Source organism: Heterodontus francisci, chromosome 36, assembly GCF_036365525.1.
Source record: "Heterodontus francisci isolate sHetFra1 chromosome 36, sHetFra1.hap1, whole genome shotgun sequence".
NCBI lineage: Eukaryota > Metazoa > Chordata > Chondrichthyes > Heterodontiformes > Heterodontidae > Heterodontus > Heterodontus francisci.
The window spans coordinates 54,709,033-54,781,121 of NC_090406.1; positions in this window are offsets into that span (position 1 = coordinate 54,709,033).

The window sequence follows — 72,089 nt, forward strand, 5'->3', positions numbered from 1 at the left end:
GTCCTGGGCTGTAGCTTCACCAGGTTGACACCTCATTTTGAGGTATGCTTGGTGCTGCACCTGGCATGCCCTCCTGCTCTCTTCAATGAACCAGGGTTGGTCTGCAGCTTGAAGGTATTGTTAGAGTGGGGGATATGTCAGGCCATGAGGTTACTGATTGTGGTTGAGTACAATTCTGCTGCTGTTGATGGCCCACGGTGCCTCATGGATGCCAGATTTGTATTGCTAGATCTGTTGAAATCTATTCCCTTTAGCATGGTGGGAGTGACACACAACAAAATGGAGGGTATCCTCAATGTGAAGACGAGACCTTGACTCCACAAGGACTGTGCGGTTATCACTCCTACCAATAAAGTCATGGACAGATGCATCTGCAGCAGGCAGTTTGGTGAGGACGAGGTGAAGTATATCTTTTCCTCTTGTTGGTTCCGTCACCACCTGTCACAGACACAGTCTGTAGCTATGTTTAACAGCAGACACAGCCTCTCTGGGACAGAGGGCAGTGGGTTTCACCACCATTGCTGAATTCCCCTCGGTGCAGGGCATCATCGATTGCACCCAAGTGGCCATCAAGGCACCCAGTGACTGGCCAGTGAGATTCATCAACAGGAAGGGTTTGCTTTCGCTCAATGTCCAACTGGTCTGTGACCACCACAAGAGATTCCTCCATGTGCTTTCCTGGCAGCTGCCCTGACTCCTTCATCCTCCACCAGTCCACATCTTCATTCCAACCCCCCAAGGTACATTGGTGGATCCGAGGGGGCAAGGGAACAGTCTCAAAGAGATGGCTAATGACCCCTCGACGGGAACCCCCGACAGAGACACAGGGACGACACAAGCAATACCACCTGTTCAGTATGACAGCCATTGAGCAGGTCATTGGGCTTCTGAAGACGTGTTTCCGGAGCCTGGGCCGGTCGGGTGATGCCCTCCAATACCCTTCTCCAATGGTCTCCGTCATTGTGGTGGTCTGCTGCATTCTCTATTTCATGGCCCTACAGAGAGGTGTGAACCTGGAGGATAGTGAGGCCCTGGAAGGAGGCAGCTCATCAGTGGAATAGCAGGAGAAGGTGGTGAGAGAGGAGGAGGAGGTGGAGGCAGAGGGAGATGACGCTGGATAGAGAGGTGTCCCTGCTGCACAAAGACATGACTGGGCACGGCTCGGAGCGCGAAGTGCTCGTGAGGATGCCGGGAATTACAGGAATCATCTGATTCGGGAATGTTTCACCTGAGTCTCTCTGAGCCAGGTTGAGGGTCAGGGTATGGAAGTGAGGCTGAGTTACCTGTGCTGACACATCCCAGACACAACTCGGAACATCTAAACACTTACAACCAATGAGGGAAGCACATCTGCCCAGAAGCTTTGTCCTCACCGTGAAGGATCCCGTTACCTCTTTCAGCACTTAATGACCCCTTTCCTGTCATGGCAGAAATAAAAGGAGTCCCAGACTGGGGGCTTGAGGGTCATCACTTATGCAGTGCACAGAGAGGAAGACAGTCGACAGAGACAGAAAGAACACACCCCAGTGACCCACTCAGTGCTCTGTGCAATGTGGTGGACTCCACACTCAGCCTCATCTATGCTGTGCTGTCCTTGTGGCCTCGGAGGAGGTGGAGGCGGTCTGCTCACTCGTCTCAGCTTACGGCTGCGATGCATGTGGTGATCGTCCTCATTGTGGATTTGCCCATGGGGGCATCTCCAGAGGATGCTGCAGCTGCATCATTGCAGACGCAGCCTCTGTCTGTCACTTGGCCCAGCTGCACAGATGGTCCCTCAGTCAGAGGGGCCAAGCAGACCGAGGATCTTGAGGATGCCTCGTGAAGAGTGGCACCCTCATCCTCCTCCGAGACACCTTCAGTCATTGACAGACTTTCCCGATGCCTGGAGGAGGGCACCAGCTGGGGAGCAACTGGCATCCACTCCAAAGAGCTCGACGCCACCAGTGCCACTGACCGGTCTGGACTATCCAGCATCCTATGCATCCTATGTAGTCAGTGTCCAGTTCCTGAATGCACTCTGAGTGTTGCTGCACATGGCTCTCCAAGAGACTGACTACTCTGTCTATGGAGGAGCTCATGTGTTCATAGCCCTGAACCATGGTGGTGCACAGGAGCTGGAAGGACTCGTCCATTCTCTGCCCAGACCCCGCACTGCCGCAGGGACATGCGAGATCACATCTCCTGCTATGTTCAAGGTAGAGCCTCCTTTCTCGTGACTCCTGAGGCTGCCTCCAGCTGAGCGGGGCAGTACCTATCCCCCTTCCTCCGAGGGGAACTGACCACAGCTGCCTCTTCCTCTGGCACCTCCTCCTGCCCACTAGTGCCGTGCTCGTCACCCCATGTTACCCTGTCTACATGCGAATGTGAGGACCCATCGAGGTGGGTGTATCTGCATTGGTGGACAATGTGGTTGTCAGGTGTGATGGTGGTTCTTCAGCAGGTTCTTGCTCCAGTGGGCCTGTGTAGGGAGGGGGTGAGGGTGCCCTGGGTTCGATGTCTGCACCTGTGGGAGACACAGGAAGAGATGATGAGAGCTAGACTCGGAGAGTAGAAACTTCAGCAGTGATGAGGCTACTCAATGTTACTCAGTGTATGACACACTTTCAGATGGGGTGGAGTGCACTGCACCCCTATAATGATCACATTGCCTTCTGTAATCACCACCTCCACCATGAGCTCCCGTCTCTCCAGGGCCGTCTTACTCCTCGTCCACCATCCTGGCTATGTCAAACGCTGCCACCTCCATTGAGGTAATGTGGTAGAAAAATGGCCCCCCTCCTCCTCCTGTCTGGGTCCCTTGGTGGTCATTATGTTCCCGTTTCTCCTGTTAGGACAATAGTGAGTGAAATAAAACACTGCTGTCCTCTGTGGCCAATGTCACGATCCTCTATTCATTAGAAGCTGCTTGTCTCCGTGGTGACAGACCCTCAACAGCACTATGGCTCAGTACCATTCTGAGGAGTGAGTATGTGCTGTGAGCACACACCCCTCCCATGTTCAGGAGCAGCATGTGGCCTGAGGCTCCTCAGGTGAAGTGTCTGCTGGAGGGTTCATACCCAGGGGCCTGTCCTGAGGGCTGGGGGTTACACTCACCTTGCCACAGTGTATGGGGTCATTAAACCTCTTCTGACACTGGATCCGTGTTCTTCTCATCAGGTTCTGGTGAAAGGAAACACCATTTCCAAAATACGTTTCATTACAATGCAAAAAATAATACATTGGAAAAACATTAACTTTTTTTTCCCACATTCACTCACCATTCACTCTGCTAATAATTTACAGCATGTTCTTTATACCATCAACATCTATATGAGTTAACATCGTGAATTTCATGACAAACAATCGGCAATAGCATTATTTTCCCCTGAAATATGTATATACAATTTTCAAAATGATCAGACTACATCAATAAATTCCATTAGAACATTTTTGGCTTTAAATTTTAGGAAGGTTGTCCCAATTAGGTCATTTCAACCTTCCAAACATAGTCTCCCAGGTGTTTTGTGTTTTCCTTCCAAGTGTCCCTCTCGTCCATCACCTCAGCCAGGTGAACTGCACAGGGAGGAACACTGGCCTTTACTGGCTTCACTATTCTCTGAGACATTTCTCGAGTACCCCTTAACCTGTGTGGCATCACTTGAAACTGAAAAACCCTTTCCAGTGTAACAGAAGCTGACTTTTCCTTATCTTGGGGTGTCAAAGGAAATTGACAGTATCCCTCCAACACATTTGACTCTATAAGACACATGGTGTTGCCCACTCTGTCCATCCAGTCTTCTAATGAGAATTTGGGTAGGAGTCTGCCTTTGTTACAACAGTGACTTTTGTATAATCAATGCAAATTTGGGCCAACCCACCAGGTTTAGGCATCAAGACCACCGGTGAATTCCAGCTGTCCAGACTAGGTTCAACTTAGTTGCCCTCTAGCATGCATTGGATTTCAGCTTTCACTTGAGCCTGTCTGTCTGGACCTAAATGGCAAGGATGTTTTTGAAAGGAATGGTTCCTCCTATACTCTCATCATGTGTGGCTAAGGTTGTACATCCTGACTTATCCCTACAAACTCTTTTAAATGTTGTGAAAAGCCTGGTTAGGTCTTCACATTGTTTTGCCACTAAGTGCAAAAGCATGTTGACCAATTTTCCTCGCCATTCTGTATTCACTAATCTGATAGTTGGAGGTTCAATCTGAGAATTTTCTCAGCCTGCTTCTGCCTCATCCTCACTATTCTTTTCTTTCTCAACTGTCCCGATTACCTGACATTCCTGTACTGGATTATCCTCCACTCTGTGATAATATTGCTTTAACATATTGATGTGACACAACCAGTTCTTCTTCCAGCGATCAGGGGTGTCAATCAAGTAATCTACCTTACCCACTCTATACGAGGCACTGAACCATGCTTTTAATGGTTCTCCCTGTAATGGTAACAACACTAATACTTCATCCCCTGGTTGAAAATCTCAGGCATTTGCATTCTTGTCTGCTTTAAAGTGTTCCTGAGCCACAACACATGCTTTCTTGAGCCTTCATGTCTACTTCATGTCCAGAAGCCAATTTGAAAGGACTGAAGCCTATAGACTCATTCAGTGAGTCTCTGGTGGCAAATAAAAGAAAGTCTAGTCCTTTATTTCGGTCATGTGGATATTCATGATAGTATGTTCGAATCATTGTTTTGAGAGTTTGGTGGAATCTCCCTCAAGCTCCCTGTGACTGTGGGTGATATGCTGAAGATTTCAACTGTCTAATCCCCAAATTTCCCATGACTTCTTGAAATATCTTAGATATGAAATAAGAACCTTGATCTAATCGAACTTCAAGGGTAATCCATATCTCACAATTGGGTTAAATTTTTTGTGCTGGTCTATCAGCAATTGTCCTCAAAGGAATGGCCTCTGGAAATCAAGTAGCCATATCCATGATAGTATGTATGTATTGATGTCATGCTTTTGTTTTTGGCAAGGCTGCTACACAGTCTACTAATACCCTGCCAAATGGTTCCTCAGTCACTAATATGGGAACTTGTGGTGCCAGTTTTATGGTAGGTTGTGGTTTTCCCACCATTTGAATGTATGGCATGTCCTACAAAATTGTCTCACATCCTTTGCAAGACCTGGCCAGTAATAATGTTGGTTTACGCATGATTTGGTCTTCCAAATTCCCCTATATCCTGCAAAAGGAATGTCATGTGCTAACTTTAATAATCCCTGGCAATATTTCGGTGGAACCATATTCTGTTCAACAACTGTCCAGTCTTCATCTGCAGGTCTATGAGGCGGTCTCCATTTCCTCCTCAAAACCCCATCTGCCATATAATAGCCTTCTGGAACTCCTTTTGCCTCAGCTTCTGTCAGAGCTGTCTGTGCTATTTGGTATATCTCTGAATCAGCTTGCTGTGCTGCAATGACAGAAGATCTGTTAAACATCTCATTTAGATTACCAAAATCCCCAAAAGGGTTTCAGATACTTGGCTATCTGTTTGTGGCGCCACTTTTACCTCCAACAATGGATCCTGTTTAGCCATTGCACGGGTAACTACACACGCAGGAAATATTCCCAGAAATTGTTCCTGTAATTGCTCCGTTTCTTAACTTCACTTGGTTCTTCTGTAATTATAGGAGAAACTGATACTTTCAATCCAACCAAATCATTTCCGAAGAGTAGATAAATTCCCTCTACTGGCAAACTGTGGACAACTCCTACAGTTACTATCCAGATATTAAGTCACTCACTATGCGTACTTTATATAAAGGGACGGGTATATACTCCCACCAATTCCATTAACTAAAACTTTAGCTTTCAAGGCGGTCTCTGGTGGAAACTTTATATTTTTCCCAGCAAGAGTATTTGGGTTGCGCCTGTATCCCTGAGTATAATGACAGGTTTTCCTGCCTCACTCATAGGATATGGAGTTACTCTCCCCTTTGATAAAAATTCATTATAACTTTCGGGTATTTTATTCTTAACCTCGACACTCTCTTTAGTTTTATGGCCTGGTTTTACAACTGCTGCTATACTCTCAGTAATGCAGTTTTCCTCTGATTTAGCTTTGCGTATCCCAACAAGTTCTATGGGTTTGCCTCACAATTTCCAGCATTCCGAACGAAGATGACTCGTTTTGTGACAATGATAGCACTTTGGCTTGTGAACCTCACTTCTACCGTCAGCACCTTCCTTTCTGACCTGAGGAGGTGATCCTGGGGCAGACCCAGCTGTTGATTCTTGTCCCCGGCTACTTGCCTTCATTTCCCTATCTTGCTTTCTATCCTTCTCGAGTTTATGGGGGTGATGGACAGAAGGTTTTGGCTTATTTACAAGCTCAAAATCATCAGCAATTTCTGCTGCTTTCCTAGCTTTCAAAACTTTCAGGTTATCTACATGAGTGCTCATTACTGAAGGAATGGAGTTTTTAAAGTCTTCTAAAAGAAAAAATTCTCGAAGGTTCTCATATGTGGTTTCCGTCTTTAATGCCCGTATCCAACGAGCAAAATTAATTTGCTTCACCCTCTCAAATTCTACATCCATCTGCACAGCCAATCTCCGTAAGTTCTGAAACTTCTGATGGTAAGCTTCAGGGACTAACTCATACACAGAGCGAATAGCCTTTTTTGCCATCTCATAATCTGCGGAAGCCTCTTCAGCAAGCATGGCATAAACTTCATGAGCCCTGCCTACCAAGCTGCATTCCATAAGCAGTGTCCAGCTTTCCTTCGGCCATTTCATCTGTTTGGTTATTTTCTCAAAAGATGTGAAAAATACCTCTGTGTCCCTTTCCTCAAACTTAGGAAGAGCCTGTATAAATTTAAACAGCTTTTCACCGGGTCCTGGGCTGAATTCAGATTCTTCCTGACCTGAATTATCCTGGAGTCAAGATCACCCCCTTATCTTAGTTCCATCTCTTTTTGCCTAAATTCCCTCTCCTTCTGCCTTTCTTCTTTTTCAAGTTCAAGTTTTCTTAATTATTTTGCATCCTCGAGTTTTCTTCTTACTGTTGCTTTTTCTTTTTCCTGTTGAAGCTCCAGTTGCCTCAATTGTAACTAAATATTAGTTAATTCCACTGCATCATTCTCTGACTTACTGCTTTCTTGTTCCTCGTCTTCTTCTTCTAATTCAAGATGTTGGGCAATTAGGTCAATTATCACAGCTTTTTTGGAACCTGATTTCAATTCTAACCCCAATTTCGCTGACAATTCTTTTAGTTTATTCTTAATGAAAGTTATCAAGTAACTGAGGGATATATTCTCCTTTCCCAGAAACAGCAACAGCTAATTTGTTTTATACATTCATAGGATGTGGGCATCGCTGGCCAGCCCAGCATTTATTGCCCATCCCTAATTGCTCTTGCGAAGGTTGTGGTGAGCTGCCTTCTTGAACCACCGCAGTCCATGTAGGGTAGGTATACCCACAGTGCTGTTCGGAAGTTCCAGGATTTTAACCCAGTGACAGTGAAGGAATGGCGATATCGTTCCAAATCAGGATGGTGTGTGGCTTGGAGGGGAACTTTCAGGTGGTGGTGTTCCCATGTATTAGCTGCCCTTGTCCTTCTAGGTGGTAGATGTTGTGGGTTTGGAAGGTGCTGTCCAAGGAGTCATGGTAAGTTGCTGCAGTGCATCTTGTAGATGGTACACACTGCTACCACTGTGCGTCGATGGTTGAAGGAGTGAATGCTTGTGGATGGGGTGCCAATCAAGGGAGCTGCTTTGTCCTGGATAGTGTCGAGCTTCTTGAGTGTTATTGGAGCTGCACCCATCCAGGCAAGTGAAGAGTATTCCATCACACTCCTGACTTGTGTCTTGTAGATGGTGGACAGGCTTTGTGTAGTCAGGAGGTAAGTTACTTGCCACAGGATTCCCCGCCTCTGACCTGCTCTTGTAGCCACGGTGTTTATATGGCTACTCCAGTTCAGTTTCTGATCAATGGTAACCCCTAGGATGTTGATTACTATGGTACAGACTGTACATTATTAAACAAGAAACCTGGTTCCTTTTATTTTTTCGTAATTGGCGTTAGATTTGGATCCCGACAATTGAGTTTCCAATTAATATGATCCCAGACATGAAAGCAATTAATGTGATGAGACTCCAATTTATATGTTATCCCAGAAATGAGTAATTAATTTGATTCCAAACACGAGCCCCCCAATCAATCTGATTCTGATCCTGGAACGAGCCGCCCAATTAAATATGTTACAACTGCGGTGGGATCGACGCACTGCCAATGCAGTCCCGTCACTCCACAGGTCACAGCATATTATTAAGCTTTCACACCCAATCGGAAAACAGCCAAATTAAACACTCTAGTAACCCCAGAATGAAACAGACCAAACCAGCAATCTTTAGACGACAACAAATTAATGATTTATTTTTTAAAAAAGTATATCTTAAACATTATTGAGATAATCTTATGTCTCAAGAGCATATAACTTTTTAGGAAGAGTGCAGGAGGGCATGCCAGGAGTAGCACCAGGCATATCTCAAAAAGAGGTGTTAATCTGGTGAAGCTACAACCCAGGACTACCGGTGTGCCAAACTGCATAAGCAGCATACAACAGTCAGGGCTAAGCAATCCCATAACCAACGGATCAGATCTAAGCTCTGCAGTCCTGCCACATCCAGCTGTGAATGGTGGTGGACAATTAAACAACTAACTGGAGGAGGTGGCTCCACAAAATACCTAACCTCAATGATGGGGGAGCCCAGCACATCAGTGCAAAAGATAAGGCTGAAGCATTTGCAACAATCTTCAGCCGGAAATGTCGAGTTGATGATCTATCTCAGCCTCCTCCTGAAGTCCCCAGAGTCACAGACTTCAACCAATTCAATTCACTCCACGTGATATCAAGAAACGACTGAAGGCACTGGATACTGCAAAAGCAAATTCGAAACTCAATTGTCGGGATCCAAATCTAACGCCAATTACGAAGAAATAAAAGGAACCAGGTTTCTTGTTTGATAATGTCCAGTCTGTACCATAGTAATCATCATCCTAGGGGTTACCATTGATCAGAAACTGAACTGGAGTAGCCATATAAACACCGTGGCTACAAGAACAGGTCAGAGGCTAGGAATCCTGCAGCGAGTAACTCACCTCCTGACTCCCCAAAGCCTGTCCACCATCTGCAAGGCACAAGTCTGGAGTGTGATGGAATAGTCTGGCAATAGTACTGAAGACCTGTGCTCCAGAACTTGCCACGCCTCTAGCCAAGCTGTTCCAGTACAGCTACAACACTGGTATCTACCCTGCAATGTGGAAAATTGCCCAGGTATGTCCTGTACACAAAAAGCAGGACAGGTCCGACCCAGCCAATTACCGCCCCATCAGCCTAGTCTCAATCATCAGTAAAGTGATGGAAGGTGTCATTGACAGTGCCATCAACCGGCATTTGCTTAGCAATAACCTGCTCAGTGACGCTCCGTTTGGGTTCCACCAGGGCCACTCAGCTCCTGACCTCATTACAGCCTTGGTTCAAACATGGACAAAAGAGCTGAACTCAAGACGTGAGGTGAGAGTGACTGCCCTTGACATCAAGGCAGCATTTGACCGAGTATGGCATCAAGGAGCCCGAGCAAAACTGAGGTCAATGGGAATCAGGGGAAAACCCTCCGCTGGTGGAGTCATAACTAGTGCAAAGGAAGATGGTTGTGGTTGTTGGAGGTCAATCATCTGAGCTCCAGGACATCACTGCAGGAGTTCCTCAGGGTAGTGTCCTAGGCCCAACCATCTTCAGCTGCTTCATCAATGACCTTCCTTCAATCATAAGGTCAGAAGTGGGGATGTTCGCTGATGATTGCACACTCCTCAGATACTGAACAGTCCGTGTAGAAATGCAGCAAGACCTGGACAATATCCAGGCTTGGGCTGATAAGTGGCAAGTAACATTCTTGTCACACAAGTGCCAGGCAATGACCATCTCCAACAAGAGAGAATCTAACCATCTCCCCTTAACATTCAACTGCATTACCATTGCTGAATCCCCCACTATCAACATCCTAGGGGTTACCATTGACCAGAAACTGAACTGGAGTAGCCATATAAACATCGTGGCTACAAGAGCAGGTCAGAGGCTAGGAATCCTGAGGTGAGTAACTCACCTCCTGACTCCCCAAAGCCTGTCCACCATCTACAAGGCACAAGTCAGGAGTGTGATGGAATACTCTCCACTTGCCTGGATGGGGGCAGCTCCAACAACACTCAAGAAGGTCGACACCATCCAGGACAAAACAGCCCATTTGATTGGCACCCCATCTGCAAACATTCCCTCCTTCCACCACCGACGCACAGTGGTAGCAGTGTGTACCATCTACAAGATGCACTGCAGCAATGCACCAAGGCTGCTTAGACAGCACCTTCCAAACCCGCGACCTCTGCCAACTAGAAGGACAAGGACAGCAAATACATGGGAACACCACCACCTGCAAGTTCCCCTCCAAGTCACACACCATCCTGACTTGGAACTATATCGCCATTCCTTCACTGTCGCTGGGTCAAAATCCTGGAACTCCCTTCCTAACTGCATTGTGGGTATACCTACCCCAAATGGACTGCAGTGGTTCAAGAAGGCAGCTCACCACCACCTTCTCAAGGGCAATTAGGGATGGGCAATAAATGCTGGCATAGCCAGCGACGCCCACATCCCATGAATGAATAAAAAAAAGGAAAGTGGCCTTGCTTCTATTGAGGTTCTGGAATTCTTTTTTTTATTCATTCATGGAATGTAGGCGTCACTGGCTATGCCAGCATTTATTGTCCATCCCTAACTGCACTTCACAAGGTGGTGGTGAGCTGCCTTCTTGAACTGCTGCAGTCCTTGGGGTATCTCTACAACCCCAGTGAAGTTAGGAAGAGAGTTCCAGGATTTTGACCCAGCGACAGTGAAGGAACGGGGATATATTTCCAAGTCAGGATGGTGTGTGGCTTGGAGGGGAACTTGCAAGGTGGTGGTGTTCCCATGCATTTGCTGACCTTATCCTTCTAGTTGGTAGAGGTTGGGGGTTTGGAAGGTGCTGTCTAAGGAGCCTTGGTGCGTTACTGCAGTGCATCTTGTAGATGGTACACACTGCTGCCACTGTGCGTCGGTGGTGGAGGGAGTGAATGTTTGTAGATGAGGTGCCAATCAAGCGGGCTGCTTTGTCCTGGATGGTGTCGAGCTTCTTAAGTGTTGTTGGAGCTGCACCCATCCAGGCAAGTGGAGAGTATTCCATCACACTCCTGACTTGTGCCTTGCAGACTGAGACTCCGCAGGGAATGATGAGTGACAAGGGTGGTTAATGCCCAGATTGTGGCTCCCAGAACATGGCAGCAGTGCCGGAAAAACATTCCTGACCTCACTCAGGGGGTCAAGATGAGTGAATTCATCAGCACCTCTCATGTCAGAGGCAACACAGCACCCAGCTCTCACACTGCTCAATGCACCACACCTCCATGACTCAGCCAGCAGCACTCCCTCACACTCAGGACTCACCCCTAACATCCTTATACTACACCTCACTCAACAATTCAATGATAGTAGGCACATCATCCAACCACACTGACACACAGTCACTGACATTCTGCCCTCCCTCTTTCAGGAGAAGGTAGCCACAACAGACGGGTAAACCAGAGGACGGGCGGGAATGTCTGCATCCCCTCAGTGTCCTCGAGTAGATGCTGCAATGAATAACCGGGAGAGATGGCACAGAGCCAGTGGCACCCGGTGCTGCCGAGACCATCGAGGATGTTGGTAAGTTGCTGCCTTACGCACTTTCTCCATTCACGCCTCATCCTCATCATGAAAGGTGATGGTGTGACTGTAAAACTCCTACTTTCATCCCGACTGCCCCTTCCCTCACTCCAACACTCCCCAACGCCCCTTCCCTCACTCCAACACTCCCCACCGCCCCTTCCCTCAACTCAACACTCCTCATCGCCCCTTCCATCATCCAACACTCCTCACTGCCTCTTCCCTCAACCCAACACTCCTCACTGCCTCTTCCCTCAACCCAACACTCCTCACCGCACCTTCCCTCACTCCAACCCTCCCCACCGCCCCTTCCCACACTCTAACCCTCCCCACTGTACCTTCCCTCACTCCAACCCTCCCCACCGCCCCTTCCCTCACTCCAACCGTCCCCACTGCCTCTTCCCTCAATCTAACCCTCCCCACCGCCCCTTCCCTCACTCTAACCCACCCCACCTCCCCTTGCTCACTCCAACCCTCCCCACCGCCCCTTCCCTCTCTCCAACCCTCCCCACTGCCCCTTCCCTCTCTCCAACCCTCCCCACCTCCCCTTCCCTCACTCTAATCCTCACCTTATGCTTTTGTTGCTTTCAGCTCATTGGGATCTGATGTCTCTCAGCCTCCAAAGAGCCACGAGGAAGAGGAAGAACAACCCCAGCACAGTGAAGAGGAGACACCGTCACTTGAGCTGACACTCACAGTCGCCAGCTCAGATACTGGCACTGCCCAAACTTTACTATTGTAGAGCTGGGATCAGCACATGCTGAGTTACTGGGCACAATTGGGCAGCAGCCAGGACAGGGGGATAGGACAGCTCGTGTGTGAACTCTGTGGAGGGTGAGGTTACTGACGGGTTCTGCTGCAGGAGACTCAGATAAGGAACTTGTTGGTCTGGGACCATGACAGCCTGGCATGGAGGGGAGTGCTCGGAAACCATGGAGTTGGAAACTACAATGAAAATGGACGTTTACTCTTGGGATTCTGTTCAGAAATGCAGCTGTCCATAACAACACCTTCTTTCAACAAAAAGATCTCTTCACGACCACATGGATGTATCCCCACTCTAAACACTGGCACCTGATAGATGACATCTTGGTGTGCCAGTGTGACCTAAAGGATGTCCTACATACTAGAGTCATGCCCAGTGCTGACTGTCACACAGATCACCGGCTCGTTCACTCAAAGCTGAACTTTCACTTCAAGCCTCAGCCCAAGAACAGGCCGAGAGACAAACCATCAAAGAAATTTCGAGTCAGCAACCTCTTGCAGAGATAGATATCAAGTAACCTTACAGACTAGACTGGAGCATCCTGAATTCACTGCTGATACCACTTCAGAAGAACTCTGAGAATATATTAAAGCTGCAGTACTGGATACGTCTAACCAGGTCATCGGACCCAGCACCAAGAAAACCAGGGACTGGTTTGATAAAAATGACAAGGAAATTCAACATCTACTAACAATAAAAAGGTCAGTTTATCAGGCTCAGCCGACCAGTCAAGAGAAAAAGACAGCCTATCGTCAAGCATGCAGCATCCTTCAATGTAAACTGAGGAACATCCAAAATGACTGGTGGATTACACTGGTGGAAAAAACTCAACTGTCCTCTCATACTGGTGACAGAAGGACTATAATCTGTCTATGGACCAGTACATCAAACCCAAAACACAAATCCCTTGAGGAGCACTGATGGTAAGACCCTACACACCAACAAGGATTCAGTCCTGGACCCCTGGTTGGAGCACTTTGAAACACTCTTCAATGCCAAGGGCACAGTGCATGATACTGTCAACAATCACATCCAACAACAGCCCGTCAAAGAAGAACTGGATGAGAGTCCAACTCGGGAGAAAACTGTGAACGCCAGATGAAGAGCAACAAAGCCCCCGGATTCTACCCGAAGCATTGAAGCATGGTGGCCCTGCCCGAGACACCAAGCTCCATGAGTTTTTCATGGCCTGCTGGGAACAGGGCAGGATTCCACGGGATCTTTGTGATGCCGTTATCAACACCTTGTACAAAAACAAAGGAGAAAAGTCAGACTGCTCCCACTACCGTGGGATCACCCTCCTTTCTATTGCTGGGAAGATCCTGGCTAGAATATTTCTGAACAGGCTTGTGCTACCATTGCTGAGGAAAACCTCCCAGAGAGTCAGTGTGGTTTCAGAGCAAACAGAGACACCACAGACATGGTATTCACACTCAGACGATTACAAGGAAAGTGTGAGCAATACAAAGGCCTATAAATCACTTTCGTAGACTTTACCTTACCATATCTCTGTGAGCAGAGATGGACTTGGGAATTTCTTGAAAAACTTGGATGCCCACCATGGCCATGGTGAAGCAGTTTCATGAAAATCAGTACGGACAAGTCAAAAAAAACAGTGACCTCTCGAGTCCCTTCCGTAACTCCAATGGTGTGAAGCAGGGATGTGTGCTGGCCCTGACCCTATTCACCATCTTTTTCAGTATGATGCTGCAGCAGGCAATGGAAGACCTTAAGGATGGAGTTTATGTACACTTCCTGACTGAGGGAGTCCTTTTTAATCTCAGGCACCTTCAGGCTCACACAAAGTCAGAAGAAAAACTCATCCATGAACTTCCTTTCACCGATGTCTGTGTGCTCCTGGCCCACAGTCAGACAGTCCTGCAACATATAACAACAAGTTTCTCCAAGGCAACACAACTCTTCAGACTAAAAATTAGTTTAAAGAAAACTGAAGTCCTGCATCAGCCTGCACCCCAAGAAGAATATAGACCACCGAGTATTGTCATCGAGGGAACCGAGCTGAATGCTGTCAAGCAATTTATTTATTTGGGGAGCATCATCTCGTTTGATGCCACCGAGACAAGGAAGTGGACAATAGGCTTTCAAAAGCAAACAATACATTCGGCAGACTCTACAAACGAGTGTGGAGCAACCACAGCCTCAGAGCACAGACCAAACTCAAAGTGTACAAAGCCGTAGTCCTCATCACCCTTCTGTATGGCACTGAGTCACGGATACGATACCACCATCATGTACTCCTTCTGGAGCACTTCCATCAGTGCTGCCTCTGCAGCATCCTCAAGTCCGCTGGCAGGACTGCATCAGAAACATTGAAAACCTGGAAACAGTCAACATCACCAGCATCGAGGGCATCCTCCTGTAAAACCAGCTGTGTTGGGAGGGTCAGGTTACCCAGATGGACGACAGTCACCTGCCCAAGATCGTGTTGTATGGAGAGCTGACCATTGGTAAAAGGAACAGAGGGGCCCCATGCAAATGTTTCAAGGATTCCCTGAAGAAGTCCCTCTCTGTGTGTCACATTGACCATCACCAGTGGGAAGCACAGACCATAGATCGTGATGCCTGGAGATGCTACATCAGGAGGGCTACAGACACCTTGGAGACTGAGCGAAGAACCAACATGAAAGAGAAAAGGAGGAGAAGGATAGATCCAACTGTCCCCAGCAGTGACTACACCTTCACTTGTACCCACTGTGGGAGAATCTGCCAATCACAGATCGGCCTGACTAACACCAGTGGGCCTGCAACCGATGACTACAACCTTCCCAAAATCTTTGTCCGTGAAGAAATGCCAAGAGGGTGTGAACTCCGAGGTTACTGACGGGTTCTGCTGCAGGGGTTTCAGATAAGGAGCACTGATATGCTGAGTACATTGACAGGCCTGTCAGACAGTCTCCGCTCACTGACAAGGAGCATGGAGGAACCAGCTCCAACATGGCAGAGGGCATCGTGCAGAGCTTGGAGCCCATCCTTCCCACTGTGGAAGTGGTGAGCACCTTCATAGAACCACTGCCACACTGACAGATGATGTAGCGTCTGCTGGCTGCTGTCTCAGCTTCCACTGCAGCACAGGTGGAGGCCTCCCGACATCTTTCACCCAGAGGGTGGTGGGATTCTGGAACTCTGTGTCTGAAATGGTGGTAAAGGCAGAAACTCTCATCACATTTCAAAAACACTTGGATATGCACAGGGCTACGGAGTGAGAGCTGGAAAGTGGGATTAGACTGGATAACTCTTTCACAGCTGTTACATATTCGATGGGCTGAATGGCCTCATACTGTGGTGTACATTTTCTATGTCTCTATGTTTCTATCTCAATGCTGCAGTGGAAACTCAGGAGATCCATGGCTGTTGCCCTGCAGGCTCAGACTGCTGCCACCATGGCTGTGGATCTCAGTGCTCAAAGAGACACACAGTCTCACACAGAAGGCCAGCAATCTGTGTTCCAGCAGATTATTCGGATTACTGAGGTGTCTCCCTCTGGGAATGCCAGTGGCTCCATGGAGCATGAAGCTGCTGTCCTCTCTCAGGATGACAGCATTCGTACTCCCCCCACTGCCACCTTTCAGCCAGCCAGCCAGCCCAGACTGCTGCCACTCATGCCAAGGTGGTGCTGTCCGAATCCGGGCCCTCAAGGCTCAGAGCTGCTCGAGGGTGTCCTGCAAGGTCATCTGCAGTCTCCCCCAGTGAAAGTCAGCAGCCTTCCACCAGCCATGCAGCAGCCACTGGGATAACACTGTGTAGGAGCATCAGGATAGGCAAAGGCAGAGGACAGGCAATAAGGGGATGGACAAGGGTGAATAGTTCAGTTTATTTGTATTATTGATGTGTTCCTGGATAAAGTTGTTGAGTGAAGGTATTTGTTGTTGGTCTTTATTGAATGATGTTGGACTTTGTGATGGGGACTCTGATATGGATGTACTGATAGAGAATGGTGGCTCCAGGTTGGGTGGTGAAGTTCCTTTTAACTGAAAAGAAGCCTCACGATATGATCCCTCTCACTCCGTCCAGTTAATGTGGATGTGGCCCTCTCCTCCTCCTCCTCCTCTCCTCCTCCTCTCCCTCCTCATCCACCTCCTCCTCCTCTCCCTCCTCTCCTCCTCCTGTCTCTCCTCCTCTCCTCCTCCTGTCTCTCCTCCTCTCCTCCTCCTGTCTCTCCTCCTCCTCCTCTTCCTCATATTCTTCCTCCCGAGGTGCTCTCTGGATCCCAGAAGGGAGTGTTTGGGCCCTCAGAATGTCTAAGTTATGTTGGATGCAGCACACCACCACAAACATGGACAGGGTATGTACTGCAGAGATACCCACCCCCGAGCAATCTCAGCAGTGAAACCTTTCCTTAAGGAGGCCAATGGTTTGTTCCACGGTGTGACGGATGCTCCATGTCTCTCAGTGAAGGCCCTCTGACCTTGTGTGGTGTGATGATGGAAGTGGGTCATCAGCCACATGTGGAGGGGGGTGGAAGGCCCTTGTCACTGAGCGGCCATCCTCTGGTCCGTCTGAGAGGACCGTCCTTGCCCTGCTTTGAGGCTCCAGGTCGCTATGAAGGAGGTGACACATCTTGATGACGACCTCCTTTGTGAATCGTAGCCTCCTCAGGCACTGCTCCTGATTCCTGGCTCAGTAGGAGTGGTGATCCGGAACACCCTTTGTGGGTAGGACCATCTATGAGGAGTCCTCCTCCTCTTCCCTCCTCACAGAGCTTCCCCTCTCTGTCTCCTCCTCTCCATGTCCTGCTCATCTTGCAGACCAAGCAGTACAACAACAACTGCCCCCATACCTATACAAGACACTGGTTTTTCCTCCCTTACTGTGTGCAGCAAATCTCTCCAAATTGCTGCAGTAACTCACCACAGTGCTTCCACAAACTTTACCTCAGCACAAGTCAGTGTAAAACACCTCAGCTGGAACTTGTTGAAAGTCCCTTTAAATAGCCCCAGAACAGGGTCCATCTTGCTTCATAACACTTGTTGTTTCAGGAGTGATTAATGAAGACGCTGCCAGCACATGTGTTGACCATATTTGGGATCCTAGTGATGTATCAGTCCATTCAGGTCACTGATGTCAGGATAGGGTCCATTCAAGGTCTTCAGGCTCACACAGGGGACGTTTCTGCTTTCACCATTCAATTCACTAACACCACATGGGCCGTGCAGGAAGTGACCAGTGGAGCATTGCGCACAAGGAAATCTCAGTTAGGTTCCGGAACGCCACAAGAGGAACTGAATTTCACACCCATTATGTTCTCAGAGTGTTCAATAAGAGGTGATCTGATTGAAGCATTTAAAATTCTGAAGGGACTTGGCAGGGTAGATGCTGAGAGGATGTTTCCCCAGGCTGCAGAATATAGAACTAGATGTCAGAGAAACAAAGAAAGATTGTTGGCCTGAAAGGAGGCCATTTGGGTCTTCATGTCCTTGCTGACTGAAAACGAGCTGTCCAGTTGAATCCTACTTCCCAGCTCTTGGTCCGTAGCCTGTGAGTTACATCACTTCAAGTGTTTCCCCAAGTTTGTTTTCAATGTAATCAGGGTTTCTGCCTCCACCACTCTTTCAGTCAGTGAGTTTGTTACAACCAAGTTGGGGGTAATGCCCTGTTAATTCAGTCCCACTACTCCACAGGTCATAGCATATGTTAGGTACATAGTAAGGTTTCCCATCTCCTGGAAAATAGCCAAATTAAACACTCCATTTGTCCCTCAGAATAAATCACACCAAACCAGATTTCTTTAAAGAACAACAAAATTAACTCTCTATTAATAAATGAAATCTTAAACAATAATGAGTTAAATCTAAATATGAAAAGATGTTATAACTCCTTATTTTTCCTAACCCTCATACAAACACAGATATATTTAAAAATGAGTTTCTGAGGAATAATAAAATAACTGGGTCCTGATAAGATATTTCCGGGTAGGTGAGGTGTCCCAGAGTCGAATAGCTGGATGCCATTCAAAGTCACTCGAGGTGAGATTAATGAACAGTCTGTGATGGGTAGGCATTCATGGCCCTTCCACTGCAGCAGGTGTCACACAGATCTTTCAGCGAAGGGTGTAGCAACAGGTCTACTTGGGTTTAAAATAGCAATCTTGCAATAGAAACTTTCTTGAGCTTTCAGAATCTACCAAAACATAAGAGGCAAAAGGAATCATTCCTGAGGCAGAAACTTTTCAGAGACTGGAGGCAATAGAAATTGATTACCTTTAAAATGCAAGGCTTCTCTGCAAAACATTATTCCTCCACAGAGAGCAGCAATTCTTCTTTTCCAGTGGTCTTTTCCTCTCTCCAGGCAGACCACAACCATACCTCAAATGTCAGAATTCTTCTCCCAGAGAGTCAAATCTTTTTAGAGAGTAGGTCTTTTTTACCTATGGTCTGCAAACACAGGTCCTAGCCAGTTCACTGCTAGCTGCTTTCAGCTCCCTAGTCTTTTTCACACTGCAAAACTGAAACTAAGACCCACAATCAAGTAAAAGCAAAATACAGCAGATACTGGGAATCTGAAATAAAAACAAGAACTGCTGGAAATACTCAGCAAGTCTGGCAGTATCTGTGGAGATAGAAGCAGAGTTAACATTTCAGGTCAGTGACCTGGGGCAAGGGATAACAAAAGAGAAGGTGTTGATAGGACAAGGTCATGAGAATAACTGACCAGGTCATGGAGCAAAGGCAAACGATATGTTAATGGTGTTGTGCAAGACAAAGCGTTAGTACAGAGAGGGTGTTAATTAGCAGAAAATGGAGCAGCCTGGCCCCAAGCACAAACATGAAATGAACAGTGGGTAGGCACTGTAGAAACAAACTGAAATAAAATAAACACATAAAAAATAAAAAAAGTTGTTATTTATTTTTTATTTTTTTTATTTTTTTGTGTTTATTTTATTTTAGTTTGTTTCTATTGTGTCTACCGACTTTTTTTCATGTTTGTGCTTGGAGCCAGGCTGTTCCATTTTCTATCAAATGCCTTCTCTTTTGTTATCTCTTGCCCCACCCCCGCTTTACTTGCTGAATACCTAATACATTTCTGGCTCTGCCAGTTCTGATGAAGGGTCACTGACCTGAAACGTTAATTCTGCTTCTCTCTCCACAGATGCTGCCAGACCTGCTGGGTATTTCCAGCATTTCTTGTTTTTCATTACCCACAATAAAATCTTGTGACAGTCATAAATCTTCCTGTCATTTCCCTGTTGCGCTGCTTGGAACAGGTGTCTTGCTGTTTGTCCCACTCAGTTCACAATTCCAAATTTCAGCATTCAATGTTCACAGAAAATCCTTTTTCTCAGTCTTTAAAAGCACACAGAATTCTTAGCTTTCAATAAAAAAGCTCTTGTGACAAGTTCCGGATCCTACCACCCTCTGTGTGAAAAAAATTGCTCAACTCCACTCTAATCCTTCCACCAATTATTTTAACTCAATGCCCCTGTTTATTGACCTGTATGTGAATGCAAATAAATTCTTCCTCTTCACTCTCTCTAGGCCCCTCATTATGTTATACACCTCAATTAAATCTCCTCTCATCATCCTCTCTTCCAAAGAAAACAAACCCAGTCTATCCAATCATAGCTAAAATTCTCCATTCCTGGCAACATCCTCATAAATCTCCTCTGTACCCTCTCTAGTGTGATCACATCCTTCCTGTAATGTGGTGACTAGTTCTGTATGCATTACTCTAGCTGCGGTCTAACTCATGTTTTATACAGTTCCTGCATAACCTCCCTGCTCTAGACCTCGGCCAATAAAGGAAAGTATTACATGTGCCTTCTTGACCACCTTATCTACCTGCCTGTTACCTTCGGAATACTGACAGGTGAGGGGAAGGGAAGATGTTTTTGGTGATGGCATCACATTGAAGGTGGTGGAAGTGGTGGAGGATGATCCTTTGGATATGGAGTCTGATGGGGTGGAAAGTGAGGACAAGGAGAACCCTGTCACGGTTCTGGGAGAGATGGGCAGGAGTGAGGGTAGAGGAGCGGGGAATGGGTCGGAACGTTTGAGGGCCCTGTCAACCACAGTGGGGGGAAATCCTCAGTTGAGGAAAAAGGAAGACATATCACTTTTTTTTATTATTTCACAGGATGTGGATGTCTCTGGCTAGGCCAGTATTTATTGCCCATCCCTAATTACCAATGAGAATGTGGTGATGTTGCTGAAAGTTACATCATTGGAACAGATGTGAGAGATGGAGAAACTGGGAGAATAGAATGGAGTCCTTACAGGAGGCAGGATGTGAGGAAGTGTAGTTGAACCTGTCACTCAGGAACAGGCGCAGGCCACTCAGCCCATCTAGCTTGCTATGTTGGAACAGCTACTGATTTGTTCAACTGCATCCTCCCCTCCATCTGTGATGCCCTAGTCGTCAGTAAAACCAGGACTCTCTCTCACCCTGACCATTTCCCCTGGCACGGCCCTCATCTCCACTCCTCATCCTCCACACCCTTATGTCCAGGGTACACAGATTTGAAAAGATATGGCAAACAACTAACTTAACCGTTCACTGTCAGATCGGCTGGACCACATAAAGTAATATCAGGTCCTGCTCTCGTCTGTGACAAAATGATCACTATTCCGGGATCATCCTGGAATGGAATGATAACACCCGGATTCTTTTCAGTACTGTAAACCATCTTCTCAAACCCCTCTCCCCTCCATCCCTCTCCCCTCCACTCCTGTCCCCTTCAGTCCTCTCCCCTGTCCCCTCCACCCTCACTTCCAACAATAAGTGCGAGAAGCTTATGAACTCTTTGTTACTAAGGTCGAGACTATCCAATCAGCTGTTTCTGCCACATCTCTCCCTTCCACTAGCCCCCCCCAGGACAAACTTCCTCTAATGCTCCCCCTGTCCTAGCCCTGAACTCACGTCTCTCTCTAGTTTCTCTCCTATCTCCCCTCATGCCTTCTCTGAGCTCATCTTGTCCATGAGACCCACCTGCTGTTCCCTCGATTCTATTCCAATAAACTGCTGACCAGTAACTTCCCCTCCTCATCCCCATCTTATCTGATATTATAAACAGTTCTCTCTCTTCCCGTGCTGTTCCTGTCTCCTTTAAATCAGCCGTATTCACACTGTTCTCAAAAAAACAACCATTGACTCCTCCATCCTTACAAACTACCATCCCATCTCCAATCTCCATTTCCTCTCCAAAATCCTGAACGTGTTGTGATCTCCCAAATCCATGCCCAGCTTTCCCGGAACACCGTGTCTGAATCCCTCCAATCAGGTTTCATTCCCTGCTACAATACTGAAACAGCTCTTATCAAAGTCACAAATGACATTCTATGTGACTGTAACAAAGATAAACTTTCCCTCCTTGTCCTTCTCCACCTGTCTGCACCCTTTGATACAGTTAACCACACCATCCTCCTCCAACACCTCTCCACTGTCCTCCAGCCGGCTGGGACTGCCCTTGTCTGGTTCAAGTCTTATCAATCTAATCATAGCCAGAGAATCACTTGCAATGGCTTCTCTTCCCACTCCCACCACTCACCTCTGGTCTCCCCCAAGGATCTCTCCTTGGCCTCCTCCTATTTCTCACCTACATGCTGCCCCTCAGTGACATCATCTGAAAGTACAGCGTTAGTTTTCATGTTTATGCTGACGACACCCAGCTCTACCTCACTACCACCTCTCTCGACTCCTCCACTGTTGTTATACTATCAGACTGCTTATCCAACATCCAGTACTGATGAGCAGAAATTTCTTCCAATTAAATATTGAGTAGACTGAAACCATTGTTTTTGATCCTGCTCCAAACTCCATTCCCTAGCCACAGACTCCATCCCTCTCCATGACAACAGTCTGTGATTAAGCCAGTCTGTTTGCAATCTTGGTGTCACATTTGACCCCGAGATGAGCTTCCAACCTCATATTCATGCCATTACTAAGACCGTCTATTTCACCTCTGAAACATCGCCCAACTTCTCCCCTGTCTCAGCTCATCTGCTGCTGAAATCCTCATTCCTGCTTTTGTTACCTCTAGACTTGATTATTCTAATGCATTCCTGCCTGGTCTCCCACATTCTACTCTCTGTAAACTTGAGGTCATCTAAAACTCTGCTGCTTGTATTTTAACTCACACCAAGTTCCTTTCGCCTATCACCCCAGTGCTTGCTGACTTACATTGGCTCCTGGTCAAGCAGTTTTGATTTTAAAATCCTCATCCTTGTTTTCATTTCCTCCATGCCCTCGCCCCTCCCGATCTCTGTAATCTCCTCCAGCCTCACAATGCTCTGGGATATCTGCACTCCTCTAATTCTGACCTCCTGATCATCCTCGATTTTAATCGGTCTACCATTGGTGGCGGTGCTTTCAGTTGCCTGGGCCCCAAGCTCTGGAATTCCCTCCCTACACCTCTCTGCCTCTCTACCTCACTTTCCTTCTTTAAGACGCTCCCTAAATTCTACCTCTTTGACCAAGTTTGTGATCATCTGACCTGACATCTCCTTATGTGTCTCAGTATCATCGTGTTTTATAATGCTCTTGTGAAGCACCTTGGGGCATTTTAATTACATTAACAGTGCTATATAAATATAAGGTGTTGTTGTTGCTGAAAATTTGAGCTGTATTTTGGACAGAAGTCAGTCCTAAATGCCGGCTACCCGACCCGAACCTGATGGGACCCGACGACATGTTTGGGTTTGGGTCGGGTCGGGATGCACTTCCGGGTCCGGCATTTGGTCTCGGATCGAGCCGGGTCGGGCCGGGTCGGACTCGCTCCATCACAGGTAGGTGGCTCCAATGTTCATTTAATTTTTGGACTGGAAGGTGGTTTTGTTACAGTTATTATAAGTTTGTGCCGATCAGCAACAAAGTGAAAAACGGAAGGTAAGTTAACTGATGGTCAGGTCAGGTCAGGTCAGTTCGGGTCGGAAGCGGGTAAAATGAAAGGACACAGACCTGGTCGGGCTCGGGTCGGATGTGGTTCTGTTGGGTTCGGGGTCGGATGTGGTTCTGTTGGGCTCGGGTCGGATGTGGTTCTGTCGGGCTCGGGGTCGGATGTGGTTCTGTTGGGCTCGGGTCGGATGTGGTTCTGTCGGGCTCGGGTCGGATGTGGTTCTGTTGGGCTCGGGGTCGGATGTGGTTCTGTCGGGCTCGGGTCGGATGTGGTTCTGTTGGGCTCGGGGTCGGATGTGGTTCTGTCGGGCTCGGGGTCGGATGTGGTTCTGTCGGGTTCGGGGTCGGATGTGGTTCTGTCGGGCTCGGGTCGGATGTGGTTCTGTTGGGCTCGGGGTCGGATGTGGTTCTGTCGGGCTCGGGGTCGGATGTGGTTCTGTCGGGTTCGGGGTCGGATGTGGTTCTGTCGGGTTCGGGTCGGATGTGGTTCTGTCGGGTTCGGGGTCGGATGTGGTTCTGTCGGGCTCGGGTCGGATGTGGTTCTGTCGGGTTCGGGTCGGATGTGGTTCTGTCGGACTCGGGGTCGGATGTGGTTCTGTCGGGTTCGGGTCGGATGTGGTTCTGTCGGGTTCGGGGTCGGATGTGGTTCTGTCGGGCTCGGGTCGGATGTGGTTCTGTCGGGTTTGGGGTCGGATGTGGTTCTGTCGGGCTCGGGTCGGATGTGGTTCTGTCGGGCTCGGGTCAGATGTGGTTCTGTTGGGCTCGGGGTCGGATGTGGTTCTGTCGGACTCGGGGTCGGATGTGGTTCTGTCGGACTCGGGGTCAGATGTGGTTCTGTCGGGTTCGGGTCGGATGTGGTTCTGTCGGGTTTGGGGTCGGATGTGGTTCTGTCGGGTTCGGGTCGGATGTGGTTCTGTTGGGTTCGGGGTCGGATGTGGTTCTGTCGGGCTCGGGTCGGATGTGGTTCTGTCGGGTTTGGGGTCGGATGTGGTTCTGTCGGGTTCAGGTCGGATGTCGTTCTGTCGGGCTCGGGTCAGATGTGGTTCTGTCGGGTTTGGGGTCGGATGTGGTTCTGTCGGGTTCGTGTCGGATGTGGTTCTGTCGGGCTCGGGTCGGATGTGGTTCTGTCGGGTTCGGGGTCGGATGTGGTTCTGTCGGACTCGGGGTCGGATGTCGTTCTGTCGGACTCGGGTCGGATGTGGTTCTGTCGGGCTCGGTTCGGGTGTGGTTCTGTCGGGCTCGGGTCGGGTGTGGTTCTGTCGGGCTCGGGTCAGATGTGGTTCTGTTGGGCTCGGGGTCGGATGTGGTTCTGTCGGACTCGGGGTCGGATGTGGTTCTGTCGGACTCGGGGTCAGATGTGGTTCTGTCGGGCTCGGGTCAGATGTGGTTCTGTTGGGCTCGGGGTCGGATGTGGTTCTGTCGGACTCGGGGTCAGATGTGGTTCTGCCGGGCTCGGGTCAGATGTGGTTCTGCCGGGCTCGGGGTCAGATGTGGTTCTGTCGGGCTCGGGTCAGATGTGGTTCTGTTGGGCTCGGGGTCGGATGTGGTTCTGTCGGACTCGGGGTCAGATGTGGTTCTGTCGGGCTCGGGTCGGATGTGGTTCTGCCGGGCTCGGGGTCGGATGTGGTTCTGTCGGACTCGGGGTCGGATGTGGTTCTGTCGGACTCGGGGTCGGATGTGGTTCTGTCGGGTTCGGGTCGGATGTGGTTCTGTCGGGTTCGGGTCGGATGTGGTTCTGTTGGGCTCGGGGTCGGATGTGGTTCTGTCGGACTCGGGGTCGGATGTGGTTCTGTCGGGTTCGGGTCGGATGTGGTTCTGTTGGGCTCGGGGTCGGATGTGGTTCTGTCGGACTCGGGGTCGGATGTGGTTCTGTCGGGTTCGGGGTCGGATGTGGTTCTGTCGGGTTCGGGGTCGGATGTGGTTCTGTCGGGTTCGGGTCGGATGTGGTTCTGTCGGGTTCGGGGTCGGATGTGGTTCTGTCGGGCTCGGGTCGGATGTGGTTCTGTCGGGTTCGGGGTCGGATGTGGTTCTGTCGGGTTCGGGGTCGGATGTGGTTCTGTCGGGTTCGGGGTCGGATGTGGTTCTGTCGGGTTCGGGGTCGGATGTGGTTCTGTCGGGTTCGGGTCGGATGTGGTTCTGTCGGGTTCGGGGTCGGATGTGGTTCTGTCGGGCTCGGGTCGGATGTGGTTCTGTCGGGTTTGGGGTCGGATGTGGTTCTGTCGGGTTCGGGTCGGATGTGGTTCTGTCGGGTTCGGGGTCGGATGTGGTTCTGTCGGGTTCGGGGTCGGATGTGGTTCTGTCGGGTTTGGGGTCGGATGTGGTTCTGTCGGGTTCGGGTCGGATGTGGTTCTGTCGGGTTCGGGGTCGGATGTGGTTCTGTCGGGCTCGGGTCGGATGTGGTTCTGTCGGGTTTGGGGTCGGATGTGGTTCTGTCGGGCTTGGGTCGGATGTGGTTCTGTCGGGTTTGGGGTCGGATGTGGTTCTGTCGGGCTTGGGTCGGATGTGGTTCTGTCGGGTTCTTGTCGGATGTGGTTCTGTCGGGTATGGGGTCGGATGTGGTTCTGTCGGGCTTGGGTCGGATGTGGTTCTGTCGGGTTTGGGGTCGGATGTGGTTCTGTCGGGCTCGGGCCGGATGTGGTTCTGTCGGGTTTGGGGTCGGATGTGGTTCTGTCGGGTTCGGGTCGGATGTGGTTCTGTCGGGTTTGGGGTCGGATGTGGTTCTGTCGGGCTCGGGTCGGATGTGGTTCTGTTGGGCTCGGGTCGGATGTGGTTCTGTCGGGCTCGGGTCGGATGTGGTTCTGTCGGGTTTGGGGTCGGATGTGGTTCTGTTGGGCTCGGGTCGGATGTGGTTCTGTCGGGCTCGGGTCGGATGTGGTTCTGTCGGGCTCGGGGTCGGATGTGGTTCTGTCGGACTCGGGGTCGGATGTGGTTCTGTCGGACTCGGGGTCGGATGTGGTTCTGTCGGACTCGGGGTCGGATGTGGTTCTGTCGGGCTCGGGTCGGATGTGGTTCTGTCGGGTTTGGGGTCGGATGTGGTTCTGTCGGGCTCGGGTCGGATGTGGTTCTGTCGGGTTTGGGGTCGGATGTGGTTCTGTCGGGCTCGGGTCGGATGTGGTTCTGTCGGGTTTGGGGTCGGATGTGGTTCTGTCGGGCTTGGGTCGGGTTGTTTTTTGCAGACACGAGCAGGCCTTTAGTCAGCTCTGCCTTCTGCCCTGATTTGTCCGTAATCATTTATAACCATCCTGGTTTGATCCCTTCCTATAATCCTGCACAGCAACAGCGACAATAATATTGTGGAATTGATGGTTGTGGCACATCCGAGTCAGTCCCCTGGTCCGCAGGAGAAATTCCTGAATTTCCGGGCAATTTGTATCAAGCAGTAGTTAGAAACAAAAAGTCTGATTAATGGGAGCAGTGGGTCTGGGAAATACTGGAACAGCCGACACCCTGTAAAACAGAATTCCGAGTATCAGTTTAAATAAATTACTGAACTGACAGAGTGGAGATCAGATGGAGATTGAATTAAATTTCAATTCACTGAATCTAAATAAGGTTTTGCTGAGTCTGTGTGAGAGCTGGTGGTGAAATGGTATTGCATCTGATTCCAGATCAGAAGGTTATGTGTTTAAATCACGTCAGGTTCACAGAGTTCTTACTGAGATTCAAATTCCTGGATTTGATATCAAAACTGATTTCAATGTATGGGGATGATCACACAATGTTCAATTTAAAGATCAATTTTAATGGGTTAAAGTCCTCTTTTCCAGTTCCTGTCTATTTCCATATTCAGTTTTTATTTCACAGTTTTATATTGAACAATGTTTCGGGGATGTGCTGTGTCCATTGTTTATGTAATAGCTCTGTTACCCAGTGTGAGAAGTAAAACACAAACCGCCCAGCCTGGGGCTCAAACCCACACCCGACTCTGTCTGTACAGAAAACTGGAAGTTACAGTTTGTGTGAATGTGTTCCCGAAGAGTCTCTGCTGATGGTCCCTCTGAACCTGCTTTGTAAAGTGGTAGAGACTCACAGTTCATCAGTGTGAGGTATTGTCCACATCAAATGCTGATTGTCTTGTGGGTTTGTTTAGAGCTGCTATTTGTCACATCTTTGCTGACAAAATATCACTTTGATGTACATTGATGGCCACAAGATGGCGCTAGTACACTCCTCCCTCCTTCATGCAAAAGTTACAAAACAACTGGTCTCGATGTGAAATATGACAATAATTGTGTCTTATGACAATAATTTCAGTGTATAACTGTTTCATTTGACTCTGTTTTTATCAATACACACACCACATCAACAATATGTTCGAGTTCCACACAATTTTAATACATTTTTTGTTTTCCTTTATTCACAAATCAAATTTAACCATTGGTTTCCTATTCCCAAGAGGATTCCCCCTTTCCTGAGCTAAACTTTCAGAACTTGTGGAAAATCCTTGATCCATGTTGGACTGAGTCTGAGGAGACGTTTTCTCAAACAAAGGCTGATGTTGACCTTGAGCTACAATTGAAATTTCCACTTCTCAGACATGTCTGTCTGATTGTGACTTGGATCTGAACTCGGACTTTCTCTTGCAGTAGTTTCAGGTGATTTGTGTTGGAGTAATTATTGGTTCTCAACTTGTATCCAAACGATCTGAATCATCAGACACATTGGATTCTTTCCAACTTCCTTCTTTTTGATGAACCTCTGAATCTAAAACATGATCAATATGTACAAACCTAAACAAACATCTTCAGTAAATATGTGTGAGGACCACGTTTTTCACAACTCTTCCTGGGAGTCACTTTAACCACTTGTGATGATGATTCTTCATTCTAACCTTCTGGTTTATCTTCAGACTTCTTTCTCTCACTCTGCCCCGATCATCACTCTCTTTCTGTCTTGATTGTTTCTCTTCTACTAACTGTGTTTCATGTGGTTTCAGCAATGAAAACCTCATTCTGGGCTGTCTTCTAAGAAACATTCCAGCTGGTGTTTTGCTGGTAATAGTGTGAGGGGTTTTACGATAGGTCACAGAAAGTTCACCAGCCTGTGGTCCAATGAAAACTGACGTTTCTTCAGATTTGTATCACGTATTTGTTTGACAAAAGCTGCTTAACAATTTACACTGTACAATCCGCTGCTCCATTGCAAGCAGGACGATACAGTGGAACTCGAGTGTGTTTTACACCATTCATTCTCATGAATTGTACAAACTCTTCTGAACAAAACTGAGGTCCGTTGTCAGACACAATTTCCTCTTGGAATCCATGAGCAGCAAACTATGTAAATTATCTAGAGTTTTGCTGGTTGTTGTTCCATCCATCAGAAACCCCTCAATCCAATTCAATTGTCTGTCTATCATAATGAATAGCTGTTTCTCTTCTAATTGGGTGAAATCTATGTGCAGCCTCTGACACACTCGAGCTGCCCATTTCCATGGCTGCAAAGGTACCGACGGCAGCTTCTTTTCTACTGCTTGACCTGCACTGCACTGTTTCACTGTGTTTTCAATCTTCTTATCTAATCCTGGTCACCAAAGCTAGATCCTCACCAGACACTTTGTCAAACACATTCCTAAGTGTTGATCATGAAGATGACAGAGAAACTGTGATCTGTACTTTCCAGGGATTACAACTCAGACTCCCCACATGACACAACATTTATCAACTAACAACTCATTCTTATGTATAAAAAATGGCCTGATTTCTAAATCCAGTATCTGTGATGACCACCCGTTTGTGATATTGTCATACACCCTCGCCAATACAGGGTCCCTATGAGTTGTTCTACCAACATCATCTGCTGTGACTGGCAGCTCATCTATGTCCAGAAAGAAAAATATATCTTCACTGTTGGGCTCTACCTCTGATGCGGACGGTAATCTAGACATCACATCGGCATTACAATGATCACCCGATTGTCTGTGTTTAATGTCGTATTTATAAGCAGACAAAATCAAAGCCCATCTCTGCATTCAGACTGCAGCTAATGTGGATACTGGAGACTTTGGATTCAGAATAGCTGTCAATAACTGATGGTCAGATACGATTGTGAAACTACAATTATACAGGCACTTATGAAATCCTCTTACTCCAAAAATCAAGGGCAATGCTTCACGTTCTACCTGAGGGTAATTTCACTCACTGGCACTGAGGGTGTGAGAGGCAAATCAATCGGTCTCTCCTCACTGCTGTCCAATACATGAGATATCACAGCACCTATTTCATATGGAGATACATCACGTGCTGGCTTAATCTCTTTGGACACATCGCAATGTACAAGCATCGTACCCTCTACACCATTTTACACCATTTGAATGCCTTGTCACACTCGTTAGTCCAATTCCACGGAATACCCCTCCTCAAGAGGTAATTGAATGGAGGCAATAACGTTGTCAAATTTGGTTTGACTTTACCATCGTAATTCACGAGGCCTAAAAACGTTCTGTTCTGAGTGTGTGGCACATTTCTAATTCCTTGAATCTTACTCTTGGTAGATGTAACCCATCCATGTGTACCTTGTGACCCAAGTACTTGATAGAGTTTTGAAATATTTCACATTTGTGTGCCTTCACCCGAACTCCATGCTTTTCCAAACATTGGAGCACCTTTTCCAGTCTGTCATCATGGGTCTGCTTGTTTGGATTTGAAATAAGTATATCATCCAATTGCACACTACTCCCTCCATTCCTCACAAAATTTGGTTCACCACTGTTTGGAAAATTCCAGGGACTGAAGCAACACCGAATAGTAGCCTATGAAACTGAAATAGACCCATGTGTGTATTACTGGTCAAGTGTAACTTAGACTCAGTGTCTAACTGAAGTTGCAGATTTATTAGATCTAACGTTGAACTAATTTGACCTCCTGTCAACATTGTGAACAGATCCTTCATGTTTGGTAAAGTATTGGGTGGATTACCTTCCAGTACATGACTTAGTTACTATATAATCACCACACTACAGAAAGGGTGTGAGGGTCCTTGAGCGGGAGCAGAGGAGATTTACCAGAATGGTTTCAGGGATGGGGGGTTTTACTGACAAGATTTGGTTGGAAAAGCTGAGTTTGTTCTCCTTGGAACAAAGGGGAGATTTATTAGAGGTGTACAAGATTATGACAGGCTTAGATAAGTTAGACAAGGAAAAACTGTTTCCATTAACAAACGGTACAAGGACTAGGGGACACAGAATGAAAGGTTTGGGCAAAAGATGCAGGGGGAATTTGAGGAAGAACTTTGTTTTATGTAGTGTGCGATAATAACCTGGAATTTGCAGCCCACCAGGTGGTGGAAGCAGAGACAATCAATGACTTCAGGAGGACGTTGGGTGGCCACCTGAGAGAAATAGACTTGCAGGGCTACGGGAATCGAGCCTGGGAATGGGTCTGATTGCATATCTCCATAGAGAGATGGCATGGACTCGATTGGCTGAATGGCCTTCTACTGTGCCATAAATGACTCTATCACTCTATGACATACTCTTACACTACCATCTGACTTTGGTACTACTGCTATGGGAGTAGCCCAATTACTCTGCTCTACCTTAGACATAATGTTCTCAGACTCATGTTTGTTCAGTTCTTGCTCGACCTTCTCTCTTGGAGTGTATGTTACTGGACATGACCTTCAATAAACTGGCCTTTCATTCCTCTGAACTGGTATGTTAGCCTTGTACCCTGGTTTGCCAGTTTCACTGAATGCCTTGGGTACTTGTCAACCATGTCATCTTGTGAAATGAATTACGCGTCAACGTGAAAAATCTCGCTCCAATGTAACTGAAGTGCTGCTAACCAGTTTCTTCCTAACAAAGCTGGTTTTCCACCTTTCACAATGACGATGGGTAATTTTACAAATTGCTCATTGTATGTGACTGGAACCAACACAATTCCAATTCTGGAAATGTTCTTTTTTCCATAACTGTGTAAATCTATTCGCAATTTTTCCAGCTGATGTTGACTCAACTCAGAATTTCACTAACTGATGCACTCGGTTCGACCCCCATGTTTACCGGAGCTCCATGCAACACTACGTGGAACACAATGCCCTGTGATTTCCATTGGACATCCTTGTGCTTCTGATCGGATGGATCTTGAACGACCCCTCATCAACCTTCTGCTGTTCGACAACCGCATGTAAGAGCTAAAGGTTCCTCCTGCCTGTATTTTCTCTGTTGACCTTCTTGCGACATGCCTTGGCAAGGTGACCCTTCTTACAGCTGTAGCACTCTGCCTTCACAAATAGACAATTCGGTGCCCAATGTTGGCCTCAGCACCAGTAACAGAACTTGGTTGTACCACAGCTACTGCCCTGATGACCTCCTCCATTTCTCATAACACCCACATGACCACCACCAGCTGCTGTTGTTCGGGTTTTCTGCTTACTGATCTGCAGCTTATTTACTACAGCAGACGACTGACGGTTGTTAACTCTCACTCCTCTCAAGTCATGTTCAGCCATGCCTCTGGACAATGCTGTTTGATAAGTTATGATAAAAGTCAACTTTGGCAATGTCATCAACTTACTGCAAATGTGCTAACTTTTTAAGCCGCAAACAAATCTGTCAGGCAAAGCTCTATCTTGAAATTGTACACAATGACAATGAAGTGAGAGCTTTTTCAAGGCCACAATAAACCCCCCAATGTCCTCATTGGGCAGCTGAAACCTTGCCGTAACATTATTTTGAGGAAGTAACTAGCAGCATAGGTGAGGGGGACCTGGTAAATGTGATACATTTAAATTTTCAGAAAACTTTTAATAAGTTCCCACACAAGGGTAAGTAAACAAAATTAGAGCACATGGGATTGGGGCGAATATACTGGCTTGGATTGAGAACTGGTTAATGCGCAGAAAACAGAGAGTAGCAATAAATTGGTCATTTTCGGATTGGCAGCTGTGTCTAGTCAGATGCCGCAATGATCAGTGCTTGGGACCCAGCTACTCACAATCTATATCAATGATTTGGATGTGGAGGTTAAATGTAATATTTCCAAGTTTGCAGATGACACAAAAGTAGGTGGGAGTGGGAGTTGTGAGGAAGATGCAAAGATGCTTCAAGTGGATTTGGAGAGATTAAACAAGTGGGCAAATATTTGGCAAATGGAATACAATGTGGAGAAATGTGAGGTTATCCACTTTGGTAGAAAAGCAGAAATACAGTGTATTTCTTAAATGGTGAGTGTTGAACTTCAAAGGGACTTGAGTGTCCTTGCTTATGAGTCACTGAAGCTAACATGGAGGTACAGCAAGCAATTAAGAAAATAAATGGTATGATGGCTTTCATTACAGGAGGATTTGAGCATAGGAGTAAAGATGTCTTACTACAATTATATAAAACCTTGGTGAGCCCGCACCTGGTGTATTGTGTACAGTTTTGATCTTCTTACCTAAGAAAATAGCTACTTTCCATGGAGGGAGTGCAGCAATGGGTCACCAAACTACTTCCTGGGATGGAGAGATTGTCCTATGAGGAAAGATGAAACAGACTGGGTCTTTTATTCTCTGGAGTTTAGAGAAATGAGAGGTGATTTTATTCAAACGTATAAAATTCTTACAGGGTTCGACAGGGTCGATGCAGGAAGGATGTTTCCCCTGGCTGGGGAGTCTAGAACCAAGGGACACAGTCTCAGAATAAGAGGTAGGACATTTAGGACTGAGATTAGGAGAAATTTCTTCACTCAGAGGGTGGTGAATCTTTGGAATTCTCTGCACCAGAGGGCTGTGGCATTCTCAGTCATTGAGTATGTCCAAGTCTGAGCTCGATAGATTTCTACATATTAAAAAAAAACATCAAGGGATACGGGGATAGTGCAGGAAAATGGTGTTGAAGTGGAAGATCAGCCATGATCTCATTGAATGGCAGAGCAGGTTATTTCTTATGTTCTTATGATAACTTTCTGCAATCTCCGAACACTCCCCAGCTATTCACAATCGACATCAATTATTTAGATGTGGGGACAAAATGTAATATTTCCCAAGTTTGTTGATGACACAAAAACTAGGTGGGAATGTGACTTGTGAGGACGATGGAAAGAGGCTTCAAGGCATCTTGGACAGATTAAGTGAATGGGCAAGAACATGGCAGATGAAATATAATGTGGAAAAATGTGACGTTATCCACTTTGGTAGAAAAAAACCCAAAAAGACAGAGTATTTGTTAAATGGGGAGAGATTGGGAAGTGTTGATGTCCAAAGAGACCTGGGTGTCCTTGTTCATAAGTCACTGAAGGCTAAAATGCAGGTGCAGCAAGCAATCAGGGAGGGAAATGGTATGTTGGCATTAATTGCAAGAGGATTTGAGTAGAGGAGTAAAAAAGACTTTCTGAAATTGTATAGAACCTTGTTGAGACTGCACCTGGGTTATTGTGTACAGTTTTGGTCTCCTACCTAAGGAAGGATATACTTGCCAAAGAGAGAGTGCAACAAAGGTTCACAAGACTGATCCTGGGATAGTGGGATTATCCTATGAGGAGAGAATGAGGAGATTGGCCGATATTCTTTAGAGTTTAGAAGAATGAGAGGTGATCTCATTGAAGCATATAAGAAATGGCAGATGGAGTTTAATCCGGACAAATGTGAGATAATGCATTTTGGAAGGTCTAATGCAGGTGGGAGGTATACAGTAAATGGCAGAACCCTTAGATGTATTGACAGGCAGAGAGATCTGGGCGTACAGGTCCACAGGTCACTGAAAATAGCAACGCAGGTGGATAAGGTAGTCAAGAAGGCATACGGCATGCTTGCCTTCATCGGTCGGGGCATAGAGTATAAAAATTGGCAAGTCATGTTGCAGCTGTACAGAACCTTAGTTAGGCCACACTTAGAATATTGCGTGCAATTCTGGTCGCCACACTACCAGAAGGACGTGGAGGCTTTGGAGAGGGTACAGAGGAGGTTTACCAGGATGTTGCTTGGTCTGGAGGGCATTAGCTATGAGGAGAGGTTGGAAAAACTCAGATTGTTTTCACTGGAACGACGGAGGTGGAGGGGCGACATGATAGAGGTTTACAAAGTTACGAGCGGCATGGACAGAGTGGATAGTCAGAAGCTTTTTCCCAGGGTGGAAGAGTCAGTTACTAGGGGACATAGGTTTAAGGTGCGAGGGGCAAAGTTTAGAGGGGATGTGCGAGGCAAGTTTTTTACACAGAGGGTGGTGAGTGCCTGGAACTTGCTGCCGGGGGAGGTGGTGGAAGCAGATACAATAGCGACGTTTAAGAGACATCTTGACAAATATATGAATAGGATGGGAATAGAGGGATATGGGCCCCGGAAGTGCAGAAGGTGTTAGTTTCGGCAGGCATCAAGATCGGTGCAGGCTTGGAGGGCTGAATGGCCTGTTCCTATGCTGTACTGTTCTTTGTTCTTTTGTTCTTTGTTCTGACAGGGCTCGACAGGGTAGATGCAGAAAGGATGCTCTCCCTAGCTGGGGAATTGAGAACCAGGGGGCACAGTCTCAGAATAAGAGGTAGGCCATTTAGGGCTGAGATGGGGAGGAATGTCTTCACTCAGAGGGTAGTAAGTCTTTGGAATTCTCTCCCCCAAGTGGGCGGTGGAGGCTCAGTTGTTGAGTTCAAGCCATAGATAGATAGATTTCTACACATTAAAGATATCAAGGTATATTGGGGTAGTGCAGGAATATGGCCTTGAGGTAGAAGATCAGTTATAATCTAGTTGAATGGTGGAGCAGGGTTGAGGGGCCGAATGGCTTTTTTTTCACTATATTCCTATGTTCCTAAATTGCGGATTGTGCTGTTGCTCAAGCTTTATCAAAATGTCCTTCAGCAGTGTGTCCTTTGGCATTGCTTGGGTGAGCAAGTTCTTGAGCTTCTCATACACTTCAGGACTGCTTCAGTCAAAAAATCCCCCTTTTCCTTTCCCACACTGCCTTGTTGACAGCTGGATTATCAGGATCTTTGAGGATGTTGTTAACAGTGAAAAACATCTCCAGCCACTCCACGTACGCAACGAAAGACTCTCATTGGCGTCCATACTCCCCAGTCGCCAGAAAAGTTCTGTAGATGCAGCTATCTTAGAAAGTCAGTCTGCCCACATGTACAACCTGCAGTGTTGTGCTGTGTTCTTAAGTCTTCTTAAATAACAAGTGCAGGCTTTATATTTGGATTCAATACCAACAATATTTGTTCCCTTACTTAACTGCATGGCATGATTTCAGGTCCAGGTCTTTTCCTCACTGGTGTGCATGTACGCTCTGTGAAGCCATGTGATGAGTGAGCTCTCAAAATGGTGTCTTCTCCTTATATATGTCTGATGATGTCATCATCAGTTGCATCAGTGGCCTGATCTCTTACAGGTGCAGTTTGTTAAAGGTGAAGTCACCATGAAACCAGGTTATCTAACCCAATTTTTTGGACTGGATTGTCAGCCATTTTCTCAAACAAGGAACCATCACAAGTCCTTCAGTTGGTTTGCTGGGAATTCCTCAACTCAAACGTTTTCAGCTTGGAAATCTGCAAACACATCCCCATCATCAAACTGTCATATCTTTCCAGACAAACATCATTCTTCTGTACAACATGGAGGTGAGGTAAAAGGATTGGTTTCATCTGCTTATTTCTTATATACATGGATACACACAAATAGTCATAAGCCGGAGCTGTTCCATGAACTCTCTTTATCTCCTCTTTGAATGCCTCCCACTGCTCTGATGCTGATTTACCTTCAATCCACTTTTTCCTTTTCTTATTCATTCATGGGATATGGATGTCACTGGCGAGGACAGCATTTATTGTCCATCCCTAATTACCCTTGAGAAGGTAGTGGTGAGCTGCCTCCTTGAACCATTGCAGTTCATGTGAGGAGATCTTGCCACAGTGCTGGTAGAAAGGGAGTTTCAGGATTTTGACCCAGCGCCAGTGAAGGAACGGTGCTACAGTTCCAAGTCAGGATGGTGTGTGACTTGGAGGGGAACTTGCGGGTGGTGGTGTTCCCATGCATTTGCTGCCCTTGTCATTCGAGTTGGTAGAGGTCGCGGGTTTGGAAGCTGCTGTCTAAGGAGCTTCGGTGCGTTGCTGCAGTGCATCTTGTGGATGGTACACACTGCTGCCACTGTGCGTCTGTGGTGGAGGGAATGACTGTTTGTGGATGCAGTGAAAATCAAGCGGGCTACTTTGTCCTGGATGGTGTCGGGCTTCTGGAGAATTGTTGGAGCTGCACCCATCCAGGCAAGTGGAGAGTATTCCATTACACTCCTGACTTGTTGCTTGTAGATGGTGGACAGGCTTTGGGGAGTCAGGAGGTGAATGACTCGCCACAGACGTCCGAGCCTCTGACCTGCTCTTGCAGCCATGATATTTGCATGGCTACTCCAGTTCAGTTTTTGGTCAATGGTAACCCCTCGGATGTTGATAGTGGGGGATTCAGCGATCGTAATGCCATTGAATGACAAGGGGAGATGGTTAGATTCTCTCTTGTTGGAGATGGTCATTGCCTGGCACTTGTGTGGCGGGAATGTTACTTGCCACTTATCATCGCAAGCGTTGATATTGTCCAGGACTTGCTGCATTTCTACTCGGACTGCTTCAGTATCTGAGGAGTCATGAATGGTGTTGAACATTGTGCAATCATCAGCGAGCATCCTCACTTCTGACCTTATTGTGGAAGTGAGCAGAAAGGCATGGCACTATGCTAGACGGGAAATATAGCCAAGTTAGGAGTAGTCACTTTGCTGAGCTCTGATGAAATGATTTAAAGCTTGAGAAACTGCAATGAAATAGTTAAAAGTAAAGGCTGAGAGTGTGAGATCGTATAAACTTACAGGCACTGGTAATTGCAAGGACATTTGTTCATTCATGACTTGATTGTGTAACTCCTTGTGGTTTGGAACAAATGGATTCCTGTGAGACATGCTGGCCATCCCTGTGTGAGTGATGCTAAGGAATGAAAGGCCACACTATCACTGTATACTGTTGCTGCTTGGTGTTACTTCATGATGTGACTTGATAGAGATTACAGGATCCCAGGACTTATGACAATTGTGGGAATCAAAATCAGTATCTTGTTTCTAACTCTTCTTCCTTTGCTAATTGTCTTAATGTCTGTTTTCTTTTAATCTTGCTGGTACAAAACGATATTTTATTAGTAACAAGTATGTATTGAGAATGGAGTGTATTGTAACCTCAGTAACAGATGTACTGCATGTCACCACGTGGGTGAAGTCGAATTGTACCGCACTGATTGGTTAAACAAGGAGGTGTAGCATGAATCTTAATGTATAAACAGTAGTACCTGTATCACAAACTTCACTTACTCTGGGGGGGGACCCGACAGACTCTGGTGGAGTCAGTGCCGCTGTTCTCAGAGTAAGTCCGCTGGCGACTGCGCAAATAAAGTAATTGATTTTACCTACACATCCGACTCGGTATATTTACTGAACCAGACTGAAGGCAAAAAGAACTCAGATTTACATTTTATGATGGAGAGAAAGTCATTGAGGAAGCAGCTGAAGATGGTTGGGCCCTGGACACTACCCTGAGGAACTCCTGCAGTGATGTCCTGGCGCTGAGCTGATTGACCTCCAACAGCCACAAGCATTTTCCTTTGTGTTAGGTATGATGCCAACCAGCAGAGAGTTTTCCCCTTGATTCTCATTGACTCCAGTTTTGCTAGGGCTCCTTGATGCCACTCTCGGTCAAATGCCGCCTTGATGTCAAGAGCAATCACTCTCACCTCATCTCTGGAGTTCAGCTCTTTTGTCCATGTTTGTACCAAGCCTGTAAGGAGGTCAGGAGCTGAGTGGCCCTGGATGAACCCAAACTGAGCTTCAGTGAGCAGGTTATGGCTGAGCAAGTTCCACTTAATGGCACTGCCAATGATCCCTTCCATCACTTTGCTGATGATTGAGAGTCGACTGATAGGGCTGTATTTGATGGGGTTGTATTTGTCCTGCTTTTTGTGGACAGGACATACCTGGGCAATTTTCCACTTTGTCGGATAGATGTCAATGTTGCAGCTGTACTGGAACAGCTTGCCCAGGGACACCGCTAGTTTTGGAGCACAGGCCTTCAGTACTATTGCCGGAATGTTGTCAGGGCCCATAGCCTTTACAGCATCCAGTACCTTCAGCCATTTCTTGACATCACATGGAGTGAATTTGATTGGCTGAAGACTGGCATCTGTGATGCTGGGGACTTCAGGGGAAGGGCGAGGTGGATGATCCACTCAGCACTTCTGGCTGAAGATTGTTGCAAATGCTTCAGCCTGGTCTTTTGAACTGATGTACTGGGCTCCCCCATCCTTGAGGATGGGGATATTTGTGGAGCCTTCTCCTCGTGTTAGCTGTTCAACTATCAACCACCATTCACGACTGGATGTGGCAGGACTGCAGAGCTTAGATCTGATCTGTTGGTTGTTGGATCGCTTAGCCCTGTCTCTCGCATGCTGCTTACGTGTTTGGCAGGTAGACCTGTGTTGTAACTTCTCTAGGCTGATACCTCATTTTAGGACTGCCTGGTGCTGTTCCTGGCATGCTCTCCTGCACTGTCATTGAGCCAGGGTTCATCACCCGGCTAGATGGCGATGATAGAGTGGGGGATATGTCTGACCATGAGGTTACAGATTGTGGTTGAATATAATTCTGTAGCTGCTGACGGCCCACAGCGCCTTATGGATACCCAGTTTTGCATTACTAGATCTGTTCAAAATCTATCCCATTTAGCACGGTGGTAGTGCCACACAACACGATGGTCGGTATCCTCAATGTGAAGGCTGGATTTTGTCTCCACAAGGACTGTGCGGTGATCACTCCTATCAATACTGACATCGACAGATGCACCTGCGACAGGTAGATGAGTGAGGACATTGTCAAGTAGGTTTTTCCCTCTTGTTGCTTCCCTCACCACCTACCTCAGTCTAGCAGTTATGTCCTTTAGGACTCGCCAGCTCGGTCAGTAGTGGTGCTACGAGCCGCACTTGGCGATGGACATTGAAGTCCCCCACCCAGACTATATTGCTACCCTCTGTGATTTTTTCCAAGTGGTGTTCAACATGGAGGAGTACTGATTCATTAGCTGAGGGAGGGCAGTAGATGATAATCAGCAGGAGGTTTCCTTGCCGCGTTTGGCCTGATGACATAACACCTGGAGTCGATGTTGAGAACTCCCAGGGCAACTCTCTTCTGACTGTATACGACTGTGCCACCACCTCTGCCAATGGACAGGACAAACCCAGGGATGATGATGCCTGGGATATTAACTGTAAGGCATGTTTTGGTTAGTGTGACTATTTCAGGCTGTTGATTGACTCGTCTGTGGGACAGCTTCCAATTTTAGCACAAGCCACCAGTTGTTAGCAGGGAGGACTTTGCAGGGTCGACAGGCTGGGTTTGCCATTGTCATTTCCTGTGCCAAGGTCGATGCCAGGTGGTCTGTGCTGTTTGATTCCTTTGCTTTGGTTTAGTAGTGGTTTCATACAACCGAGTGGCTTGCTAGGCCATTTCAGAGTCAACCACAGTGCTGTGGGTCTGGATTCACTTGTAGACCAGACCAGGTAAAGACGGCAGATTTCTTTCCATATGGGACACTGGTGAACCAGATGATTTCATGGTCACTATTAGACTCGCTTTGAATTGAATATTTATTAACTTTATTCAAATTTCACCATCTGCCATGGTGGGATTGGAATCCGTGTTCCTAGAGCATTAGCCTAGGCCTCTGGATTACTTGTCCAGTGACATTACCACTACCCCATTGCCTTCCCTTACTCCAATGACTCTGACTTTTTCCTGCTAACTGCTGTTTGATACAAAGTCTCCAGGAATTAGAGAATTTCTCCTGAGAACTGACTCGGATTCGGCTCAACTCTCAAATCTACAAAGTTATTGTCACTGCTGGAGCTGAGCTTGTCCTGCTGTGTGAGCTCAATAACACCTGCGTGAGAAGAACTTTTTATAACCACTAGAATGTATATTACTCTGTGTGTCCAACATTGTGAAGCATCTTTCTTTGTTTATAACGAGTATAATTTATTGAGTGGTCTCTTGAATCAAACACGGAAACAGTCTGTGTTCAGAGGTTTGAGGTGAACTCTGATTCCTAACCCTTTCTGGACTGTAAGCGATAAAGAATGAATGAGAGAGAGAAAAACAATATGGGAGACGGGATGATGGAAGAATTTGTCCATGAGCCTGATTAAAAGTGGCTCAAACACAAGATAACATATGATACCATAAGCAGAACATTAACATCATCTGAGCTCCGTGTCCTAACCCGGTTTCATTCCCCTAGAATGAGGAATGAGTGGATGGGGTGATTTCCCCCGGGAGTTATATTCCCCTGTGAGAAGATTAGCTGGCGAGTTGAAGATACCTTAAATTGGCCATAAATTGGACACTTAAGGTTCTCAAATAGCCTCAGGGTGTGTGGGTCACCTGCCACCTCCCCGGCCATAGATAAAATACCAGTGGGGGCAGGAAGGCAACGGGCACGGCAGCGCCTCCATCCCGCCTGATTTTACAAACCCCCAACTCCCAGCCCACTCCTGGGGGCTGTGGGGGTGGGGGGCGGTGGTAGGGGGAGTAAAACTCCAGCCGTAGAGTCAATGTCATTTACAGCTGAGAAGGAGGCCATCAGGCTCATTGAATCTATGCTTATTCACCGTCGATCAATCCAGTCAATCCCACTCCCCCACCTTATCCCCACAGCCCTGCAAGTTAACTTATTTCAAGTGCTCATCCAATTTCCTTTCGAAATCATTGTTTGTCTCTGTTTCCACCACCCACCTAGGCAGCGAGTTCTGGGTCATTACAACTCACTGTGTAATAATGTTCTTCCTCACATCCCTGCTGCATCTCTTGTCTTAAAGCTTAAATCTGTGTCCACTCGTCTTTGTTAATGGGAACAGTTTTTCTTTGTCTCCCTCCTCCAAACCTGTTATCATCTTGTACACATCAAATCTCCCCTCAATCTGCTTTGCTCTCAGGAGAACGGCCCCAGCTTCTCCAACCTAACAGTTTAATTAAAATCCCTCAACCCTGAAATCATTCTGGTAAATCTGTTCTGCACCCTCCCAAGGATCCTCACATCTTTACTAAAGTGTGGTGACCAGAATTGGATGTAAGACTGTAGTTGTGGCCTAACAAGAGCTTTATAAAGATAGAACATAGAACATAGAACAGTACAGCAGAGTACAGGTCCTTCGGCCCACGATGTTGTGCCGACCCTTTAACCGACTCTAAGATCAAACTACCGACATACCCTTCATTCTACTATCATCCATGTACCTATCCAAGAGTCGCTTAAATGTCCCTAATGTATCTGCTTCTACTACCACCGCTGGCAGTGCATTCCACGCACCCACCACTCTCTGTGTAAAGAACCGAGCTCTGACCTCTCCCCGAAATCTTCCTCCAATCACCTTATAATTATGCCCCCTGGTGATAGCCCTTTCTGCCCTGGGAAAAAGTCTCTGGCTATCCACTCTATCTATGCCTCTCATCATCTTGTACACCTCTATCAAGTCACCTCTCATCCTTCTTCGCTCCAATGAGAAAAGCCCTAGCTCCCTCAACCTTTCTTCATAAGACATGCCCTCCAGTCCAGGCAGCATCCTGGTAAATCTCCTCTGCACCCTCTCTAAAGCTTCCACATCCTTCCTATAATGAGGCGACCAGAACTGAACACAATATTCCAAGTGTGGTCGAACCAGGGCTTTATAGAGCTGCAGCATAAACTCAATCCCCCTGTTAATGAAAGCCAACACATCATACGCCTTCATAACAACCCTATCAACTTGGGTGGCAACTTTGAGCGATCTATGTAGCATAACGTCCTCACTTTTGTACTCAATACTTCTATTAATGAAGCCCAACATCCCATATGTTTTCTTTCAATACTTCCTGTCACCACCAAAGATCTGTACACATGCACCCACCCACCCACCCCCCAGATCACTCTGTCCCTGCGCACTCTTTATTCTTTTCTTTCTTTTCTTCTTCTTTTGGGCCTCCTTGTCTCGAGAGACAATGGATACGCGCATGGAGGTGGTCAGTGGTTTGTGAAGCAGCGCCTGGAGTGGCTATTAAGGCCAATTCTGGAGTGACATGCTCTTCCACAGGTGCTGCAGAGAAATTTGTTTGTCGGGGCTGTTGCACAGTTGGCTCTCCCCTTGCGCCTCTGTCTTTTTTCCTGCCAACTACTAAGTCTCTTCAACTCGCCACAATTTAGCCCTGTCTTTATGGCTGCCCGCCAGCTCTGGCGAATGCTGGCAACTGACTCCCACGACTTGTGATCAATGTCACACGATTTCATGTCGCGTTTGCAGACGTCTTTATAGCGGAGACATGGACGGCCGGTGGGTCTGATACCAGTGGCGAGCTCGCTGTACAATGTGTCTTTGGGGATCCTGCCATCTTCCATGCGGCTCACATGGCCAAGCCATCTCAAGCGCCGCTGACTCAGTAGTGTGTATAAGCTGGGGGTGTTGCCGCTTCAAGGACTTCTGTGTTGGAGATATAGTCCTGCCACCTGATGCCAAGTATTCTCCGAAGGCAGCGAAGATGGAATGAATTGAGACGTCGCTCTTGGCTGGCATACGTTGTCCAGGCCTCGCTGCCATAGAGCAAGATACTGAGGACACAGGCCTGATACACTCGGACTTTTGTGTTCCATGTCAGTGCGCCATTTTCCCACACTCTCTTGGCCAGTCTGGACATAGCAGTGGAAGCCTTACCCATGCGCTTGTTGATTTCTGCATCTAGAGACAGGTTACTGGTGATAGTTGAGCCTAGGTAGGTGAACTCTTGAACCACTTCCAGAACGTGGTCGCCAATATTGATGGATGGAGCATTTCTGACGTCCTGCCCCATGATGTTCGTTTTCTTGAGGCTGATGGTTAGGCCAAATTCATTGCAGGCAGCCGCAAACCTGTCGATGAGACTCTGCAGGCACTCTTCAGTGTGAGATGTTAAAGCAGCATCGTCAGCAAAGAGGAGTTCTCTGATGAGGACTTTCCGTACTTTGGACTTCGCTCTTAGACGGGCAAGGTTGAACAACCTGCCCCCTGATCTTGTGTGGAGGAAAATTTCTTCTTCAGAGGATTTGAACGCATGTGAAAGCAGCAGGGAGAAGAAAATCCCAAAAAGTGTGGGTGCGAGAACACAGCCGTTTCACACCACTCAGGATAGGAAAGGGCTCTGATGAGGAGCCACCATGTTGAATTGTGCCTTTCATATTGTCATGGAATGAGGTGATGATACTTAGTAGCTTTGGTGGACATCCAATCTTTTCTAGTCGTCTGAAGAGACCACGTCTGCTGACGAGGTCAAAGGCTTTGGTGAGATCAATGAAAGCAATGTAGAGGGGCATCTATTGTTCACGGCATTTCTCCTGTATCTGACGAAGGGAGAACAGCATGTCAATGGTCGATCTCTCTGCACGAAAGCCACACTGTGCCTCAGGGTAGACGCGCTCGGCCAGCTTCTGGAGCCTGTTCAGAGCGACTCGAGCAAAGACCTTCCCCACTATGCTGAGCAGGGAGATTCCACGGTAGTTGTTGCAGTCACCGCGGTCACCTTTGTTTTTATAGAGGGTGATGATATTGGCATCGCGCATGTCCTGGGGTACTGCTCCCTCGTCCCAGCACAGGCATAGCAGTTCATGTAGTGCTGAGAGTATAGCAGGCTTGGCACTCTTGATTATTTCAGGGGTAATGCTGTCCTTCCCAGGGGCTTTTCCGCTGGCTAGAGAATCAATGGTGTCACTGAGTTCCGATTTGGTTGGCTGTATGTCCAGCTCATCCATGACTGGTAGAGGCTGGGCTACATTGAGGGCAGTCTCAGTGACAACATTCTCCCTGGAGTACAGTTCTAGGTAGTGCTCAACCCAGCGGTCCATCTTTTTGCGTTGGTCAGTGATTATGTCCCCCGATTTAGATTTGAGGGGGGCGATCTTCTTGATGGTTGGCCCAAGAGCTCTCTTCATGCCATCATACATTCCTCTGATGTTTCCGGTGTCTGAGGCCAGCTGAATATGACTGCATAGGTGTTGCCAGTAGTCGTTTGCGCAACGCCTAGCTGTTCTTTGTGCAGTACTTCTGGCTGCTTTAAGTGCTGCGGATGTTAAATCGCTGGGGGCTTTCTTGTAGTTCAACAGTGCAATGTGCTTAGCGGCTATGACAGGTTCCACCTCTTCATTATGAGATTGAAACCAGTCTCTGCATTTCTCTTCGCACTTTTGCCGTAGGTGGTCAAAGCTGACTCATAGATGGCTCCTGGGCTGGAAGCTCCCTAGGAAGCTCCCTTGCTGTTCAACTCTATCCATGGCCATCTGCTCCCATCCCTAACGTTTTCTCCCCCAATCTGCCCTCTTAAACTGTTTAAATTCCCCTGGCTCTTTAAATCAGTTCATTTTAGCCCTATCTAAAAGTTAACTGTTAGTTTAGTGTATGTTACCTGGGCCCACTGCCCTCCCCCAGCCACACCTGCTCTTTGTTTTCTCAATGAAATTGATCCGGATGAAACTGACGAGCACAGCTGCCGATTCTTCAATCTCCGATCCTGCTGTCTTCACAGTCCAGAGTGTCTGCAGCCACGGGCATGCGGTAAGTCCATTGAGGTGAAGAAGGAGCTGCGGGACCCGAGAGAAGTCTTGAGAAAAGGTGCCCCGAACACCCGAAAAATCCACGAACGGCCCCCCCGGCCGCAACTTCAAAGCGCCCGCGGGAGATGGCTCGGAGAGCATCTGCAGCGCACTGTCGGCAATGCTGCATGCCTTTACTTAAACCACTGGAAAAAAAAACCTTAGCAAATGTAATCACCTCTAAGTCTGCCAAAAGATGCTTCACCTCCCGAAGGACGTGGATGAGCTTTCTGGACGTCGATGGTGGGCACTGAGGAAATGGCTTATTACCTGCACCAGCTTCCCCCCCCCCCTTTACCCCCCTTCCACCCCCCCGTCCCCTTCCCTGCTCCACCCTCTCAGCTCACCCCCTCACAACCCTGTCCCAGCCCGCACCCCCCTCGCACCATCTTCACCCCGCACCCACTTCCCCTGCACCCCCCCCACCCCCTCCCTCTACCCCTCCCCCTTGCATCCCCTCCTCCCACCGGCACCATCCTACACCTGTGTAGGGGCCCCAACAACCCCACTGCCTTGTTGGTGTCTCGGGAGAGACCAAGGCTAAGGGAGTAAACCCTAACAGATAATCCGGTGCGGAACCCCGTAGGCGGTCATGTGTCACCTTTGGCATGTATCCGGCAGTTCCTGCAGCCATACTGGTGCCAAACGTCGTGTCCTGCACTCCTTTGGACCCCACCAGAAAGGCCGAGAGGGGGGTTTTGACGACTGGGCAACTCTCAACCTCCATAAATTTGCCCAGGCATGCGCCATGGAGAGGTCACTCCATAGTTGCCTCACAGCGACTAAAACAACACGGAAGGCAGCAGTTACGGGCCGCACAGTGGCGCAGTGGTTAGCACCGCAGCCTCACAGCTCCAGCGACCCGGGTTCAATTCTGGGTACTGCCTGTGTGGAGTTTGCAAGTTCTCCCTGTGTCTGCGTGGGTTTCCTCCGGGTGCTCCGGTTTCCTCCCACATGCCAAAGACTTGCTGGTTGATAGGTTAATTGGCCATTATAAATTGCCCATAGTATAGGTAGGTGGTAGGGAAATATAGGGACAGGTGGGGACAGGTAGGAATATGGAATTAGTGTGGGATTAGTATAAATGGGTGGTTGATGGTTGGCACAGACTCGGTGGGCCGAAGGGCCTGTTTCAGTGCTGTATCTCTGAACTAAACTAATAAATTGGCGTAGAAACTGGACGCCACGGGTTGCCTTTGTCGGTGGGAGAGGTCATTGCACCTCACTGGACAGCTACCGCCCGCCTCAAACCGGGCAGCCCCCGGTCAATAAGGTTCTGTCCCGCCACAGTCTGCCTGCTTCAATGGGTGCTTGGAGCTCAGGGTCATTGCCCGAAAGGTGGACTGATACACCGCACCAAACAACACGAAAAAAGGAAAGAAGGTACCAGCCCTTCGCTTTGCAAGCTGGAACGTCAGAACTATGTGTCCTGGCCTGTCGGAAGACCTTACACAAATCAACGATTCTCGGAAGATGGCCATCATTAACAATGAGCTCAGTAGATTCAATGTGGACATTGAAGCACTTCAGGAGACTCGCCTCCCCGCGAGTGGCTCTCCAGCAGAGCAAGACTACACCTTCTTCTGGCAGGGCAGGGATCCTGAAGAACCAAGACAGCATGGAGTGGGCTTCGCCATCAGAAACTCCTTGCTCAGCATGATAGAGCCTCCCTCAAATGGCTCGGAACGCATACTGTCCATCCGACTGCTCACCACCTCTGGTCCAGTACACCTACTCAGCATCTATGCTCCAACACTCTGCTCCCTACCTGAAGCTAAGGACCAGTTCTATGAACAACTCCATAACATCATTAGCAGCATCCCCAACACCGAACACCTATTCCTGCTGGGGGACCTTAATGCCAGGGTAGAGGCCGACCATGACTCATGGCCCTCCTGCCTTGGGCGCTATGCCGTTGGAAGGATGAATGAGAACGGGCAGAGACTGCTTGAGTTGTGTACCTATCATAACCTCTGCATCACCAACTTGTTCTTTCACACTAAACCCTGTCACCAGGTTTCATGGAGGCACCCAAGATCGCGTCGTTGGCACCAGCTAGACGTCATTGTCACAAGGCGAGCCGCCTTAAACAATGTTCAAATCACACGCAGCTTCCACAGTGCGGACTGCGACACCGACCACTCCCTGGTGTGCAGCAAGGTTAGACTCAGACCAAAGAAGTTGCATCATTCCAAGCAGAAGGGCCACCCGCGCATCAACACGAGCAGAATTTCTCATCCACAGCTGTTACAAAAATTTCTAAATTCACTTGTAACAGCCCTTCAAAACACTCCCACAGGGGATGCTGAGACCAAGTGGGCCCACATCAGAGACTCTTTATTACTCCACCATTAAGTCGACATTGGCTCCTCCTATACCCTCTTCCAAAATGCATCACCTCACACTTCTCTGTATTGAATTCCACCTGTCATTTGTCTGCCCATTCAGCGAGCCTATCTTTGTCCTGTTGCAGTAGCTATGTATCATCCGCACTGTTTACCACACCTCCAAGTTTGGAATCATGGGAAATTTTGAAATGTTACTCTCTATTCCAGTATCCAAGTCATTTATATTGTAACTGTCAACTGAGGAAGGATCGAAGGGCTTCCCTCTTTTCCCTCTCCTTGTTTGATCACAACAAGTTTATTGTTTTCTTAAAGTGTTGCACTGGCCAACTCAGTAGGTGTCTGATCACTTACTTGCTACGATCATAACAAGAACCAATCGGACAGATGTTCTTGAGTTAACAAAGAAAGAGATTAACTTTATTGTATCTAAGTCGAATTAATAAAATAATAAACAGCACACAACTTTCACTCTCACACATGCACACACACGAAAGGTTTACATACAGAAAAATAGGTTACAGAGTGGGGAAAGGTACATTGGTTGAATTAGAGTCCATAGAAAATGGGGTCTACAGTGTGTGAGGTTTGGTGATTCTTCTGGCTTCTAGCGGAATTTGGTGGCCTTGAGGGTTTGTAGTTTGAAGAGGTAGAAGACTGGCTCGGTGGGTCACTTGGAGACAGCGATGCGGATGATTTCCTCCAACAGGGCTTCTGATTGTAGCCAGGGTATTCAAAGGTAGTCAGTCAACAGGCAGAGTTCTAAACTTGTAAGCTGAAATGGAGAGAGAGAGAGAGGGACCCCCACTTGGGTCTGCACGTATCAGGGTCCAGTTGTTTCTCCTTTCTCTGCTGCCAAAAGACACAAGCTTAAAACCACAGATGAGGAGTGGCTTGTCGCATGACAGTCACTCACTGATTCAAAACATAGCAGTTCGCAATATGTTGCTGTTGCTACAAAGAAAAACAAGCAGTTCCCTTAAACTTACTGGGTCTTGGTTCTTGCTGGGTAATGCAGCCATTTCATCTCCCTCCTCACAAGCCTTGCAAATTAGATGGCCATCCTAAGCTGCCAGCAAAGACACCCTTTTCGCTGGTCTTTTTAAAATGCCTTTAAAAAATATAAATTCATATCACCAGGCAGTGGATTAAAAAAAACATTCAACAAAGCACATTGGTGTAACAATATGTACAGCAAAAAAAACAGTTGTCCCGGCACTAACCCTTGGGGAGGACCACTGTATTCCATCCTCCACTCTGAAAAACAACCAATTACCACCATTCACTGTTTTCTGCCCGAAGCGAATATTTGTCCAAACTGAAACTGACCCTCCTATTCCATGGGCCTCAATTGTGGTCACCAGCCTTTTAACATACTTTGTCAAATGCTAAGATCTAAATAAATATCATCCACCTCATTCCCTTCATCAAGCTTCTCTGTGACTTCGTCAAAAAATTCAATTCGATTAGTCAAGCCTGATGTGCCTTTTACAAATCCATGCTGGCTCTGCTTAATTAGTTCAAAGCTGTTCAAATGACTTGATTTTTTCCCCTCATTAAAATTTCTAAAATCTTACCACTACTAATGATAAACCAACTGGCCTGCAGTTGCTAGGACAGTCCTTATAACCTTTCTTGAATAAAGGTGTCACATTTTCCACTTTCCAATCCTCTCACACCTCCCCCATATCTGGGAATATTGGAAGATTATGGCAAACCCTTCCACTATCTTCCTTTAGCAACCTGGGAGACAAGCCATCCAGACCAGGTGACTTATCCACTCAAATCATAGGCATCCTTTCCAGTATCTCCTGCCTCTCAAATTTCACCCCATCCATTACCTCTAACATCAGGGCTTCCACTGATATTTTGCCAGATTCTTCTTCCTCAGTAAATACCGATACAAAGTACTCATTAAATATTCCAGCCTTGCCTTGTGCCTCTCACCATATATCACTCTCTTTGTCCCTAATAGGCCCTACACCATCTCTTACTACCCACTTACTGTTTACGTGCTGTTTGAAGATTTTTGGGTAACTGCCATTCTATTCTCACATTTTCTTTTGATAGTTTTATTTTCCTCTTCACCTCCCCTCTCAACGTTATTGTATTTGACCTGGTTTTCACTTGAAGCATTCACCTGACATACAACATACACTCTCTTTTTTCCATCATATTCTCTATCTCACTTGTTATCCAAGGAGCCCTGCTTTGGTTCCCCCACCTTTTGCCCCCGTTGGAATGTGCCTGGCCTGTACCTGAAACATCTCCTCCTTCAAGACCACCTATTGTTCTGTTACAGATTTTCCTGTTAGTCTTTAATTCCATTTTACCTTGGCTAGATCGCCTCTAATCCCATCGAAATTAGCCCTCTTCCAATTAAGATGTTCTACTTTAGATTGTTCCTTGTGCTTCTCCATTACTGGTCGAAACCTTCGGATATGATGATCACTCTTACCCAAGTACTGCCCTTGGTCCACTTGGTCCACTTGGTCCACCTCATTCCCCAGCACCAGATCCAGCAATGTCTCCTTCTTAGTTGAAGAACATGCTGCTCAAGGAAGTTCTCCTGAATACATTTCAGAAATTTCTCTCCCTCCTTTCCCTTTATTCTATCATTATCCCAATTGATATTTGGGTAATTAAAGTCCACCAATATCTGTACATATCTGTAATTTCCCTGCAGATTTGCTCCTCTCTCTCTCTCTCTCACTATTTGGAGGCCTATAGAATATTCCTCGCACGGTAATCATACCCTTTTTGCTTCTCAACTCTAACCAAATGGATTCTGCCTTTGCCCCCTCAAGGCCGTTCTGTCTTTCCAACACTACAATGTCTTCCCTAATCATCACTGCCACCCACCTTCTATTTTACTTCCCTATCTTGGCTGAACACTTTGTATCCTTGAATATCAAGCACCCAGTCCTCACCATTTTTAAGTAACAAGTATCAAGCAGCATTTAGCAGTAGAAAGTCTGATTAATCAGAGCAGTGGTTCTGGTAAAATATTAAACAGCTGACACCCTGCAAAATAGAACATATAGTCAGGGTAAGTGAATGGGCAACAAGATGTCAGATGGAGTATAATGTAGGGAAATGTGAAGATATTCACTTTGGTCATGAGAATAGAAAAGCAGAATATTTTTTAAAAGGGCAAGTTCAAAGTGTCAATTTTCAAAGAGACTTGGGTGTGCTTGTACAAGGAACGCAGGAAGTTAACATGCAGGTACTATAAGCAATTAGGAAGGCAAATGGCATGTAGGCCTTTATTGCCAGGGGATTGGAGTACAGGAATAAGGAAGTATGGCTACAATTGTGCAGGGTTTTGGTGAGGCCACATCTGGAATACTGTGTACAGTTTGGGTCTCCACATTTAAGAAAGGAAATACTTGCATTGGAGGCAGTGCAGGAAGGTTCACTGGATTGGACCATGGGATGAGGGAGTTGTCCAATGATGAGAGGCTGAAGAAATTGGGCCTGTATTCTCTGGAGTTTAAAAGAATGAGAGGTGATCTCATTGAAACATATAAGATTCTAAAGGGGCTGGATAGGGTAGACAAGGAGAGATTCTTTAGGCTGGTTGGGAAATCTAAAACACGGGCACAGTCTCGGGATAAGGGGTCAATTATTTAAGACTGAGATGAGGAGAAATTACTTCAATCAAAGGGTTATGAATCTTTGGAAGTCTCTACCCCAGAGAGTTGTGGATGCTCCATTATTGAATACATTATAGGCTGGGATAGAGAGATTTTTGGTCTCTCAGGAATCAAGGGATATGGCGAGCATGCGGGGAAGTGGAGTTGAATCCTAAGATCAGCCATGATTGTATTAAATGGTGGAGCAGGCTCGATGGGCCATGTGGTCTACTCCTGCTCCTGTTTCTTGCGCACTGTTCTTTTGTTCCAAGGATCCGTTTAAGTAAATTACTGAACTGACAGGGAGGAGGTCAGATATGGATTGAATAACATTTCAATTCACTGAATCGAAACAGGGGCCGGAATTTTACCTTCTGAAATCAGGTGTCCTCCGAGGCGGCTGAACTGAAAAATGGTGGTGATGATGTCGGGGGGGAGGGTGGGGGGGTGGGGTATGGGAGGGGGGTCCCAACGTCATGAAGCCCATTCCCCATTTTACGCAGGTCGGATGGCGGACGAGAGAGAGGCGCTGCTCACCATCTGATTTACAGCAATTAAGGGCCAATTGAACTACTTTAAAATCCAATTGACAGCCACTTTACATCAGCTGTTAGATTTTACATCGATCAAACTGGTCGAAGTGGGAGTCGGGAACCCGGCAGCTTTAAAACAGCGGCAACCAGTGTGTCTGTGAAGGAACAAAAACAAGAAATGCTGGATTCACTCAGCTGGTCTGGCAGCATCTGTGGAAAGAGAAGCAGAGTTAACGTTTCGGGTCAGTGACCCTTCTTCGGAACTGACAAATATTAGAAAAGTCACAGATTATAAACAAGTGAGGTGGGGGTTGGGCAAGAGATAACAAAGGAGAAGGTGCAGATTGGACCAGGCCACATAGCTGACCAAAAGGTCACGGAGCAAAGGCAAACAATATGTTAATGGTGTGTTGAAAGACAAAGCATTAGTACAGATTAGGTGTGAATATACTGAATATTGAACAGCAGCAACTGCAAACCTGGACGTCCAATCGCTCTGCACCTCCATCCCCCACCAGGATGGTTTGAGGGCTCTCCGCTTCTTCCTGGAACAGAGGCCCAACCAGTCCCCATCCACCAACACCCTCCTCCGCCTGGCTGAACTTGTTCTCACATTGAACAACTTCTCCTTCAACTCCATGCATTTCCTTCAAGTAAAAGGTGTCGCTATGGGTACCCGCATGGGTCCTAGTTATGCCTGTCTTTTTGTGGGATATGTCGAACATTCTTTGTTCCAGTCCTACTCAGGCCCCCTCCCCCAACTCTTTTTCCGGTACATTGATGACTGTATCGGTGCCGTTCCCTGCTCCCGCCCCGAACTAGAAAACTTTATCAACTTTGCTTCCAATTTCCACCCTTCTCTCACCTTTACATGGTCCATCTCTGACACTTCCCTTCCCTTCCTCGACTTCTCTGTCTCCATCTCTGGGGATAGGTTGTCTACCAATATCCATTATAAGCCCACTGACTCCCACAGCTACCTCGACTACACTTCTTCACACCCTACCTCCTGTAAGGACTCCATTCCATTCTCCCAGTTTCTCCGTCTCCGACGCATCTGCTCTGATGATGCTACCTTCCATGACGGTGCTTCTGATATGACCTCCTTTTTCCTCAACCGAGGATTTCCCCCCACTGTGGTTGACAGGGCCCTCAACCGTGTCCGACCCATTCCCCGCACCTCTACCCTCACCCCTTCCCCTCCCTCCCAGAACCGTGACAGGGTTCCCCTTGTCCTCACTTTTCATCCCACCAGCCTCCATATCCAAAGGATCATCCTCCGCCATTTTCGCCACCTCCAGCGTGATGCCACTACCAGTCGCATCTTCCCCTCCCTTTCCCTGTCAGCATTCCGAAGGGATCGTTCCCTCCGTGACACCCTGGTCCACTCCTCCATTACCCCCACCACCTCGTCCCCGTCCCAGGGCACCTTCCCTTGCAATCGCAGGAGGTGTAATACCTGCCCATTTACCTCCTCTCTCCTCACTATCCCAGGCCCCAAACACTCCTTTCAGGTGAAGCAGCGATTTACTTGTACTTCTTTCAATGTAGTATACTGTATTCGCTGCTCACAGTGTGGTCTCCTCTACATTGGGGAGACCAAGCGCAGACTGGGTGACCGCTTTGCGGAACATCTCCGCTCAGTCCGCAAGCAGGACCCTGAGCTTCCGGTTGCTTGCCATTTCAACACTCCCCCCTGCTCTCATGCTCACATCTCTGTCCTGGGATTGCTGCAGTGTTCCAGTGAACATCAACGCAAGCTCGAGGAACAGCGTCTCATCTACCGATTAGGCACACTACAGCCTGCCGGACTGAACATTGAGTTCAATAATTTCAGAGCATGACAGCCCCCCACTTTACTTTCATTTTTAGTCATTTTTAGTTATTTTTTCTTCCTTTTTTTTACATTCCTTTTTACATTTTTTACAATCTTTTTTTGCATTTATTTCATTTCATCTTAGTTTGTTCAGTTTGCTTACCCACTGTTTTTTTCAGGTTGTTTTTCTTCAGGTTTGCAGTTGCTGCTGTTCAATATTCAGTATATTCACACCTAATCTGTACTAATGCTTTGTCTTTCAACACACCATTAACATATTGTTTGCCTTTGCTCCGTGACCTTTTGGTCAGCTATGTGGCCTGGTCCAATCTGCACCTTCTCCTTTGTTATCTCTTGCCCAACCCCCACCTCACTTGTTTATAATCTGTGACTTTTCTAATATTTGTCAGTTCCGAAGAAGGGTCACTGACCCGAAACGTTAACTCTGCTTCTCTTTCCACAGATGCTGCCAGACCAGCTGAGTGAATCCAGCATTTCCTGTTTTTGTTTCAGATTTCCAGCATCCGCAGTACTTTGCTTTTATGTCTGTGAAGGAGTTGGAGGTACTCGATTTTTCATTAATCTCTGTTACATTTGTGTATTGTTTGCGAGGTTGGGGCCGATATTGTTGATTCTCCAGGGTTCACCTGAGTGAGTGAAACTCCTGGTTGGGCCACAGCATCAGTGATTTATTCTGTGTAGGGGAGTGGCGCTGTGAGTGCCTGTCCTTGCAGCGGGCAGCAAATACCTATCCTCACAGTGGCGCAGTGGTTAGCACTGCAGCCTCACAGCTGCAGGGACCCGGGTTCGATTCTGGGTACTGCCTGTGTGGAGTTTGCAAGTTCTCCCTGTGTCTGCGTGGGTTTTCTCCGGGTGCTCTGGTTTCCTCCCACAAGCCAAAAGACTTGCAGGTTGGTAGGTAAATTGGCCATTATAAATTGTCACTAGTATAGGTAGGTGGTAGGGAAATATAGGGACAGGTGGGGATGTTTGGTAGGAATATGGGATTAGTGTAGGATTAGTATAAATGGGTGGTTGATGGTCGGCACAGACTCGGTGGGCCGAAGGGCCTGTTTCAGTGCTGTATCTCTAATCTAATCTCATTACATCTTTTGGGCACTGCAGCCATGGGAATTGTCTACTCTGGAGGCGGTTCCTCCAGTGAGGAAGACTACACCACAAGGAGGGACAGAAGGACAAGTGGCCAGAGAAACAAGCGACCTGCTGGCCAAGCGCAGCCTGTTAATGGGGGAGGGGCAGAAGGCCATAGAGTGCACCGGGAGCAAACACTTGTGCGGAGACGAGTCTACCCAGTCGGCAGGGTGTACCAACAGCGGCTGAGCTTTCTGCAGATGTCAGAGTGCCAGTGCTATAGAAGACTGTGCATGTTCAGAGAGACTGTCACATCTCAGTGTGAGATGCTGGCAGTGGAGATCAGCTTCAACTTCGTGGGTGACCAACCAATGCCGATGGCAGTAAAGGTCACAGTCGCTCTGAATTTCTACTCTGAATTTATTACCGACCGCTCAAGACAAAGCCCCCAATCAAGATATATGATTCTGATTGCGTTGGGAGAAATGCACTGTTGATTCAGTCCCGTCCCTCCACAGATCGCCTAACATATAATTTTTAAATGTTTTAAATTAAAGAAAGACCCAGGTAAATTGCACCATCTATTAACCCCTGAATGAGGCTAACCGAACCAGGTGTTTTAGATCAACAAATTAACTGTTTAATTAGAAAAACTAAATTCTGAAACACCACTAAGTTATAAACAACATTTAAAATAGAAAACATTAGTGTCATTGCATATTTACCCTCCTGTTGAAGTGAAATCTTCCAATGTGGAATGATCCAAGGTTTCTTGAAGTCCTCGCAGCTCGCTGGGGGAATACAAGGTTCTTGAACAGTAGAATAGTCTGAAGTCTAGTTCAGCAGTTAGATTGATGCTCTTCTTTTCAAGCAATGAATTTCAACAACATAGTTCAGTAATTAATGGAATTGATTATTTTCTTTCAAGAACTTAGTCTGGATTGACATCAGAATTCGAGAGTATAATAAATAAACAAAAAGTGTTTAAGTAACCAAGAGAGAGCTCTCTTTCTTTTAGTATATGCTGGCTGACAGTTTGTATCTGTCTCTGTCAATTGTCTCAAAAGCCAGTTTTTCAGCTCGTTTCAAATGTCAATCGGCAACAATGTAGCTCTCAATCCTCAGTCTCTGAGTGGCTGTATCCCTGGACATCCGAAATGTACTCTTTGAATCACAGTCTCTGAGTGGCCCTATCCCAGGGCAACGAGAATGCATTCTTTGACTCAGTCTCTGGAGCTTGTTGCCTGAAAGCAGTACAGCTCCTTACCCAGCCTGAAAGGCACACCGCATTCTTCCCAGAAAAAAATACTACCCAGTGACTGACATGTCAGTCTGAAATGAAGCATTCACATCAACTGGAAGTGCAAAAGCACTTACCTGCAGGTGGAAATCTCAGCTGCAAAGAGCCACCTTTCCCTCAAACACCACAAGGTCCAAATGTGTCACCTCCCCAAGTCTCCATCTCATGCAGGACAACAAGATCACCTAAAACATCATCATTGACTTGCGGCGAAGAAAATGCCTAGTGAGAAATGCAATATTTTTTTGTGTGAAGTATAACAGCAAATAAATAATTTCCAAGTGCACCAGTGCAGTTAATGTGATTTCTTGAAACGTTTGCGAGTGCTCATGCATGTGGACGACCCCTTCGCCGCCAGCCACGGCAGAGGCAGTTTAGAATGCTCCGTGGCCTTTGATGATCTTTGTGGGTGTCCTTTAACTGCCTGAGACCGTGAGGGCCCTGCCATGTTGAGGTGACCCTGAGCAGTCTCGGGAACATTCTCTGTCACCCTGGGATCCTGAGGTGCTAATGTCACTGGCAGAGGGGGCAAGGAACCGTTGTCTGCATCAGGAGTGTCCTGACAGGAGCACGCAGATGCATACAGCTGTTACTTTTGTGCCCTCAGGAGGCTCCGTTGGGCCTCAATGCTGACCTCAGAGAGATGTGCAGCTGTTGGATGTCACAGGAGCTTCGTTGACAGCTCGCAGGTGCACTGCTGCATAGAGCTCACTGACTCTGTGAATACTTGCAGGTCTCTGCTGGATCAGGCCCTCCATTGATGAGGCACTGCTGTATAGAGTTCACTGACTCTGTGATGGCTTGCAGGTTCTCTGGGTATCTCCGGTAGGCTTTGGATGGCCTGCTGGATCGGGCCTTCCACTGCACACCAATCTGTTAATGGAGGCAGCCAGTCACTCAGGTAACAGGGTCTGTGCATTACTCATAGCCTGTATGGAGATCTCCAAAGTCTGAGCCAGAGCATGCTTTTAGAATTAGAATATTACAGCGCAGTACAGGCCCTTCGGCCCTCGATGTTGCGCCGACCTGTGAAACCATCTGACCTACACTATTCCATTTTCATCCATATGTCTATCCAATGACCACTTAAATGCCCTTAAAGTTGGCGAGTCTACTACTGCTGCAGGTAGGGCGTTCCAAGCCCCTACTACTCTGAGTAAAGAAACTACCTCTGACATCTGTCCTATATCTATCACCCCTCAACTTAAAGCTATGTCCCCTCGTGTTTGCCATCACCATCCGAGGAAAAAGACTCACTATCCACCCTATCTAACCCTCTGATTATCTTATGTCTCTATTAAGTCACCTCTCCTCCTCCTTCTCTCCAACGAGAGAACCTTTTGTACCAATGTGCCGTGAGGGACCTTGCAAAGGCTTTACTGAAGTCCATATAGCCAACATCCACTGCCCTTCCTTCATCAATCATCTTCGTCACTTCCTCAAAAAACTCAATCAAGTTAGTGAGACATGACCTCCCCTTCACAAAACCATGCTGCCTCTCGCTAATAAGTTATCCTGTCCCGAAGAATCCTCTCTAATAATTTCCCTACCACGGACATAAGGCTCACCGGCCTATAATTTCCTTCATCTCGGGTAACTCTGCCAGTTCTCCACGCACCTCACACTGCACCTGCAGCATCTCCTGCTGAATGGATGTTCAAAGAGGATCTCCAGCATGGGGCTCAGCACTGGCCTGGCCTCTCACAGTCCGCCGAGTATCATAGGCTCTGGCTGATACTGCCTCAGGTAGCTGATCCAGCACTTGCACTGTTCTGGCACCAGGTTGTGACCAAGAATCCGAGGAAGCTATCAGTCTAACCGAAGTGACTATATCTGATCTGGTGCTTGGTGCGGGGAATGGATATGATGCTGCACCCTCTGAAGTCCCGTTCTCATCCTCAGAGGTGGGCGGATGTGACCCGGAGACGTTGCCTGGCCGCTGCTGCGATTCACTTGCAGGGGGAATCAGAATCATCATGTGTGAGTGACACTCCGGACTGAAGGACATGTCATAGACTGTAGTGTGGTCACATGTGTGTGACTTTGAACTCGTGAGCAGCCTTCATTGTTTGAACTAGCCCCACCGCCTGCCCCTTGCCTGCACACTCGGGAACTCACCCTCCTGGCCAGGTGCTCCGGCCTCACCATCGGCTACTGAGTGTCCTTCGCTCTCCCCTGCAAGCAGCAATGCCTCCTCCTCCACAATGGCGCGAATTGCTAGGTTGGCCACACTGCCACCGGTCCATACCCTCTCCGGACATTCGGTATCGTCTTCTCCTGTGGAAACACATGGCAATCAGTGTAGTTCCTTGACTTGAAGGAGCACCCGCTCATCCCTTGTGCTGCATGCTGCATCTTGATCCATTGCCATTGAAGTGCACGGTTCTGGTCCATTGTGCGTCTCAGATGTGCTCAGCATAGGATTCATGACAGGGCTGAAGCCTTTCTGAAGTGCATTTGCTTCAATGCGAGAAGTATAACAGGTAAGACAGATGAACTTAGAGCTTGGATTAGTAATTGGAACTATGATGTTGTTGCTATTACAGAGACTTGGTTGAGGGAAGGACAGGATTGGCAGCTAAGTGTTCCAGGATTTAGAAGCTTCAGGCGGGATAGAGGGGTGTGTAAAAGGGGTGGGGGAGTTGCATTACTGGTTAAGGAGAATATCACAGTTGTACTGCGGGAGGACACCTCAGAGGGGTCGTGCAGCGAGGCAATATGGGTGGAGATCAGGAATAGGAAGGGTGCAGTCACGATGTTGGGGGTTTTCCACAGGCCTCCCAACAGCCAGCGGGAGGTAGAGGAGCAGATATGTAGACAGATTTTGGAAAGATGTAAAGGTAACAGGGTTGTAGTGGTGGGTGATTTTAATTTCCCCTATATTGACTGGGACTCACTTAGTGCTAGAGGCTTCGATGGGGCAGAATTTGTGAGGAGCACCCAGGAGGGCTTCTTGAAACAATATGTAGATAGTCCAACTAGGGATGGGGCTGTACTGGACCTGGTACTGGGAAATGAGCCTGGCTAGGTGGTCGAAGTTTCAGTAGGGGAGCATTTCGGGAACAGTGACCATAATTCCATAAGTTTTAAGGTGCTTGTGGAGAAGGATAAGAGTAGTCCTCGGGTGAAGGTGCTAAATTGAGGGAAGGCTAATTATAACAATATTAGGCAGGAACTGAAGAGTTTAGATTGGGGGCGGCTGTTTGAGGGTAAATCAACATCTGACATGTGGAAGTCTTTCAAACGTCAGTTGATGAGAATCCAGGACCAGCATGTTCCTGTGAGGGAGAAGGATATGTTTGGCAAGTTTCGGGAACCTTGGATAACGCGGGATATTGTGAGCCTCGTCAAAAAGAAAAAGGAAGCATTCGTAAGGGCTGGAAGGCTCGGAACAGACGAAACCCTTGAGGAATATAAAGACAGCAGGAAGGAACTTAAGCAAGGAGTCAGGAGGGCTAAAAGGGGTTATGAAAAGTCATTGGCAAACAGGATTAAGGAAAATCCCAAGGCTTTTTATACGTATATAAAGAGCAAGAGGGTAACCAAGGAAAAGGTTGGCCCACTCAAGGACAGAGAAGGGAAACTATGTGTGGAGCCAGAGGAAATGGGCGAGGTACTAAATTAGTACTTTGCATCAGTAATCACCAAGGAGAAGGACTTGGTGGATTATGAGCCGAGGGAAGGGAGTGTAGATAGTCTCAGGCATCTCATTATCAAAAAGGAGGAGGTGTTGGGTGTCTTGCAAAACATTAAGGTAGATAGGTCCCCAGGTCCTGATGGGATCTACCCCAAAATACTGAGGGAGGCAAGGGAAGAAATTGCTGGGGTCTTGACAGAAATCTTTGCATCCTCATTAGCTGCAGGGGAGGTCCCAGAGGACTGGAGAATAGCCAATGTTGTTCCTTTGTTTAAGAAGGGTAGCAAGGATAATCCAGGAAATTATAGGCAGGTGAGCCTTACGTCAGTGGTAGGGAAATTATTAGAGAGAATTCTTCGGGACAGGATTTACTCCCATTTGGAAACAAATGGACTTATTAGCGAGAGGCAGCATGGTTTTGTGAAGGGGAGGTCGTGTCTTACTAATTTGATTGAGTTTGTTGAGGAAGTGACAAAGATGATTGATGAAGGAAGGGCAGTGGATGTTATCTATATGGACTGCAGTAAAGCCTTTGACAAGGTCCCTCATGGCAGACTGATACAAAAGGTGAATTCACATGGGATCAGAGGGGAGCTGGCAAGATGGATGCAGAACTGGCTCGGTCATAGAGGACAGAGGGTTGCAGTGGAAGGGTGCTTTTCTGAATGGAGGGATGTGTCTAGTAGTGTTCCGCAGGGATCAGTGCTGGGACCTTTGCTGTTTGTAGTAGATATAAATGACTTGGAGGAAAATGTAGCTGGTCTGATTAGTAAGTTTGTGGACAACACAATGGTTGGTGGAGTTGCAGACAGTGATGAGGATTGTCAGAGGATACAGCAGGATATAGATCGGTTGGAGACTTGGGCGGAGAAATGGCAGATGGAGTTTAATTCGGACAAATGTGAGGTAATGCATTTTGGAAGGTTTAATGCAGGTGGGAAGTATACAGTAAATGGCAGAACTCTTCGGAGTATTGACAGGCAGAGAGATCTGGGCGTACAGGTCCACAGGTCACTGAAAGTGGCAACGCAGGTGGATAAGTTAGTCAAAAAGGCATACGGCATGCTTGCCTTCATCGGTCGGGGCATAGAGTATAAAAATTGGCTATTCATGCTGCAGCTGTACAGAACTTTAGTTAGGCCACACTTAGAAAATTGCGTGCAATTCTGGTCGCCACACTACCAGAAGGACGTGGAGGCTTTGGAGAGGGTACAGAAGAGGTTTACCAGGATGTTGCCTGGTCTGGAGGGCATTAGCTATGAGGGGAGGTTGGATAAACTCGGATTGTTTTCAGTGGAACGACGGAGGTGGAGGGGCGACATGATAGAGGTTTACAAAGTTATAAGCGGCATGGACAGAGTGGATAGTCAGAAGCTTTTTCCCAGGGTGGAAGAGTCAGTTACTAGGGGACATAGGTTTAAGGTGAGAGGGGCAAAGTTTTGAGGGGATGTGCGAGGCAGGTTCTTTGCACAGAGGGTGGTGAGTGCCTGGAACGTGTTGCCGGGGGAGGTGGTGGAAGCAGGTACCATAAGAGGCATCTTGACAAATGCATGAATAGGATGGGAATCGAGGGATACGGCCCCCGGAAGTGCAGAAGATTTTAGTTTAGACAGGCATCAAGATCGGTGCAGGCTTGGAGGGCCGAATGGCCTGTTCCTGCGCTGTACTGTTCTTTGTTCTTTGTTCATTCCAGGTGGATGGCTTCTACTTTGCAGAACCAACACATGGTCACCTTACCATCAGAGTTCAAAGCTGCGATGACTGCGACATGCCCCTTACAGTGGGAGAGGATGGAAGATCATTGACCCGCTTGTGGCAGTGGAGCCATGTCCTCCTCACAGCCTCTCGGCTGATGACCTCCTCCGCAACCTCCAGCCATGCCTTCTAGGTGACCTGGGGAGCTCTACTTCTTCCGTCTGCCGGGAAGAGGACGTCCTGCCTTGCTGCAGCTGTCTGGCCGGATGACATGCAGGAAGTCCTCTGGGAACCTTGGGGCCATGTGGTTATCTATCTGTTCCATTGTTGCAAGCGGGTTCTGGTCCTCCAAGGTCACTGGTGAATTTAAGGTTAAGGGATGGGTCAGCCCTTTAATTGCTATTGCACTCCTTTCCCCCTCAGCCAGTTCTATTCCTTCTGCTCAGCTCTAGCTTATCCTACCATTGTCCTTGCTGTTTGTAGCCCTTTCAGAGCCACTAAGGGTGCTGAAAGCCCTTTTAAATGGCTTTCAGCCTTCTTCTGCCTCTAGCCCCGCCCCCGATGATGCTCCCCATCCCCTTCCCGTCCGCATGTGCCATTTTCAGCCATTAATTTGCCATTCGACCGATAATTGGTTTGTTCGCATTGGACTGTGGTGGCAGCTGAGCACAGAGCAGGAACAACTTCGGCACCCTCTTCCACCTCTCGGATCGTGGAGCCGCCGAGAGAGGTAAAATCCAAGCCCAGGACTTACTGTTCCTTTCGACAAGGAGTCCCAATAACTTTCAAGTATATTATTCTCAACCCCTACAGTCACATATGGTTTTGTATTTGGCTTCACAGCTGCAGTTATAGCTACAGTCTGATCTGCTGTACTCTCAGTCAGAGCCCCTTTCTCTGCATTTGCTTTATGTATCCCAACAAGTCCCATGGGTTTGCCTCACAACTTCCAGCATTCTGAAGGAAGCTGTCACACCTTGTGGCAATGATAATACTTCAGTTTGTGGATGTCATTTCCACCCTCAGCACCTTTTTTTCAGGCCTGAGGAGGGGATTCTGGGGCATTTCCAGCTGTCCTTTCTTGTCTCTGACTACTTGCCTTCCTTTCATTCTCCCACCTTCCATCTTTCTTGGGTTTGTGGGGGTACCAGATAAATGGTTTGGGCTTATACAGAATCTCAAAATCATCTGTAGTTTCTACTGCTTGTCTGGTTCTTGAAAACATTTGGTGATCTACACGAGTTCTCGCTAGTGAATTTTTAAAATACTTCCAGGAGAATCAGTTCTCTAAGGTCCTTATACGCGGCTTCCATCTTTACTGCCCATATCCACCAATCAAAATTAATTTGCTTTACCCTCTCAAATTCTACATAAGTCTGCCCAGTCAACCTCCGGACGTTCCGACACTCCTGTCGGCAAGCTTCAGGGATTAATTCATATGCAGCAAGAAGAGCCTATTTTTGCTACCTCATAATAAGATCATAAGAACTAGGAGCAGGAGTAGGCCGTCCGGCCCCTCGAGCCTGCTCCGCCATTCAATAAGATCATGGCTGATCTTTTCGTGGACTCAGATCCACTTACCCGCGCTCTCACCGAATCCCTTAATTCCATTATTGTTCAAAAAGATATCTACCTTAGCTTTAAAGACGTTTACTGAAGAAGCGTCAACTACTTCACTGGGCAAGGAATTCCATAGATTAACAACCCTCTGGGTGAAGAAGTTCCTTCTCAATTCAGTCCTAAATCTGCTCCCTCTAATCTTGAGGCTATGCCCTCTTGTCCTAGCTTCACCTGCCAGTGGAAACATCCTCTCTACTTGTATCTTATCTATTCCCTTCATGATTTTATATGTTTCTATAAGATGCCCCTCATTCTTCTGAACTCCAATGAATATAATCCCAATCTACTCAGTCTCTCCTCGTAAGCCAACCCCCTCAACTCCGGAATTAGCCTAGTGAACCTCCTCTGTACCCTCTCCAGTGCCAGTATATCCTTTCTCAAGTAAGGAGACCAAAACTGCACACAGTACTCCAGGTGCAGCCTCACCAGTACCTTCGACAGCTGCAACATAACCTCTCTGCTTTTAAACTCAATCCCTTTAGCAATGAAGGACAAAATTCCATTTACCTTCCTAATTACTTGCTGTACCTGCAGACCAACCTTCTGCGATTCATGCACAAGGACACCTAGGTCCCTCTGCATAGCAGCATGCTGCAACTTTTTACCATTCAAGTAATAATCCTTTTTACTGTTACTCCTACCGAAATGAATGACTTCACATTTATTAACATTGTATTCCATCTGCCAGACCTTTGCCCACTCACTCAATGTATCTATGTTCCTCTGCAAAGTTTCACAGTCATCTGCACACTTTGCTCTGCCACTCATCTGAGTGTCATCTGCAAACTTTGACACCCTACACGTGGCCCCCAACTCCAAATCATCTCTATAAATTGTAAATAATTGCGGTCCCAACACCGATCCCTGAGGCACACCACTAGTGACTGATTGCCAACCAGAATAGCACTCATTTATCCCCACTCTCTGCTTCCTGTTGGTCAACCAATCCTCTATCCATGCTAATACTTTACCCCTAACGCCATGCATCCTTATCTTATGCAGCAGCCTCTTGTGCGGCACCTTGTCGAAGGCCTTTTGGAAATCTAGGTACACCACATCCACTGGGTCCCCATTGTCCACCTTGCTCGTAATGTCATCATAGAATTCCAAAAGATTTGTCAAGCATGACCTGCCCTTCATGAACCCATGCTGCGTCTGCCCAACGGGACAATTTCTATCGAGATGCCCTGCTATTTCTTCCTTGATAATAGACTCAAGCATCTTCCCCACTACAGAGGTTAAACTAACCTGTCTATAATTCCCCATCTTTTGTCTACCTCCCTTTTTAAACAGTGGCGTCACATCTGCTGTTTTCCAATCAACTGGGACTACCCCAGAGTCCAGCGAATTTTGGAAAATTACCCTCAGTGCACCTGCTATTTCTCCCGCCATCTCTTTTAGTACCCTGGGATGCATTCCATCAGGGCCAGGACACTTATCAATCCTTAGCTCCATTAGCTTGCCCAACACTACCTCTTCCGTAATAATGATTGTTTCCAGGTCCTCACCTACGTTCGTCTCTTTGTCAATTACTGGCATGTTATTAATGTCCTCCACTGTGAAGACCGATACAAAATACCTGTTCAATGCCTCGACCATTTCATCATATCCCATAACTAAATTCCCCTTCTCATCCTCTAAAGGACCAACGTTTACTTTAGCCACTCTTTTTCGTTTTATATATTTATAGAAACTTTTGCTATCTGTCTTTATATTCTGTGCTAGTTTTTTCTCATGTTCCATCTTACTTTTCTTTATAGCTCTTTTTGTAGCTTTCTGTTGACCTTTAAAGTTTTCCCAATCTTCTAGTTTCATGCTGCTTTTGGCCACTTTGTATGCCTTCTCTTTCAATTTGATAGCCTCCCTTATTTCCTTAGACACCCATGGCAGATTACCCCTTTTCTTCCAGTCCTTCCTTTTCACTGGAATATACTTTTGCTGAGCACTTTGAAAAATTGCTTTGAAAGTCCTCCACTGCTCGTCAACTGTCCCACCGTAAAATCTTTGTTTCCAGTCCACTTTAGCCAAGTCCTCCCTCATTCTATTGTAGTCCCCCTTGTTCAAGCACAGGACCCTGGTATTGGATTTTATCTTCACACTCTCCATCTGTATTCTAAATTCAACCATACTGTGATCACTCCTTCCAAGAGGATCCCTAACCATGAGGTCATTAATTATTCCTGTCTCATTACACAGGACTAGATCTAGGATAGCTTGCTCCCTCGTCGGTTCCATTACATACTGTTCAAGAAAACTGTCACGGATACACTCAACGAATTCCTCCTCAAGGCTACCCTGACTGAGCTGGTTCGACCAATCTACATGTAGATTAAAATCCCCCATGATAATTGCCGTACCATTTTTACAGGCATTAGTTAATTCTTTGTTTATTGCCCGCCCCAATGTGATGTTATTATTTGGTGGCCTATAGACTACGCCTATCAATGACTTTTTCTTCTTAGAGTTTCTAATTTCCACCCAAATGGATTCAACCTCATTCTCCATAGAACCTATATCATCTCTCAGCACTGCCCTGATGTCGTCCTTGAGTATCAGAGCTACACCACCTCCCTTACCTTCCTGTCTGTCCTTCTGAATAGTCTGGTACCCCTGGATATTTAACTCCCAGTCATGACCAACCTGCAACCATGTCTCCGTAATGGCTACCAAATCATATTCATTCGCGATGATTTGTGCCGTTAACTCATCAACCTTGTTACGAATGCTACGAGCATTTAGGTAAAGTGCCTTTATGCTAGCTTTCTTACCCTCATGACTCCCAACATCTCTAATAATAACTCCTGAGTTATCCTTCCTTTCTGCTTCTTTCATCGTCTGCCTTGAACTTAAATCCTCCTGCACACATGGTAGCCTGCTGCTTACCTTTTTATTCATCATCATACTCCCTGTCGTTTTCCCTTTCCCTTCCCCCCGAGTCACTAGTTTAAAGTCCTAGAGACCACCCTATTTATCCGTTTCGCTAGAACACTGGTTCCAGATCGGTTCAGGTGGAGACTGTCCCATCGGTACAGATCCCCCCGGTTCCAAAACTGATGCCAATGCCCCATGAAATGGAACCCCTCTTTCCCACACCACTCCCTTAACCATGTGTTTACTTCCCTAATATTCTTATCCCTAAGCCAATTTGCACATGGCTCGGGCAGTAATCCGGAGATTATGACCCTCGAGGACCTGTTCCTTAATTCCGTTCCTAGTGCTTTATAATCCCCAAACAGGTCCTCCATCCTAGCCTTGCCTATGTTGTTAGTCCCAACGTGGACCACAACAACTGGATCCTCCCCCTCCTGCTCCAATATCCTTTCAAGCCGGTCAGAGATGTCCTGCACCCTGGCACCGGGCAGGCAACACACCATGCGGGACTCCCGATCCGGCTTGCAAAGGATACTATCTATCCCCCTAATTATAGAATCCCCTATAACTACCACTTGTCTTTTTGCTCCCCCCTCTTGAATGGCCTTCTGCACCATGGTGCCATGGTCAGTTGGCTCATCCTCCCCGCAGCCCTTTTCCTCATCCACACAGGGAGCAAGTATCTCGTACCTGTTGGATAAGGTCAAAGGCTGAGGCTCCTCCACTCCTGAACTCAGGATCCCCCTACCTGCCTCACTTGCAATCACACCCTGTTGTCCCTGATCACTAACTGAATTTGAATTACTTAATCTACCAGGTGTGACTGCCTCCTGAAACAAAACGTCCAGGTAACTCTCCCCCTCCCGGATGTGCCGCAGTGTTTGAAGCTCAGATTCCAGATCATCGACTCTGAGCTGGAGTTCTTCCAGCAACCAACACTTGCTGCAGATGTGGTCCCTGCCGTTCACAATGGGGTCAGCCAGCTCCCACATCATACAGCTACAGCACATCACCTGCCCAGCCATCTCTACTTAGTTAATTACTTTATTACTTTATATAAATTTATGAGTTAAATACTTTCTGATACTTCTCTGCTATGGTCTTTTTCAAATAACCAATCAATAGATAAATCAAAAAAAGTAAGTAAAAAAAGAAAGTAAATTTTTAACCAATCACACGATACAGAAGAAATAAAAAAAGCTTACCTTATCAACACACCGGAGTCCTTTTTTTTGGTTAGAGGAGGAGGGCGGGTGGGAGACACTACATGTGTAGTGTCTCGGGTTCAGCCACTGCCCAAATATATAAGTTTTTACTTACCCAGCAGTCCCCTGGTCCACCGAAACAAACATCTGTAGATGTCTCTTCAGAAAGCATGGCACAAACCTCATGAGCTTTGCCCACCAACCTGCTTTGGATAAGCAGTGTCCAGCTTTCCTTTGGCCATTTTATTTGTTTGGCTAACTTTTCAAAAGAAATGAACAATGCCTCTACGTCCCTTTCTTCAAACTTAGCAAGAGCTGGCATAACTTTAAATAGCTTTTCACTGAGTCCTGCGCTGGACTCAGAATCTTCCTGACCAGAATCTTTACTGGAGTCAAACTGCTTTTTTAAAAATTCAAATTACCTCCCTTCTCTTTCCTTGTCTCTATGAACTGCTCTCTCTTTTTCCCTTTCCTTTTTTTCAAGTTCAAGCTTTTTCATTGTCAGTTCTTTCTGAACCTCAAGATTTTTTTCAATTATATTTTGTTTATTTTCCTATTCATGCTTGAGTTTTTCAATTTCTATTGCTTTTTCTTTTTCAGATGTTTCAATGTCTTCCCAAGTTTCAACAAAAATTTAACTCTCATAGCAGGCCCAGCTGTTCTACATCAGTGTGAATGCTCCTCCTGTGCATCCTACCTCTTGACCTGCATCATTTAATCCGATCAACTATTCCTGGTTACAAAATATTCAGGAAAGGTAGAGAAGGAAAGAATTGAGGATGGGTGACAGTATTGATTAAGGAGAATATTACAGTGTTGGAGAGGGAGAAAGTCCTAGAAGGGTCATGGACAGAATCTATTCGGTTAAAGCTAAGGAAGAATAGAGGTAACACTACACTATTTGGTGTAATCTATTCGTCACCAACAAGTAGGAGAGATAGAGAGGAAAATATTTGCAGGTAAATTGCATATATTGCAAAGTCTATTTATAATGGGGGACTCTAATTATCCGAAGATAAAGGAGGAAGAATTTCTGAAGTGTGATCGGGAGAATTTTCTAGATCAGTATGTTTCCAGCCCAACGAGGAAGGAGGCATTACTGGATCTGGTTCTAGGGAATATGGTGGGTCATGTGGATCAAGTGTCAGTCGGGGAACATTGAGGGGACAGTGATTATAGTAACATAAGGTTTAGGTTAGCTATAGAAAAGGACAAGGAGCAATCCAGAGTAAAAATAATTAATTGGGGAGGGCCAATTTTAGCGGCGTGAGAAGAATCTAGCCCAGGTAAACTGGAATCAAAGACCAGCAGGCAAAACTTTAATGGAACAATGAGTTGCATTTAAAGTGCAGGTGGTTTACGTACAGTCAAGGTATGATCCCACAAATGACAAAGGTAGGACAAACAAAGCCACAAGCCCATGATGAGTAAGATGAAGCAGAATAAGAGTATATATTCTTGTTGTCTGAAAAAGAGTATATATTCTTATGCAAGCGTGAAGCAGGCTGATTGCAGAATGTTCAGAAGGGAAGTTAAAAAACGAATAAGTGAAGCAAAGTTAGAGTATGGGAAGAGATAGGCAGCTAACAGAAAGGAGAATCCAAAAGCCTTCAATCAGCATATTAAGAATAAAAGTATTTTAAAAGATGAGTGGTGATGTTAAGGTACGAAGAAAGGGATTTGCACATGGAGGTAGAGGGTAGGGCTGAGATACTAAATGAGTACTTTGCATCTGTTTTACACAAGGAAGAAGATGCTGTCTAGTTCATAGTGAAAGAGGAGGTAATTGGAACACTCTATGTGTATAACTTGATAAAGAGGATGTTTTATAATGGCTGGCTCTACTTAGAGTTGATATTTCACCAGGACTTGTACTGAGGGAAGTAAAGGTAGAACTTGGGGAAGCACTGGCCATTATCTTCCAAACCTCCTTAGATACAGGGGTGGTGTCAGAGGACTGGAGAATTGCAAACGTTGACACTTGCTCATAAAAGAATGTCAGGAATAACTGCAAGTCAGTCAGATTAACCTTGGTGATGGGAAGGATTTAAAACCAATAATCTGTGACAAAATTACGTGGACAAATGTGAATTAATTAAGGAATGGCAGCATGAAGATGTTAAAGGCAAATCATGTTTATAATAACTTGATTGAATTCCTTGATAAAGTAATATACAGGGTTTTACATTATGAATGTTAACTGTTAACACTCCTAAAGTTGCAGTACTTAATGAAAATTTTGTAAATGGACAAGTGAAATTAATTTCGTTCAGTACTGTGCACCTTCAAATTTTTTTTGCCGCTGTTTCTCCTTCCCTGGGTTAGGCTTAGTGACAAGTTTGACAACAAACGCAAAGGATCTAGGTGCAACTTGGGCTAAACTTACAGCCAACTAGCCCATGCTCCCGCCAATATTTCAAAATAACCACCTATTTTAAAAAGGGAAGTGCTCCTTATGGTGCCAAGATTTATTGGGTTGACATGGTGGGATGGGGTTGGGGCCACACAAGTAACATTTGAGAAGGAAAAAAGCCTCACGATATTGATCCCTGACCACTACCAACAACCTATGCTAGAAGCATGAATATTGGCAAAACAATGTCAAGATTGGACTTGACTGCAATAAACGCGAAGTAGAATTGCTTGCCAATGGTCAGCATCCAGCCTTACATACAAGAAATTGCAACTTGGTCAGGGTTCTGGAGAACCAATGCTCGCCATGGAATCATACCCAGCATGAGTCACTGGCTTCAGGACAGAATAAAGAAAAACCTGAGGGACAACTGGAAGTAGGGGAAAACAAAACATATAAAATTAAGGAACAGTCCATCACTGCCTTTGACTGGGACTTGTTTATTAATATTGTACATTTGACACATTTTTAGTCTCAAGATAACAGTATGTCTAGAAGGCAAATTTTTGAAATGATTAACAATTACATTAATTAAGCACAGCTGGCAAGATTTCAAACAGGAGTCAGGTCATCAAGTTTCTGCAGTTTTCTTCTAAAGATTCCAAATACTAGTGGGAAGACACAATTAACACGGAATGGCATCTTGTGTTTGTATGAACAGTAGCAGCACATCTATTAAATACTTCCTAATGTAGCAATCCCTTTTCTAGAAGTTCAACTCACTATTCATCTCATTTTTAAAGAATCCATTAGTAGCCCGTTCCATACACAAAATTAATGTTGCCACAGGCGTTAACTAATTCCACACATTCTAATAGGGCAAGATAAATTTCAGTTTCCAATCATTGCTTTAGTGCGGCACAGTGGCGCAGTGGTTAGCACCGCAGCCTCACAGCTCCAGGGACCCGGGTTCGATTCCGGGTACTGCCTGTGTGGAGTTTGCAAGTTCTCCCTGTGTCTGCGTGGGTTTTCTCCGGGTGCTCCGGTTTCCTCCCACAAGCCAAAAGACTTGCAGGTTGATAGGTAAATTGGCCATTATAAATTGTCACTAGTATAGGTAGGTGGTAGGGAAATATAGGGACAGGTGGGGATGTTTGGTAGGAATATGGGATTAGTGTAGGATTAGTACAAATGGGTGGTTGATGTTCGGCACAGACTCGGTGGGCCGAAGGGCCTGTTTCAGTGCTGTATCTCTAAACTAAACAGGGTTGAATAAGGTAATGCAATTGATGTGTTATACGTGGAATTCCGAAAGGCGTTTGATAAAGTGAAAGACTTGTCAGTAAATTTAAAGTCCATGGGCAATGGCAGCATGATACACAGTTGGCTGGATTTTGTTCTGGAGGCAGGTCTCCCAGTGCTGGGCCGAAAAGGAGGGGGGAAATCCTCCACTGCTGTTTCACACCCCTGCAGATTGATCCTCCGGTCTTTTTAAATCAAAGTTTCAGGAGGCGGGACCCCAGTTCCTTTAAAGATGGGTTCCCGCCTCCATGAGCTGCCAGCCAATTAGAGGGCTGGCAGCTCAGCAGTATCGGCAGCACCAGGGGACCAGTGGCCATTGCTGGTACTGCAGAGACCTTGGACCCAGGCCCAGCACTGGAAACCTGAAGAAGGGGAAGGTGAGGCAGTGTCGTCCAGAAGGTCCACACGAGGTGGCTGGGGGGTAACCTTGCAGTACAGGAGGAGGGGGTCCAGTTGAGGGGAATTGGTTCCCAATGGGGGTTCTCCGTCGACCACAAATTGTCCCCAGAGTAGGGACCCCTCTCAGACACACAGGGAGGGTGCCTTGTCTTACAAGGTGACCTCCCTGCGTGGAGGAGTCTCCCCCAGCCTCTAGATAGATCCCAGCAGTGGTGGAAAGAGGCCTTTAATTGGCTGTTATAGACCACTTACGGGCCTCGATTGGCCTTTGGGCAGGAAAGTCATCATAGTCCTATCCTGTCCTTGGAAAGATTGCTTGACAACAGGGAGGGGACAGGCCCTCAGCCCCGTCGCCCCCCTCGCCAGCCAACATAATACTCCATGCCCCCTCCTCCTACCTCTGATTCCAACTCAAGGGGACACACAAAATCTAGCCTAAAGTTGACTGACTGACGGGAAGCAGACTGTAGTGGTGAACAGTTGCATTTTGGACTAGAGAAAGGTATATGTTGTGATTCCCAATGGATCATAATTAGGATGACTGCCTTTCTTGATCTACATTAATGACCTAGATTTGCATGTACTGGCACAATTTAAAATTTACGGATGACACAAAACTTGGAAGCATTGCAAACTCTGAGGAGGATAGTAATAAACTTCAGTGGGACTTAGACAGCAGGGTGCAATGGGCATACATGTTGCAGATGAAACTTAATGCAGGGAAGTGTGAAGTGATTCATTTTGGCAGTAAAAAGGAGCAGAGGCAATTTAAACTCGAGGATACAATTCTAATGCTGGTGTGGGATCAGAGGGACCTGGGAATATATGTGCACAAATCATTGAATGTGGCAGAGCAGGTTGAGAAAGTGTTGAAAAAGGCATTCAGGTTCCTGAGCATTATAAAAGGAGGCATACAGTACAAAAACAAGGAAGTTATGGTGAACCTTTAGAAAATGCTTGTTCGGCCTCAACTGGAGTGTTCTGTCCAATTCTGGGCACTACACTTGAGGAAGGATGTGAAGGTATGAGAGAGGGTGCAGAAGAGATTTTCAAGAATGTTTCCAGGGATGAGGGACTTCATTTACATGGATAGATTGGAGAAACTGTGACTGTTCTGTTTGGAGAAGAGAAGTTTGAGAGGAGATATGATAGAAGTGTTCAATATTATGAGGGGTCTAGACAGGGTAGTTAAGGAGAAACGGTTCCCATTGGCAGGAAGGTCGAGAACCAGAGGACACCAATTTAAGGTGAATGGCAAAAGAACCAAAGGTGACATAAGGAAAAGCTTTTTTTTATGCAGGAGGTGGTTAGGATGTGGAATACACTGCCTGAGAGTGGGTGGAGGGAGATTCAATCGTGACTTTCAAATAATAAT